Source organism: Oncorhynchus masou, chromosome 26, assembly GCF_036934945.1.
Source record: "Oncorhynchus masou masou isolate Uvic2021 chromosome 26, UVic_Omas_1.1, whole genome shotgun sequence".
Classification (NCBI taxonomy): domain Eukaryota; kingdom Metazoa; phylum Chordata; class Actinopteri; order Salmoniformes; family Salmonidae; genus Oncorhynchus; species Oncorhynchus masou.
This window is the reverse complement of record NC_088237.1, coordinates 16,250,555-16,322,643: the sequence shown is the minus strand read 5'-3', so window position 1 is coordinate 16,322,643 and position 72,089 is coordinate 16,250,555. Positions and strand designations below refer to the sequence as shown.

At 41.2% G+C, this 72,089-nt stretch overlaps 1 protein-coding gene across 1 annotated transcript; it reads right to left on the bottom strand.

Moving 5' to 3' along the window:
• Positions 1–20,490: 20,490 nt before the first annotated feature.
• On the bottom strand, positions 20,491–33,952 carry LOC135514898 (transcription factor GATA-3-like). Its single transcript, XM_064938588.1, is given in 6 exon segments — positions 20,491–21,847; positions 21,850–22,024; positions 24,620–24,745; positions 26,969–27,114; positions 30,701–31,234; positions 32,587–33,952. Coding segments are annotated over 6 exon segments (1,323 nt in total). The 5' UTR covers positions 32,825–33,952; the 3' UTR covers positions 20,491–21,743.
• Between the last annotated feature and the right edge of the window lie 38,137 nt (positions 33,953–72,089).

Here is a 72,089-nt window from a genome sequence, read left to right as displayed (position 1 = left end):
TACCCCTATACATATCTACATCTATCGATTCAGCATCCCTGCACATTGTAAATATGGTACTGGAACTGACCCTGGAACTGACCCTGTACATCGTGTTCTTCTTATTTCTTCTTTTTATTCCTTGTGTGTTTGTTCCACTTTATGTTCCTTTTGGGTTACTTTGATATTGATTACTGCGTTGTTGGGTATGGAGCTTGCAAGAGAGGCATTTCACTGTACCTGTGAACATGATATTAAAACTTGAAACTTGAAACATATGCAGAGCAACGCAACACACACACACACAAACACACACACACACACCAACACGCACTCATGAACAGCAACAATTAAATTCCCCACTTGATAGACTAACTACCTGGAGAGAGCTCTAGTGTGATAGATTGTGGGAGGTCTGACTCACTCATTGGTACTTTGCAGGGTTTATAAATTAACAAATATGTATTGGCTCAGGAATTGTAAATAACTGGATTTTAAAATACCTCCAATGGCAATCGCTTACTCTGACAATTCATTGTTAGATTACAGGGATCTGGAGGAATTTACTTTGTCAGCTGGACCCCTTGGCTATCATGCAATTGGTACAAGAAACATCCATCTACATGTATTTGTTTGTTTAACACAACACAGACAGGCCCTCCCACACACACATACAACACACAGACACACTGAGCTATGACCTGGCCCTGCGGGTCTGACAAGTGTTGGATAGGAGCAGAATAACCTGTCGATGCAGGCAGAGGTGCATTCCACTTGGCCACACAGCCACACAGCCACACACACAGCCACACAGCCACACACACTGAAATGTGTTTTTTTACACAAGGAGACAAAACAATGTTAAGGGCTTCAAGATCTGATTACAGTGCCCTACAAATGGACTTTATTAATTAATCAAAAGATAAAGGGTTTTTGACCAGAACACCAAACATTTCAATAAAGCCTGTTTCCCCAGGCTCTCTCCTACCACTTTGCAGAGTTGTCACAGAACAGAAAATGGTGAAGCAACCAGCCACTCCACCAGCTAGTGCTGCCTGCCTTCAGACATGAACCCGTAATCGGAAATCTTATGTTAGTCTTGTTTGGAGATGAAATGTCCCTCATATTTATCAAACAGAGAACCATGTCTTGGCTTTTTTCTGTTCCCCAGGGCTATGGGGGCATATCATCAGAAATGACTGGCACATCGGTAGATCTATCTACCGCCGTCGCACACACATCTGGCCAACCAAGCCACAGGACACTCCTGCTCCTCCCTGAGAAGGACAAACCGCACTCAGGTACATTATCGCTTATGGCACATTACACCGACTGATAAGATCCCTGGAGCTGATAGCGTCACCTTGCCCCAGAAGAGGTCAGCTAAACAAGAGGGAAGACTAGCAAAGACTGCCGCTAAGCAACATTTCTAAAACACACTAACATGACATTCTGGAGGGAGGAGCATTGACTGATTGACTGGTTATATGTTTTTTTTTTGTTAGGAAAAACAAAAGTAATGTTGTGCTCAGAGGAGGGAAATGAGGATCTGACATCAATGCTATAGAGTGTATATTGTGTGTTTTGGCAGGAATCTCATCTCCACAAGCCCCCTTTGTGTGAAAATCAGTGGCACTGACGTGAAAGCCACTATGGTGACGAGCTGCAGCACAAAAAAAATATATATATGATGTAGTATAACAGCAATTATAGACTGGGTGGTTTGAGCCCTGAATGCTGATTGGCTGAAAGCCGTGGTATATCAGGCCGTATACCACTGGTATAACAAAACATTCATTTTTACTGCTCTAATTACATTGGTAACCAGTTTATAACAGCAATAAGGCACCTCGGGATTTGTGGTATATGGCCAATATATCACGGCTAAGGGCTGTGTCCAGGCACTCTGCGTTGCATCGTGCATAAGAACAGCCCTTAGCCGTGGTATATTGGCCATGTACAACACACCCCTCGCACCTTATTGCTTAATCATACATAAACGTGTACAATCATTTGTCATTACTATTTAACAAGCTCTTTTCAGTCACCATAAAATAAAGAATCTCAGCCCCAACACCCACTCCTTCCTGTCAGCGGTGTTGAGTCAGCGGAGTCAGCGTTGTTGAGTCAGCGGTGTTGAGTCAGTGGTGTTGAGTCAGCGGTGTTGAGTCAGCGGAGTCAGCGGTGTTGAGTCAACGGTGTTGAGTCAGCGGTGTTGAGTCAGCGGAGTCAGCGGTGTTGAGTCAGCGGTGTTGAGTCAGCGGTGTTGAGTCAGCGGTGTTGAGTCAGCGGAGTCAGCGGTGTTGAGTCAGCGGTGTTGAGTCAAGTCAGCGGAGTCAACGGTGTTGAGTCAGCGGTGTTGAGTCAGCGGAGTCAGAGGTGTTGAGTCAGCGGTGTTGAGTCAGCGGAGTCAACGGTGTTGAGTCAGCGGTGTTGAGTCAGCGGAGTCAGCGGTGTTGAGTCAGTGGAGTCAGCGGTGTTGAGTCAGCGGTGTTGAGTCAGCGGTGTTGAGTCAGCGGTGTTGAGTCAGCGGTGTTGAGTCAGCGGAGTCAGCGGTGTTGAGTCAGCGGTGTTGAGTCATTGGAGTCAGCGGTGTTGTGCTCTGCAGCACCAGTTCCAGATACTGTAACCTCTCCAATCACACCTGACTGACTCGTCTCAGTGAAGAGACAAGTGAAGAGGTGATGAGTTAAAGTGGCCCGGGGGCCTGAGTCTTTCTAAGAGTCTACCTACAGTTCTCCTTTTACATTTCTAAAGAAGAAAATAAAATAGGTATGGATGTGAGGTGAGTCTGTGACAGAGAGAACAGTTCAAGTGTTCTGTTCAGCGGTTACAGGACAAGGCTCTGTCTCAGCCTCGCTGCTGTTGTTCATGTGCGTGTGTGTGTGTGTGTGTGTGTGTGTGTGTGTGTGTGTGTGTGTGTGTGTGTGTGTGTGTGTGTGTGTGTGTGTGTGTGTGTGTGTGTGTGTGTGTGTGTGTGTGTGTGTGTGTGTGTGTGTGTGTGTGTGTGTGTGTGTGTGTGTGTGTGTGTGTGTGTGTGTGTGTGTGTGTGTGTGTGTGTGTGCGTGCTGTGATGGAGAGCGAGTAAGTAGTAGAATATATTTTTTGTAACAATGTACTAGTATGATTCACACAATGCAGTGGTAAATCAAATCACATTGCATTGGTCGCTACACAGATTTGCAGATGTTATTGCATGTGTAGCAACAATGCTTGTGTTTCTAACTCAAACAGTGCATTAATATCTAGCAATACAAAACAATACACACATAAACCAAAAAGTTAAAAGATGAAGGATTTAAGAAATACCAGAACGAGCAATGTCAGAATCTGAGGAGCTAGAAGCTAGAATACATTTCTTACTAAAGACATTCCAGAGAGTTTGTAGAGAAATGGGTATTGTTGCTTTAAAGCAGGGGTGTCAAACTCATTCCATGGAGGGCCTAGTGTCTGCTGGTTTTGGGGTTTTCCTTTCAATTAAGACCTAGACAACAGGTGAGGGGACTTCCTTACTAAACCGCAGACACTCGGCTCTGCTATAAGGAAAAAAGAACATGCACAAAAAGAAAATCTTCTGATTAATGGTCATTATAGATTTGATTCAATGAATGTATTAGTGCTCTACAGACATGGTCCCTATAGAAACTAGGCTGTCTACCATCATCTGTATGAAAATGATCCAAATATACACGGACCAAAAATCTGTCCCCATACACTGCACTGTGTGTGTGTGTGTGTGTGTGTGTGTGTGTGTGTGTGTGTGTGTGTGTGTGTGTGTGTGTGTGTGTGTGTGTGTGTGTGTGTGTGTGTGTGTGTGTGTGTGTGTGTGTGTGTGTGTGTGTGTGTGTGTGTGTGTGTGTGTGTGAGAGGACCAACAGAATGTGTGTGAGTGGATTGTGTGTGTGTGTGTGTGTGTGTGTGTGTGTGTGTGTGTGTGTGTGTGTGTGTGTGTGTGTGTGTGTGTGTGTGTGTGTGTGTGTGTGTGTGTGTGTGTGTGTGTGTGTGTGTGTGTGTGTGTGTGTGTGTGTGTGAGTGTGTGTAAGCATGCATGTGTTTAAACCTGGAAGGAGAATAGGTCATGTTAATGTTGCAGTCCCCCTCTAGCAAATAGGAAGCACATCAACCAATGACTTCTCTGCAATGCTGACTTTAGCATTCCAGTACTTACCAGTAGCTTACTCTGCTTTCAGAGTCCCTTTTCCCTACAGCACACCTGTCCTCTCCTCACCAGGTGTGTGTGTGTGTGTGTGTGTGTGTGTGTGTGTGTGTGTGTGTGTGTGTGTGTGTGTGTGTGTGTGTGTGTGTGTGTGTGTGTGTGTGTGTGTGTGTGTGTGTGTGTGTGTGTGTGTGTGTGTGTGTGTGTGTGTGTGTGTGTGTGTGTGTGTGTGTGTGTGTGTGTGTGTGTCTATGCTTCCCTTTATCTTGCAAGTCACAAAGGGCCCAGATTCCATGTTTTCTTTATGTCCCCTTGTTCCCGACGCAGTAATGCAGCGACCCTCAGATGGAATCATGTTTGGTTTGCTTTGCTAAATATGAACAAGCGTCCCTCTATAGTGCCACTTCCCCTGCTGGTAACCTAAATCTGAGTCACAGACCACCTAACCCACTACCACCAACCACCACCTGCACTCCTCTCACCTGACCCCTGACCCCTCCCCTTTTTACACCTGCCTCCACATCAACAGCGAACAGGTAGCAGGTTGAGTGATTGTGGTCATCGTCGCGGTAGAGATTTAACCACCGGCTGGCGTTCAGCGCCCGGCGACCCCCCACGACCCCAAAGTTCCTCAGTCCCCAGCTCCATCCTGCGCTGTGAATGGGGCCTTAAATGGAGCCATTATCCAGTTGCACAACCTCCAACTACAGGGTCCCAGAGGGGCTCCCCAAAGGGCTGGTGGGGGTGTCCATTATGGGTCCTCAGCCAGTGTGGAGGGTGGAGGGGGAGGCGTCCATTACGGCTCTGGGGGACCTTATGGGCAGATGGCCAGATGCTACAGGACCTGTCCCTCATATCACATCAATCCCACCTTTCTTCCCTGGTCCCTCTGACCCTTGCTAGCCCAAACCTCTGTGGTCACTCTCACACTTAACTGGTCAAGCAGAGAGAGAGAGGAGTGGAAGAGGAGCAGGAGTGGGGAGGAGAGACCCCCCAATGCTAAAGGCCAGTCAGCTGTCCAGCCTGGGCCTCTAACACACCTGTCCAGGTAGATACTCCATCTCTCACAGGTACCCTAACAATGTAGCCTAACTCTGTCATCACATCTAGCTGTGCCTCCTGCCTACCTATGTGATTCCTGACTGACTTTAGAATAAGATAGAATGTCCCTTGGTTGATTTCACATCGTCAATATGATCACGATGCTCTTCTTGGAAGCAACAGGAATTACCCCAAGTGAACAAGGTGGGGGGAAGAATTCACTATGTTTTTAGCCGTTGGTGTGTAGTTAACGTATGTGCACGTAGACGCACACAGGCCCTGTTGCTCAAGAGGTTAGCAAGGCTCAGACAGGCTGTTCACTCATACAACCATCCATGCGCACACACACACGCACATACACAAACACACATACTCATCCCACCCACACACACATACACACTCATCCCACCCCTGCACACACAGGCCTCTTGTGAAGCCACAAAACAGAGAGAACAAGCTGCTCAAAAACACCCAGGGGACACACAATTCACGAGTCAATCTATTCACTCCCTGCAAAGAGACTGAGACCTGCCACACACACGCACGTGCACGCGCACCCGCCCGCACGCACACTCACGCACACACACACAGGCGTATAAACACAGATGCAAAAACACACTATAAGACACACTTAAAAAACACACATACATGGTAAATACACAAACACACAAGCAACACACGTACACATTAACGTATGGAGCTGTGAGTAGCATGGCCCCTAGGGGACAGGCCAGCCAGCGTAGATATAGGATTACTGGGATTGACGCTTTAGTCTTTCCATTGTGGATGTTAAAATCCAATGAGGGGCCCCTAAGTGGATGCATTCACATGTATAACCTGCTCTGGGGCCACTAATTAAATCCAAACAGCCTCTGACATTGATTTGAGAGACCATTACAGTCCCCTTACGGCCACAAGACTCCCATAACATCCTACTGTCGTTCTAACATAGTAGAGTAGAGTATGACACTACTATTTCAATGGAGGAGACACAACACCTTGAAAAAAACCTTTCAGCCAATAACATCAAGGAATGGGTGGGAGGAATGAAGAAAAAATGTGTGTTTTTTTTTTTTGCCTGACACAGATGTCCTTGAAACTACATCAGAAAAATGACATCCGACAGAAAGGCCCGAACTCCACGACCCAAATCTAGGCCTATAGGCACGGCAGCTGTATTTCCATTGGAAAGACATGATAGACAAGCAATAACAGGAGAGCCAATGGTGACCAATGAGGCCCATCACAGTGGTCCACCCATTATCATTAAGCATGCTAACCATCCATTAGAGCACATCTCCACCTGTATTTTTAAGAGGAGGGCGGAGACTAAACAGACAGTCTTCCGAGAAGTGGAGTCACAGAGGTTCACACGGTGAGGACTGAGGATTGAGTATCGTTTCAAAGAAAGAAACTGTAACTACCAGGGTATATCCGGGATCAGGAGGGATGGACGTGGGATGGCGCAATATATGTGTTAACACTACAGATAGTTGGTGGATTCCATAGAATTAGCGCCAGAGAGAGCGAGAGAGCGTGAGAGAGAGACAGAGAGACAGACATACATTTTCCCTTTGTACTTTAACCATTTGTACAACACTGTATATATACCTAATATGACATTTGTAATTTCTTTATTCTTTTGGAACTTCTGTGAGTGTAATGTCTACTGATCATTTTGATTGTTTATTTAACTTTTGCATATTATCTACCTCACTTGCTTTGGCAATGTTAAAATATGTATCCCATGCCAGTAAAGCCCCTTGGATTGAATTGAACTGAAATTGAGAGAGAGAGAGAGAGAGAGAGAGAGAGAGAGAGAGAGAGAGAGAGAGAGAGAGAGAGAGAGAGAAGAGAGAGAGAGAGAGAGAGAGAGAGAGAGAGAGAGAGAGAGAGAGAGAAATGGAGAGCGCAATAGAGAGAGAGCGAGAGCAAGAGAGAAAGAGGGTGAGAGATGGATGAAGTGTCAGACGATAGTCTCCACAGCTTTCTCATCACTCAGAAGTAAATCATATTGGGGCAACGATTCTATGACTCTAAAAGCCAATTTCCTGCTGCTGGATGATGATCTTTAAAAATGGGAAATCGTCTGCCATTTGATCAGAATTGTGGCTAATTAACACAAATGCTAAGATATTTTTTACCTCGCTTGGCCACAGCAGGCATTTCATTACCCGTTTCAATTTCAGGGCATTACAAAAACAGGGGGAATGAGGGACAAAGGGAGGGAAGAGGGAGAGAGGGAGAAACGGTAGCACTGGAGGAAAAGCACCTTCCACAGTTTCAGTCTGAGGGCTATAATTACCTGTGAACTGAACTGTTGAACAATGTCACAGGAATGATTGCAAAACTGTTCCCCGAAAAAGCCCTTATGAGTTCTGGTCAAAGGAGTGCACTATATAGAGAATATGGTGCCATTTAGGACCCAACCTGAGTATAGAGAGAGGTAAATCTAGGAACTCTACCTGTCCAGTAGGACATTTGCTAATAAGCTATAAATATCCCCCCACCCCACCCCCTTTCAGCAGAGCAGTGCTGCCTGCAAGGCATCTTGGTCCGGGTGATGGAGAGTTCAGTTTCCCTTCCCTGCCTGTCTGCCTGTCTGCCAATGAGCTGAACCTTCTCTGTGCTGTTGAAGCATATAGCCTACAAGACCAACGGCATGGAATACCTGTGTGAAAGAGAAAACAGGAAACTGGGAAGCCAGTAGTTTGTTTGCTGGGAGCGTTTGAGAGAGTACTAATGCAAACGTTGTGTTACTGTTGGGTGTTGACTCACAGACTCCTATTGTCCATCTCATTGGAAATTCACCTTCAGGTGTGTTGTCATGAGCAAATATGAAAGCGCTCATGGAACTGGTTTTATGCAAATATGCTACAAGGAAACTAATATAAACGCTCGACCCATTCTCTCTCCAGCCTCCAAGTAAAAGACAACAACCATGTTTGAAACAATCTCCTTCCACCCCCACAGCTAATAAACTGACTCTTGCCAAACATGTAGCCCAACTATAAGAGGCTGTTTCACATGAAAAATTATGAAGCCCTCTGTTTTAGAAAAACATGGTAGTCATTGCTTTCAATAGATGGTAACATTTCAAACGAAATACCTTAACAGCTGCAACTACACATAATTCCTTTGTCTTAGTAAGTGAACAAAAGGCCTAAAGACACACGCAAAAAAAAGTAGAGTATCTTTAGCGGTACAGATAAGGGAAGGAAAGGGGATAGCTAGTCAGTTAACTGAATCCATTCAACCAAAATGTGTCTTCCTCATTTAACCTCTGAATCAGAGAGTTGCGGGGGGCTGCCTTAATCGACATCCGCATCATCGGTGCCCAGGGAGCAGTTGTTGAGGCTTAACTGCCTTGCTCAAAGGCAAAGCAGTTACTGGCCCAACGCTCTAACCGCTAGGCTACCTGCCGCCATCATCACACAGTGTATCCAAACAATGGGACAACGGGGCATCCCCTACGTTTGAGGACAGGCCTGTTTGGGTTGGACAGGGAGTGCTGTGTCTGCAATCTCCACCACTCAACTCTAACAGCAGATTAATCCCTACGCGTCCTAAATACTGACAATGGCAAACGGCCTGCCGTCACCGCCAGACGAAGCCAGTGAGCGGAGAGAGCTGCAAAAACGTCTGGGCTGTCCGACTATATTTACCCAACGGTTCTTTGGTATGTGGGACTTTTTCAGTTTTGTTTCTCAAGGCCAACAATTACAGGAACAATTTCATCAGTATGGAATTCAAAAAAAAAATACCTCAGTGAAAGAGAAAGAGAGAGAGAGAGAGAGAGAGAGAGAGAGGCAAAGGTGAAAACAAGTGACTAGTGAAAGGAGATGACGGTTTAAAGAGGAGAAGAAAAGGATAGGGAGTGATAAAGGAGAACTGAAGAGGGAGAAAAGGGAGAGAGACGGAAAGGCCAAAGAGATCTCTGGGAAATTATGTGGGAGTATTTTCAAGCTTTTTCCTCATCCACCTTTCTCTCTCTCTCTCTCTCTCTCTCTCTCTCTCCCCTGCATGTCTGGACAGTGTTGAGTAAAATTGGTCACCTGAAACCCCCCCCCACCCCACCCCACCCCTCCCTCCGCCTGTTCCCCTTCAGCTTACCTGCCCCCAGGCACACCTCAACCTCCACCTGGCTCGTTGAGTAAGAGCTAAGAGTGGGAGAAACCACAGAAGTGTTCCGCCACATTGTACAACTGAACATAAACATGAAACATTTCAGGTTTAAATAAGGTCAGTTATTAGCTTCATAAGCTTAAGGCGATAGGTTACATCATCTCCCATGGAGGGTGGTGCTGTCCCAGGATGAACTAGAAATAATGAATTGAGATCCTTCACGAGTGGGAAGAGGAAAGGTTATTTGGTTTTATGGTGGAGCTCAGGAAAGAATGATTGAGGATATTTGGGAATAAAGCTGTGACAGATCATCCTTAATGGCTTGGCCACAGAAGCGTTAATGCAAAGGCAATGTGATTGCCTTTCAGACATTGAACAACAACAAAAAACAAAGAAAGAGAGGAAGAACCAAAGAGGAGGAATGGAAGAAAGGGAACAATAGAAGGAAAAAGCTCATTTATCCTGTCATGGGCAGGATGTGTACAGGACAGAGTGCCAGGGCAGTGGAGAGCAACAGAGCCACAAGGGAGACTTGAGCCCAAACTGCACCCAACAAAGGACCCCTCTCTCCCCCTCTCCTCCTCCCTTGACTGTTCCCCTATCCACCCTCAGGCATGCCAACACCACCAGTGGCCAGCCTTCTCAATGCAGCCAAAATATAACAACAACCAACACCAGCAACAAAAACAACAAACGACTTACACATTTGACAGTAAACTAGTCAGGGAGGCCTAATTCCTCTTCCAAGAGGTGATTGTTTTGGGGAAAATAAGCTTTCCCTCTAACCCTCTTCTCTTACCCTCTACCACCCTCAACCCATCCAACCTGTTTATCCACTGTGAACTGCACTGTTTCTGCCTGCCATTAGACCGAGGCACCTGCTGCTTCCTGGTTCAGGCTAGCGAATGGGATTCGTTTAAATAAACAAACGCTGTCTCGTTTGGCTCGGGTGTTGACAGGAGTGCTTTCATCCGCTCCTCTCTAACACAACCCAAAAAGCATGGGGCGCTGAGGCTCTCTCTCTCTGTGTGTGTGTGTGTGTGTGTGTGTGTGTGTGTGTGTGTGTGTGTGTGTGTGTGTGTGTGTGTGTGTGTGTGTGTGTGTGTGTGTGTGTGTGCGTGCGTGCGTGCGTGCGTGCGTGTGCGTGTGTGTGTGTATATACCGGGCTCCCCTTGCTCTGCAGTGCCACATCCGGATGTTATTATGAGAAATGCCCCAGTGGGATATGGCTATATGGAGAACCCTCCATTACAGACCAAAGCCAAGAGGTCACACACAAAGCATAGCTCTAAGGACAAATCTAAATCTAGAGAAAGACGACAATTAAGGGGTCTTCTCGTGTCCATTTCTAGTTTCCTTGAGTAGATCTATGAGAGTGCAGTCAGGGGTCAAGAAGCTAGAGGTAGAGGGTTACAGCCTTGTGCTATGATGTAGATTATATGTCAAAGTCTGGTATAGGTAGCTCCTTGGCGTTTAGGGAAGCACTTTAGCAAATTAGAGCCTAAAGTCTTTCCTCTCTGAGTTAAACCCCCAATTTGCCACTAACTTCCTTAGGAGAGGGTCACTGCAGTGTCCCAGCCAAGCACTTTGGATAGTTCATTTACCTCCACTCTGTCAAATCACTCATTACATTGATAAATACCCAACCCATCTGATCTCTGGTCCTTCACAGCCTATAACAAGGTGCTGAGGCCAAATTGCATTGGACCATGTACCCTGTTTTTTATGGCTGATGATTGTACGTGCTTATAGTACCCTTTCCTTAGTATTAGTAGTAGGATTATGTCCCACCCTTCATTACTTTCCATATCACCATAGCAACAGTGGTCACTCCCCTCTCTCCCCCTAATGTCTCATCACTGTACTGTTGCCCACTGCCCACCTGAGCTCAGCAGGTAAATCAAGAGATGTGACTCCTTTAACAACTGTTCCAGGATCATAGGTTACTGAATACTCCTAACGGTGAATGTTACAATTAATGTAAAGGAGATCTGATCTGAGGCTAGCCTTAACCCATCTCCAGGGAGCTGCTGCTCTTGCTGTGTAGCAGGCAGCGGTCAACCCAGGCCACCATTACCTCAGGAAAGCTTTTGCTATGAAAACACGAGCAGTCTCCGCTCCCCGCCTCCAGTCCAAACACTCACTGGGATTCCAGAGGGACATGGGGGGGGGGGGATGAGGGCTGAGCGGTGAGGGTGGGAGGATGTTTTTGGGCAGGACGCATTCAGACAGAGACCCTCAGCAAGTCCACTAAGCAACCCCACAAAACTGTTCTAGAACAAACAGAGACTCACCCAGCTAAATATGTACACAAACAAACACACACTTCCTCAGCTAATAACGAAGAAACACAATATACAGTATCCATATATCTATACTGAGATCCCTGATCTCTGTTTTCTGTGTGTGTGTGTGTGTGTGTGTGTGTGTGTGTGTGTGTGTGTGTGTGTGTGTGTGTGTGTGTGTGTGTGTGTGTGTGTGTGTGTGTGTGTGTGTGTGTGTGTGTGTGTGTGTGTGTGTGTGTGTGTGTGTGTGTGTGTGCGGGGGTAGGGAGAGAGGGGGTATGAGGGTTGCACTAATGTGTTTAGTCACTTCCCTGATCACTCCTGTGACTTCCTCATGTGCTATAGTGTAGACAACTACTCAAGAACCCAGCATGGTAGTAAGAAGAGGTCCACAGCAGGATTACCATATTTACTTAATAAGGCTTGTCTGATTGGCTGCTGGGAGTCAATGACATGTGACATCCCAGACTGAGTTAGAACTATGGTAGAGTTCTATGTAAACAGCCGCAGGCTCGGGGCAGTCAATGAACACACACAGAGGTTACCCTGTTAGTTACACTTTCTGTTGGGAGTATATACACACACATACACACAGATAGCAAGTAAGTCTTGATACTAATGCCTGCACTGAAATGCCAGTTTATTGAAAAACACACTGATTACCTTATCATATATTGACATAAGACCTGACTATAAGAGAAACTTAAAATAGCTACAATATAATACATTGACTACACACAAGCAAATACACATGTGCACACACAAATCCTGTACGCGTGGTCTAACTTATCTAGCCTCCCTTCACTCACAGGGTACGTGGTAATTAATGCATGCCTAAACTTTGATAAAGAGAGGCGCTGCCAGACGCTCCACACACATCAAACACCCCCTCCCAGGTAGGCCGTCCCGTAACAAGATCCTGTCCCTATCAAACACAACTTAATGGGTGTCCCTGAACAACGCTGCCAAACCAACACACAACCAAATGAAGCAAAACATTAACATCAACGTCTGTTTGCTATGTCTGTCTGTGGGGTTGTGACTGGCTTGAAGGTGTCATGCAGGTGAATGTGGAATGCACCACAGTTAGAAAATGAAGGGCCTGGATTATGTTGGGAAATTCTGGAGGCGGGCCAATGCAAATGATGTTTGTGCTTTTTACAGGTGAGGATGGGTTTGAGGAGGGCTCTGAGAGACAGGTGTCCATTGGGGAATATTATGCTGGTACTGTGAGGAATAGCTAGATGGGCTATGCTATTCTACACAGGCATTGACAACATGGAGGGAGTTGAGCTAGAAGGATGAGTTCATAAATGGCACTTTAGGTACCAATGATAATAGGAAGATTGATCAAGATTTGTGGTGCATATGATGGGATTAAATGGATCTAAGGTGTGTGAGAAAGGGGGTATTGTTGTCAGGGGTTTGCCAGTGTGTATGGTTTTACAGCTGTTGTGTATTCCTGTTTGAGATGTTCTCAGTGACAATGGCACTCATGTTCCTCTTTTCAGGTCTGTTTGGAGCCATAGGCGATCCTCTCCACCTGACAGAGATGGAGAGAGAGAGAGAGAGAGAGAGAGAGAGAGAGAGAGAGAGAGAGAGAGGGAGAGAGAGAGAGAGAGAGAGAGAGAGAGAGAGAGAGAGAGAGAGAGAGAGAGAGAGGGGGGGAGAGAGAGAGAGAGAGAGAGAGAGAGAAAGAGAGAGAAAATAAAGCCCTTAAATTGAAATTGAAGTTGAGAGAGATAGAGAGAGAGTAAGAAGCACTGGAGGAGTTAGACACATTACACCTCATTCATTCTCCCCTAAAATACTGATGTATACCCCCAGGCCCTCACCATCTCTTTCCCTCTCTCCTACACTCCTCCCTCACTCTGTTTCTCCTCCACTCACCTCTCCAGTCGTCACTCACTCCCCCTGACACACCTGTCACAGACCAGGGTGTGTTCCTCTTAGTTGCTCCCCAGGTGAACTTGTGAACTTTATCACGGTACCACCTGCAGTATTCCACAAGATGCCATTCCCCTCAGGCTACCCTCCCCCCTCGCTATCTCTGTCTAGCTTCCATCCTCCTCTGGCTACATTGACTTCAATACAAAACATAGGAGGCTTGAAGGCCTCACCTCCTTCCATAGACATACATGGTAAATATGACCACTTGAAATCAAAGCTTTTGCAGTATGAACTGACATGTTGTCCATCTAATCATAGGATTAGGATCGAAGAATGAGCATAGTGTGTTATATTGGGATTGTGCTACAAAGCATTCTAGGGTTCTATGTGTTGAGAAGTTTGCTGACATTGTTGGATAGGGAGTTTTTTAAAACCATATGACCTGGTTAGAAAACCTGGTCCCATCATAGCCCATATGAAACCTTTTTACAGCGGATTAATCACGGTCATGCCTTAAAGGGTCCAGAGTTTCCTAGTTAGGTTAACATATAAGGAAAAACTCCAGGCCCCTGGGACATATGCTGCCACCAGTCTGCTTGCAGCTTTATTCCGGAACGTTTCTTGGGCTACTTTGATGTGTCAAGTTGGCGAGATACTCCGTTTTTGTTTGACTTCATGAAGAAACCCGTTGTCCAAACCTTTGATGGCTGTAATGGAATGTATCTGCTATTTGTATTCGCATCTTAGTCCCCTCCTGTTCCCTGATTAAGAGGTGATGACCAATCCACTACCATTGTCAACTTAGTCCTGACATGAACTGAAGCCATGTCTCATGTGCCCCCTCATCCACTGGCACATTGAATGCTTCCCCTCCAAGCACTGAGTACCCCTGTCAATTTTCTCTCATCACTGTATGTAAAGTCAATCACATACACAAAAACAATCACATTATTACACATCAATGATTTTACTCCTTGCTTGGACTAACTCATTCTTGGCTCTTTTGTCTAACTGTGTAGTGGGTTGTGTTATTGATTTTTGTCTTCCTAGTCAAATCCTGTCCTGCACTGGTCAAGCCTCTGAATACCTCAACTCATGCCTCATACCCTCATTCAATCACTGCTGTGATCTCTTTCCAACACTGTGTAGCCCTCTCATTCCCATTCCCCATAATATTGTACTATAAATGTCTTTATTAAATGCTTTAGGTTAAAATAATGAGTCTTTGTTGATTTTTGAAACACACTTTGTTGTCTCCGCGCCTATACTGTGGGTCTCTCATCCTCCTCCATTTTCAATTCACCAGCCTCCACTGCCTCACACACACACCCACACGTGCACACACAGTTTCACACACACACACCCACACGTACACACACAAACATCTAGAGCGTTTCACTTCGTAGGTTGACATTTCTGGCATCAAGCAGGCAGGCTGACTAGCTGCAGTCATCGGTTGTGTGTGGGATGATGAGGGTTTAGGCATGTTGTCTGCTGGGCCGGCCAAGGAGCCTGAAGGCACCTCACAAAAGGAGATAATTATCTTTTATCTGCAATGTTGTGACGGGAGATTATGGTTCAAATTTACGATTGTTAAGAAGACAATGAAGCACATGGCAGCCCTTTACAAAGTGGTGAAGGGGACTTGAACAAAGCTTGTAGGAGTGAGAGAACTCCCACAGTAAGACATGCATTCATCACATGTTTTGGCTAGAGTGAAAACATTCATATTGGAGGGGCTAGCTAGAACAATCTTTATAAAAGACATGTGAACTCACTACCACCTGCATTATCAGTTTGTTACAAACAAGTATCCTCACGCATGTTTTCGTCACTACTCATAAATCACATTCCTTTGGAGTGATCGGGAGGTGACATGGTTGAACTGATGCCAGTGTGATGGGGTAAAGAAACATTTTAAAACCAAAGCCTTTAGGTTTTCCCTGAGGTCATGCCTTGGTGATGTGAGCAACACAATGGTATGATGTGAGGAACCATCTAAACAGTACCTGGCTCAATGTAGCCTATTGAATAACTTTGTTCCCATGGGAATCTCAGGTTTGGCAGTGGCACTTGATATTACAGAACAGAATAGGTCTACATAGCAGTAACACAATTCCAATATCTGCATATCTACCATCTACTGCTGGCATCAACAAAAAAACATGTTATGTAATGGCTTTCATAGGCCTATAGCTAGCCTTTAGGCCTACATCTATGTTCATGTGCATGGCCTAAACTAGATTGATGTATAGGAAAACTATGTGTTTACTTTCATCTGGTAGTAGATAATTAAACAACTATACAACATCTACGCTGTTGAACTATAATTTCTTAACTCTGGATTTGAATTTGTTCAATTGACCTCAAATGTGCTGAAATACGCAGTTCAATCAGCCAGCCAGCTGAGGCATTTCGGGCCTTTTACACAGACCGTGCATGCACTGCAGCAAATAACTAGCTCTTGAAAACTCTAGGCGACATTCTGCCTTCTCCCTACAGTTCTCAGCCATTAGCTTCGCCCACGACTGCCTCATGTGAACTTCAATCCCTACGCTATGTTTTAAGGTTTCGAAACGTCCATAATCTTCTCTTGCGATATGACTTTCGAAATCCTTCCAATAAAAAAAGCTACACCGACTGTAGTGGTTTTGCACAGATCCATAGAGCAATGGGTGCCTCCATCCGACGACACTCCACTGCCTGAGTTACACTTACACACAGGTGTTCAGAGCATGCTAGATAGCTAATTAGCACGTCTGGGATCTCAACAGACCTCCCTCCTACGGACAACTCCTTCGTCTAGTGACTCACGTGTAATGTAACGCTACTATTTCTAGTGTACTTTGGCGTGATACTTGTGCTATTGTGGTTGGAGATAATGGCAGGTTCATTTATATCGCTTCAGTGTTTGTTTGGTTAAACCGTCATTTCATTCATTAGGATCTCGGAGAGACAAAACATTTGATCGTATAACTTTATTGTACTAAATGTACGATGCCTGTTAATCATTGTGCGTTTTGCAGTCATTCACTTTCGAAATGTTAATTGCCAGCTCATTCGAACAGTGGGCTTGTTTGAGTGGTAAGGCTGAAACAACCGACTGCTGACGAAGGTCGAGGAGTGATGTCGGGGGAGGTGCATCTGCTACAGCTGAAAGTTGCACATTGATGTGGCTTTCAAACAGCAAGGCTCAGTGCAACATGGCACTGTTGCGTTGTTAACAAAAGTTTGTTCTTTGTAATATCGAAATAAAGGTGTCTCCAACTCCCACATCACACACTCACACACTGTAAATATATGTGTGTACATTGTACTATAAATTGGGGAGAGAGACCCTGAAACATTATGTTCATTTGTGCATATCTACCGTATAGTCTACAACGCAGGCAATGGCTTCAAGTTGCAGCCGGTGAGGAGCAACTGGAGTCGACTGCAGTAGAAACTTCATGACCTTTGATCACGTGGTTGTTGTAAAGTTCATGCAGTCGACATGTCGGCACTAGTCAGACAATTTGTATCCCCATAATGCAAATGGAATGGCATCAAACACCTGGAAACCATGTGTATGATGTATTTGATACCGTTTCACTTGTTCTGCTCCAGCCATTACCACGAGCTCGTCCTCCCCAATTGAGGTGCCACCAACCTCCTGTGATTATGGAGTCAAAATGAAGAATGATGCTAAAGATCCTGATGGAAAAACAACAGTTGAAACACCAATGGAAAGACCACATACCATTTACCAAGCTGGTATATAACAAAAACATGCCAACTGTATGAGTTGGAACTACTAAAGAAAACCCCTATACTGAAAACAAGTTATACCACAATATCCACAGTACAAAAACAGGTTTAGAACCACTGACACCAATTAGTGTGAATATAATGTCACTCAATACCCACACACACAAACACACACACATACACAAACACTAACTCACTCAGTCATTCACTCAGTACACACACACACCTCCCCAGAGCTCGGTCTGACCTCCAGTGGACCCCGGTTCACCCTCTGTGTACCCCATACTTGGTCACACCTGGATGGAGAGCACTGGAGCATGGCAAGGGGCACAAAATAGGTCAGATACATCCCTAAGAGTAGCTCATTACTGAACATCAACACCTTCCACGACACATCTGCCTCCATCCCCACTCTGGGGCGGCAGGGTAGCCTAGTGGTTAGAGCGTTGTACTAGTAACCGAAAGGTTCAAATCCCCGAGCTGACAAGGTACAAATCTGTCGTTCTGCCCCTGAACAGGCAGTTAACCCACTGTTCCTAGGCTGTCATTGAAAATAAGAATTTGTTCTTAACTGACTTGCCTGGTTAAATAAAGGTAAAAAAAAAAAAAAAATCCCCACTCTACCTGAAACTCATCCCTAACTGCAGAGAGAGAAAGAGCTAGAGATAGAGATAGATAAAGAGAGAAAGAAAAGAGCTAGAGACAGAGAAAGAAAGAGAAAGAGAGATAAAGAGCTAGAGAGAGAAAGAGAAGGATCTAGAGACAGAGAAAGAGAAAGGGCTAGAGAGAGAGAAAAAGAGGGAAAGAGAGAGAGAAAGAGAGAAAGAACTAGAGAGAAAGGGCTAGAGAGAGAGAGAGAGAGAGAAAGAGAAAGAAAGAGCTAGGGAGAGAGGGCTAGAGAAAGAGCGAGAGAGAGAAAGAGAGAGAAAGAGCGAGAGAGAGAAAGAGCTAGAGAGAGAGAGAAATATCTAGAGAGAGAGAGAGAGAGAGAGAGAGAGAGAAAAGAGATGCGTAGGAAAGATGAAGAGAGATAAAAGGAGTAATAAACGAGTGCTAGAGGAGGAAAATAAATGAGGGAGGAAAAGGAGAGGCCTATAAGACAGAAGAACCATCAGGTGAGAGAGTAGAGAATAGGAAGGAGAGGGGAGAGGGGTGGGAGTAAATCTGTTTATATTATCTACCCTGTGTCTGTCAGTGGACTTTCAGTCACCCTTGGCAGACACTCATAGCACGGCGCCAAGGTGAAAGGTTGTCAAGGGGGATTGGGGTCCCGCCACAGGCCAAGAGGCCAAGAGTTCACTTCAATCCCCTTAATACACAGAAACACACACACAGAATTCCCATCCTCATCCTATATTCCCTCCTTCAATTTCGCTGTTAAAACCCAGGAGCAAATCTCCTGATTGGACACAGTGGCTCAGAAACAAATTGTGGCCAATGGCTGGTAGACTTCTGTTTGGCCTCGCTGAAGTGGAGTCAAAGAAAAGGTCAGACCAGGGGGTGGAGTTGGATTAGAGACTGGAACGTGTGCTTGTATTCTGTGAATTGCCACTGCGTATACCTGTTTGCATAATATGTCTGTTTAGACAAATTAGTTGATCCAGGGTACCGTTTCAAAGGATCTACCTCTAGATGACGTAACAAGTGTTAACCCCATTGATGCTATTTCGTTTCACTTCCAAGTCAGAAAGAAATGCATTTGTGTGACAATGTATCATTACTGTATGTATACTAATACTATGCTGTCAAAGCTATCTGAACATTTTGACAGTGACCGAGGACTAGTGTACTCAGTGGTAAATAGCGGGAAGTGGAATCCAGTTGAGTGAGTATTATGCTAGCAAGCTTGGCTGGAAAGATGCTCAAGCCTGTCTTAGGAGCCCAAACACAGAATAGATGGTGTACTGCTTGAATCACGTTGAACTTCAAATCGAACCCAATGCATTCTTTGATAAAAATCATATAATTTTCATACTTTTTTTAAATAAAGAAAATAACGGTTTTGTAGGCCATTGGCCCTATTTAAGAATAATGTTTTTGCTCTGGTTATTTCATGTACCTAAGCCAGTACTTTGACATCCTTTTTTCTCAATCACATAGCTCTCGTTCCCTCTGGCAGAGTACAGTGTGACTGAAGTCGATACAGTAACATTAGCATCCATTAGCATCCACTAATAACACTGTTGAGATGGCTACTTCATACCATGGTTCCTGCACTCTCAATTCCTTGTTTCTCAATCAATTTAGTCCCCCCACCCCCCTAAGGCACTGTATGTATAGCTCTATGTATATCAATATGCGCACATGAATATACTTTACACTTGATGGGGAAGGAGAGGGATGTTGAGGAACTTCAGCCACAATGTGGTCGATTCTGCGTTCGAAACCGACACTGAGTTCCTCTTCAATATTCCAGTTCAAAACTCAAAACAGTCATCGTTTTTCAAAAGAAAGGGAGGAAATGATTTGTTGCTCTTCAGCACCTACAGGTATGCGGCTGACTAGCGGAATTGCTTGTGACAAGATCAAATCTTTCTGCTGTTGCTGTGTAAGGCTACACATGGGTTTGGTGTGTTGGTGATAAAATGTACTGAAATAGTTGTTCCAACCAAATATATTGTTTTACTCTGTGTGATTGATGTGTTTTCTATTGCTGTATCATGGCTGTGTCTGGTATTCGCCAGCTTTTTAAGATTGGTACAATATTGACATGATGTAGTAGACTTCCATAAAAGCACATGTACGCTAAGAAGCGACAAAATGTGCCATGTAAGACTTTGAGAATTATTATTTTACATGAGGGTCTGAATTCCTCAGTTTGATTTAAATGAATTCCCTAAATTGTCTGAGACAGCTAATCACCTTCACTAATCACCTCCATACTGTAGAACTATGGAATTCTGAAGGCACATTCTGACTTCACATGCTCTCTCCAGAAACATTCATTCCTGATAACGAGTGGATACCGACAGGAGAATTTCTGCCAAGCTTTCAGTTCCATTATGACCAGATTTAAAGTGCAGGTCAGTTGTGATTGTGAGAATTAGCCTGCCTGTCTAGCCATAAACCGGCATGTAAGCCCTCCTACAGCCACAGTGCCACTGTTTATTTCTGCACTTCCTGTTTGTCCTTCACCACGAGAGTTGTCAGTTTCTGCTGTGAATGCTGGGTAAAAATGGCCAGACAGGTCTGGGTGGGGTGCCGATGTGTCAAACATCACACGACAAAATCGCACCAGAGAACAAAATAAGTATCGCAACCACAGGCTAACATGTCAACAGAGATTAAACTAGTTTATTCTTTTCAAAGAAAATAATAATAATTACGAAACAAAAAAGCAGTCATTTTTTACACTAGTGATTATTATTAAATTTTTACAACCATTCAGTCTGCATAACATAAAGAAATAATTCTACATCTTTGTTTCTTTCGTATTTTTGGTACTCTGAATTATACATACAAATAACAAATACAGGAACTTTTTTCACAATGCATATAATCTGTGGGCCAGAAGAAAGTCTTTCAGGTGATCCAATGTGGCAGTGTGTGTTTGTGTGTGTATGTGAAAGTATGATGTGTGAATATGTGTGTGTATGTGCTAGCATGTGAACACAAACCAACAGCCCGAGACCTATAGCACATCCAAAAAAGAGACGCCTGCAGTCAGAACAATAGACTCTCTAGAAGCTTAATGCATCAAACATGTTCTCCAGCAGGCGAAAGTGAAGGCCTGTCCTTTTCTCTGTCCTTTCCTCTCCTCCCTCTCATCCCTCTCTCCAGGAAGCAGAGGCGTCCTCTCTTCCTCTACTCTCCTGCGGCAGTGTCTCTTCTTGCCTTGACTCGTACCCTTCTGTCGTTAGCTGCCCAGAGGCATTTTACTTAATTCAAAAGTCTTCGTTAAATGTACTGTATTTCATACAATTTGTACAAATATATTCAAAGTTAATCTCATCTCTTCTTCTCACGGCTCAGGGGTGGGGGGGGTCCTGTCATACAGGTGTGTGAAGTAGGGTGGGAAGGGGAGGGGGGCATCATAAAAGGTGTAGCTTTTGTAATGATTGTTAATAGTCTTTGCTTTTCCCATGAAAAATGTTTGAACACAAATGGGTTTCCAGATTGGGGGTTATCAGCTGGGAGGACAGTCAGGGAGTGGGTGAAGCTTCAGGATCTTTTCTCCCAGGTTGGGTCGGAGAACAACGATGTGGTCTTCCGAGGAGTCGGAAAACCACAGTCAGTGAGTCAGTCTGCCAGGCTTTGAGGATCGCAGTAGATACACTTGATAAAGATTAAAAAAGAGACAACTGAACAAAAGCAAAGACCCATAAAGCCTGTCTCCCTCACAATGAGGTCAGATCATAGGCGGCTTGGTGATGGAGCAGAGCAGTTGGTTATGGGCAGCAGAGAGCAGTTTGGTTGTCTTTCAGCTTGGGATTCAGGTAAGCGAAAAAGAACTGGGAGTAAGAGGATGGGGGAGGGTTGGTTGAGGGGTTCTGGGAGGTGGGTGGTACCGTTGGGGTCTTCTAGCCCATGGCAGAGACCATACTGGAGTGGGGGTGAGGGGCGAAGGAGGAGGGGTGCATGGGCGTGGGGGTGGACAGCATGTGGCCGGAGTGTGAGAAGGGGGGAAGGAGGACATGTGGCGGGACAGAGCGGCGGGGCTGAACGAGCTGCTCTTCTCCATCAGGCTCTTGGAGAAGTCGTCCATGCTGTCGTGGGACTTTTTGCTCTTCTTCGACTTGCTGGACATCTTTCTGTTCCTGGTCTGAATGCCCTCCTTCTTCATGGTGAGAGGTCGGTTGATCTGGGGGACATGGGGTTAATGCACCAGGGTTAAAACAAGCAAGTTATTCAATATTCATATTTCATAGGTAAGTGACTTCAAGGAGTTACTTAAGTTGAAGGAGCAGAATTAGCAATATGAGTCAGAGTAGAACTGAACCGAAATATCAAAGAGCAGTGTTCATGCTTTCTGATGGACTTTGATGAAGCGAAAAAACGCTGACAAACGAAGAAAGTAAATAAAATCCAAGCCTTGAGCTCTGTTTATCACTCGTGTCCTGTAAAGCGCATTCGAATTGTGTCAATGCATTTGGACCAACAAGCAAAAAACAAAACAAAACATAGAAAATTGGAGAGGGGCGACACACATAGGTTTCGAGCTCAGGGTTTGGGGGACACTGAGATATGTAATGGAGTCCCATTATAGAATAAATCTGTCTGTCCCATTGTTAGCGGTAGGGGGTGGGGGGGAGAAGGGTGTGTGTGTGTTTGTGTGTGTCAGGGTGAGTCCACGTTTGGCTGGATTTAAACGCTGATTCCCTTAAGCTGGGCTGGATCTTAGACTTCTGCCATGCCAGGGAGAGGGAGACAGAGGCAAACACAGAGAGAGAGTTGGAAAGATGGAATGAGAGAGAGTGGGAAAGTGAGACAGAGCGAGAAAGAGAGCCTGGCAACCACCGTCCTAACCAGCCGACATGGCCATGACGACTACCAGCGCCGGCCAAGTCCGTCTCTCTACCCTCAACCCTCCATCTGCATGGGCATCTGCTGGCCAAAATGGCCCGAGCTGCCATATTCCTGCACAGGTTTTAGCTGGGAATGAGAGCCGGATGATGGAATTCCAGCTCAGGGCAGGATTATGAAGGAGAGGTGGATGAGGCCGGCTGCCTCCCTGATCGGCAGGACCGCTTCCCTGAGAAATGGGAGCAGGGATTTCACCGCCTCACTTCAGCCACTTTCTCTGAGACGTTACTGTCATTTTTCACTGACTCTATTTTAGCACAGAGTGGCCCAGCTGATTAGCAAAGGGCAAAGAGCTACGGCCCCTGAGTGATGTGGTTTCACTGTCTCTACACAACGTCAGGTAAAAGCAAAGGGCTTCTCTGTGTTTCTGGCTGCTATCTAGACGTTGAAATGCAGTTCGCCCAACTAAAGCTGACCAGGCAGGCTGTGCTCTTTGATACTACTATGTATATGTATATCATGCATCTCACATAGGAAGCCTGGGCCATGGGCCTCCGCCCCATTGAATCAAATAAAACACAACAGAGCTTTACTCAATGACCACCACAGAGCATTCAGTACATTACCTCATATCCTCTCCCCACACCTATAGTAATCTGAAAACAACCACAAACCTTATGCAATGGTCTTGGGTTGACCGCACTGCAAACACCCTGACTCACATGTCAGTGAATGTTGAGGAACATTGTTTCACATTGTCAAGGAGGGGAAAAAACTGATTTGGGTGTCAACACTGTCTGTCACATCTTTGTGGCAACTTGTTTTTTCACAAGCATCCAATAAATATGTCCATACACGTTTACTGTAGCCTACAGCCTTATCAAACTGGAAAGGCTATCAAGGTCTCTGAGGTTAGCGTTAGGTGGCTGTCACCTGCAGCCACTGTGGCCACTGTGCAGGTTAGGAGTCATTGTGCACAAGGGGAGAGAGGCTTCATATAATGTTCCATGTAAAATGTGGAATTTGTTTCAAATTGAGCAGGCCCCAACAGAAATCTGAATTGACTAAAAACAAACTAATTTTGCAATTAAGCTGAGGTCGGGTCAGTTCAAAATATATAATATGTAACTGGGAAATATTATTATTCTCCCTGATAACTATTTTTCTCAGGTTTTCTTCCATCTTAAAGAATCTGCCAAAACCAACATAGGGAAAATATTTAACAGGGAGCAAAGGGCATTTGCGTGACAAGGGAGGAAGTGTCGTGAGGATAAGGGATACTTTATCAGACCAACTCTGGGGGGAGCTCTCTCAGATGAAGGTTGAATAGGCTGTAAGTAAAATATAATCATAATAATAATATGTTTCGCTAGTTAATAATTACGCAGCAGCTCTCGTTCTTGGTACAGTGTGTATGCCAGAGAGAGAGAGAGAGAGCTAGAGCAAAGGAGAGAGAGAAAAAACTGCTCCTGGGGGTCCTCAGATTGAGGAAGTGAAATGATGTGGTGAGACAGTAACCAGCACGCCCCAAAACGAATCAGGCGGATTGGTGGTCAGAGGGGGGAGACTTCAAGTCCCTGGCGTGGATGTAACCAAAAGGCCTGAAATAAGATAGGTCTGAAAATTAATCGAATTTTAATTAAGCTCTTATTTAATATTCAAAAACCAAGCTGTACGCACAGGGCTTAATTCGGCTCTCTCATATATTTTGATTCGTACATGTGACTTGCTGCGAATAAATCACATGAATTATATTTATTATATTTATTTATTATCGCTTGTGCCCCAACAATGGAAAAAAATAAGGGAGGAGAGAATAAATGAAAAGAAATAAACAAAAGTGAGGAAGAAAAGAAAGGATATGAAAGACGACACATGCTTAGATAAATTAGTAGATATCTTACTATAATGTAAAGGCTGTTGTTTTGCTTACATTGTGCAGTTTGTAGTATAGACCGCAAGCGTTACACACGGGGTCCCCGTTGGCGTTTCTTCGCCACAGTGTTGTCGTGCTCGTTTGACAGTTTGCACATGATGTTCCTGCGCGTCTTGCTGCAGACTGGCGAAAAGGAGATACAAAAAAACATGCATATCAGTCATAAGGCCTTTTCCTAGGCTATCAAACCAAATGTTGCATTTATAATACATTACTAACATATAGCTTTCTGCAAAGCTCTGTCTATCCAACTTTCTGCAACTAGTTTAAAAAGAAGGACAAAATCTCAAAACAGCGCTGCTTTGACTCGAGGCTAAAAATAGCATCATGCGCACATGCCCTCTCAAGAGTAAATATTTACAGACGACATAAAAGCAGTGGCATGAAATGGGACCTATTAAATCTGATTACATTTTCCCGTTAAGCGACTAAGTGCTTAAGTAACAGCAAGATAGTGTCTGCTCCTTATGTTTAAATATGGAACTCAACAGGTTATACAAATAAACTACAATTAGTTTTACGGTGAGAGCATGATGGCGGACAGAATGATGTATTTTTTTTAACAAATCTCTAGCCTCCCATGGGTGGGAAATTATATGTTAAATCATAAATATGTGCATAGCAAGCTCAAACAATAACTATTCTGATGTTTTTACATATCTAATCATGTTGAGCTGTCAAGGGGGTTTCACAATATAACATGGCTAATGAATTAAATGGACAAAATGATATGCTCGTGGATGAAGATGGTAAGCTTGAATATCGCCATATAAGCTTGAATATTGCCATATAAGCTTGAATATCGGCATACCGTCCACATTGACATACAATATAGGCATATTAGCCAATTACAGAAAATAGTTTTTTTTAAACTGGGAAGAGCTAATGCGCTGATTTACATTCAAGATACGTTTCGACTTGCATGGGGAGAGGACTCGACATTCCCATGGATTGAAATGCCTGCCTCAGACGCCAGTTAGCTGACCGGCCTGACATTGATGTTATAATCTATAAAAACCAATCGATAGACGAGATGACCGAATTGGACACAGTACCCGTTAACACCGAATGGGCTAAACAAAAGGCACTACACTATCTTTCGGGGGTTTCCAATTATCTACATCTGGTGGCCTAATAACCCATGTTCATGCGTGACTTAAATAATGTAATTGCTTTGCACACCAATCTTGAGTTCCATTAACGCGAAAATAAAGTTATTGTGTACTGGAAAATGGAGCTCACTGTATCCATCTCCTGCCAGACTTCTTCTTCAGACTTCCCTCTCTCTTTTCTCTTTTCCTTTTCTTACTATTTTCCCTCAGTATTTGAACATTCTGCAGAGATTCCCTGAGTTCTGAGAAGTACAATCTAGAGTCGTGACTCCTGCGTGCCCTGGGCCGCTCCTTGCGCTGATTCGGTCCCCGGTCCCCTTCATGTTTAGACTGGGGAAGCGGGCTATGTTGTTAAAAGCTACTTATCTGCGCTGCTCAGATATCCGGCAGCTTTTTCCTGGGAAGTCGGGTTTTCACATTAGAGAGAGACGGGGTGATATAGGCTAGAGCAGAAGCTGGCTGGCTGCTAAAAGAGCAGTCCACGCGAGACGTCCCCTGCCAAGAAAGTTTTCCCCTTTATCTAACCATACAGGGAGGTAGGGGAACTGCTCTAAAGTACTCAGCTTTCTGGTGTTAAAAAATTTAGGGTGTTCCTCTCCAAATACTGCAAGGTGCATGGTAGCCTACATCTCTCATCTAAACCATATAAACGTCCAATTCTAAGTATGCCATTTACAGTATGTCAACTGCAGATATTATTCCTATGCGGGAAGTGAGGATTTGGATGGAATATTTTTCGATTTGCCTCAATGCATAATAAGAGGAATATATTTTCTCCTATTTTTTTTCCTCTTAAGAATTTTTATTTTATTTTTGTATTTTACCTTTATATTACTAGGCAAGTCAGTTAAGAACAAATTCTTATTTTCAATGACGGCCTGTGGGTTAACTGCCTGTTCAGGGGCAGAACGACAGATTTGTAACTTGTCAGCTCGGGGGTTTGAACTTGCAACCTTGCGGTTACTAGTCCAACACTCTAACCACTAGGCTACCCTGCCGCCCCAAATATCAAACAGTAGGGCAATTGAAGCGGAAAAATAATAATTGATGAAGCAAATCATTTAAAAAATGCATAACAATAGCAATAATAAATCTGCAGTTTGCTATTACTGTATATCTAAAAGAATTCGAGACCTGCACTTGGCGAGTCAATTTCCTGCAGCTAACACTTCTTCCTGGGTAGAGAAAGAGAGAAAGACGGAAGTGTCATCAATACAAAGTGGCAGGGACATACCAGTCGTCGCTTGGGTTTGATGAGGGGCCGATTCTGCCCGTTCATCTTGTGATAGAGTCCGCAGGCGTTACACAAATAGTGACCAGTGCCATCCCGCCTCCAGAGCGGGGTCGATGTAGCTCCACAGTTAACGCACTCTCTACCTTCTGAAAGCAGAAACGATACACAACATGGAGAGAGCGCCGAGATCAGTTCGCCCCTTGTAAACTAAACATAGCATCTCACATCTGGAACACTTGATCCCTCAGGTCAAGAGGGAGAAAGGTTGTTATAAACATCGTAGAAAATGTCATCACACAAAATAATTATTTCTAATAGTGGCATAACATTCATATTACATAATAAAAATAATAAAAAAGTATACTACTAGGCATACTACTACTAATACTAATACTACTACTAATGCTACTACTAGTAATAATAATAACACTACTACTACTAATGCTACTACTAATGCTACTACTACTACTACTACTACTACTAATGCTACTAATGCTACTACTACTACTACTACTACTAATGCTACTACTACTAATGCTACTACTACTACTACTACTACTAATGCTACTACTACTACTACTACTACTACTACTACTACTACTACTACTACTACTACTACTAATAATAATAATAATAACACTACTACTACTACTAATGCTACTACTACTACTACTGCTACTAATGCTACTACTACTACTAATGCTACTACTACTACTACTACTAATGCTACTACTACTAATAATAATAATAATAACACTACTACTACTACTACTAATGCTACTACTACTACTAATAATAATAATAATAATAACACTACTACTACTACTACTAATAATAATAATAATAATAATAATAATAATAATAACACTACTACTACTACTACTACTACTACTAATAATAATAATAATAATAATAATAATAATAATAATAATAATAATAACACTACTACTACTACTACTACTAATGCTACTACTACTACTACTACTACTACTAATAATAATAATAATAATAATAACTACTACTACTACTACTAATGCTACTACTACTACTACTACTACTAATAATAATAATAATAATAATAACACTATTACTACTACTACTACTACTACTACTACTACTACGACTACTACTAATAATAATAATATTAACACTACTACTACTACTAATGCTACTACTACTACTAATAATAATAATAATAACACTACTACTTATACTACTACTAATAATAATAATAACAATACTAATAAAACTGCTACTACTACTAATAAAAAATAATACAACTGTTACTACTACTACTACTACTACCACTGCTACTACTACTAATAATAATAATTGCTACTACTACTACTACTTCTACTAATAATAATAATAATAATAACTGCTACTACTAATAATAATAATAATAATAATAATAATACTATTACAACTGCTACTACTACTATTATTGATCATGATGATAATAATAATATTAATAATAATACAGTGGGCCTATAACAATGCATTGAATATTCAAAGTGGGAAAAAGCCCAGCCTCCGTTAGGCTACAACTGATATCAACATTTGACCCTGGAGTTAGTAGGCCTTTCTCAATTCATAGTGTTTCCAAAGTTACCTCATACAATATGTCTGACATCATACAAACATTTGACTATCATTGAATAAAGCAGGTCTGTTATGGTCGATTACTGCCACAATGAGGTCACACATCATTTCATCAAATGCATAATATATTAATTCAAACTGATAGCCTATCTTTAGAAAAGGGCTTGCATAATCTATGGGTTCAATCATGTTTTTGTGATTAAAATGTACCCTCTTCTTTCTCCCACACACACAATCTCTCATTTCACAGTGGTGTAAAGTAATAATAATAACAATAATATGTCATTGTAAACGAGGCGAATTCATTCATATGTAGGCCTGTTTATTTGATTGGAATGACCACTGTCTTTCCAAACCAGCATTTGGGTTTGAATGGCACTTCTCTAGTGACACTGACAGGTGAGAGGCGCGTTAACAGTTTCATTAAGGTGGTCTCCTGATCCCCAGGTCTATGTGGCGTCACCACTGAAACTGAAACAACCGAGCATCGCGGCAGGATTATTTGAAAGCATAGACGCGTATAGAGAGGAGGCCTTGCGCCGTGAGGTGCCTTTACTGCCTCTACTCACCCGCACTTCCCCGTATGACTGCAAAAACCGCTCCATTTCTTCAGAGACTGATACGCGTCACTTCTGGTTCTGCCTTGTTAGATGTGATAGACATTCCAGAGACCTCAGCAGACACGGAGGACGTTGTAAATCAATGGTGGTTTTAGAGAGAGGAGACTGGGTAACACAGCTAAACAAATGTATCCACTCCACAATAGGGCTCTGAGAAATAGGCTACTACAGGATTTCGTATTGTGCAAGGCGTGTTCCGGGGTTTATGTTTAGAAGACCACAGAGTCGACCTTTCTCAATTACTTATTTTCATCTGCAGGTTTGCAATGTAGACACATTCCATTATATGACCTCATTAATAGCTAACCTATTTAAGATTCATTTTAGAGGATGTATCTTTACGCACATTACAGCACACACATACTTTATCCTCAAATTAAAATGATTTATATTTTTGTTTGTAATAAGCGAATATTATTCAGCATTGAATATGCCTGATGATATGCATCGACTAATCCACTGTGTTCTATATGTCTCCTAATGCTATGTGGCACTGATATTAATCTTATTACAGTTAACTGGTTTCGAGCGGTGTCTGAATAACCTTTTATTTTAATTACCCCCACTTGCTTGGATAGCATTCCGCTTCGCCAGTTGTGCCCCTCTGCCACGGAGAGTGCTCATTCGTGATTACCCCTCTCAATGCAGCCCCGCATCCGGGCTCTATCAAAGTTATTACTGGCTCTGCGTAAACAATGCAACTGTCGCGTGCACCAGTCTGACAGTAATGGGATTATCTAAACGGGCGCGAGACAGCCATGCCGGCACGGAGACCGCGGTCACAGATTTAGCCTCTCTCTCGTTCCCTCTGTGAAACATAGAACAACTGAAAACGGATATGGTTTAGGTCTATACACAGCTTAAAACTATTCTGAACTCATCTGATTTAAGGGCACTAAAGCTGTTTAATCATTCACTGGACTAAATTCATTTGCTTTGGAAAGTGGAAAATCGTTCAATCTTATGTGGGCAAATGCGCGTTGATTTATTTAATTCGCTTTCTATTCCAAGCAATGTGTTTTAACACATCGTGGTGCTGATTGAATGAGATTAAACATGTTTGTGTAGCCTAATAACAAATAGAAACGTTATAACGTCCCCAATTAAAATTATTACTCAGTAAAATTGATGTAGAGTTAGAAACCCGGATTATCCATGCAATACTTTTTTATTATTATTTTGAATGTATTATTATTGTTATTATCATTATTATTGCTATTATTATTAATTATATTATTATTACCGACACGTGCTTTCCTTGCCACTGCTATTGTATTTCCCCTCAAACGAATCTTGTGCATGACTTCATTTGAGACACATTTGACTTTCTATGGGCCTGCAAGGGCTGGAGAAAGGCCTTGGCTGTCACTCAAAGTTACAGTTTTTTTGTGTGAAGAACGAAAAAAGGTCCCGATTCTGAAACGGGCACACTGGGATTACACCTGGATATCATCAATGTCATAAATTCTAAGGTGAAATCAAATGGTAATATAATAAAATGCACGCCTACCTGAACATGACCTTGTTTTTGGTCTTGTTTTGGAACCATAACTAGAAGATGACCCACCTATCAGGCTACTTGGTGGGAAGAGGCCTGGGCCGTATTCGGGGACATAGGATGGGTATGTGGCGATGGGGTGATGATGGTGGGCGGAGGATTGCGCTCCGATTGATGCCATGCTCCGGCTGTGAGACTCCAGTTTCATGCTCTCGGCCAGGGATACCTGGTACTTTATGCACTCTTTCTCCTCCTGTTGGCGACTGTTGCTGCTTGAGCCCGGAGTGGAGATGCCTGGGTCCGGGGACACGTCTTTCGGAGGAGTGGGGGGAAAGGTGAAGAGGTGCGGGCTGGAGTGGCCCCCGGACAGGGAGGAGGAGGACGCCGGGGGGTAGACAGAGAGACCTGCGGGGGAACCGTGGTGAAGTGAGCTCTTCTGGAAAGGACTCAGGTTCCACGGGGAAGTGCTGTGGTGCTGCATCGCTTTGCTTCCGTCCAGCCACGGCAGAGAGCCGTGCAGTAGAGAGGGGCGACACACCTGACTACCTGTAATAGAAAATAGGATAATACACCCCTGTCAGTATTTTTCTCGGTGAAGAAAATTACAATAGGCCTACATTCAATTAGCCTACTCTCACGATTTGATCACTTTCCCTTATGATCATTTTGTTGACATTAAACAACAATATCTCACATTTATGCTGGTTTCAGTTTGACATCGCCATGTAGGTCTAGGCCTGCTATGTAAATTACACAAATAATATCACTTCGTTACAAATTAAAGGTGTACCTCAGTCACTGTCAATTAAAAAAGTTTGGCCACACATTCTATTGAAACAAAACGGTCTTGTTCGTTTGATACTTATATGAGTGGATTCAGATGTGATTTACCAGTGGAGAAACTGCAACTACAATGACTTAGACTTTTGATTATTTTCATTAAGAAAGCCCATAAATCGATTATGGAAAACATTTTTTTTAAACATACGCCATTTTATTAAAACATCACCCACGACTTCTCTTCGGGGACACAAGATACAACTGCACACCAGGCCTACACAACTGACAACACATGCTCTGACCCAAATTGTCCCTCTTGACTCCAGTCTACCTCATTTTTTTGGTCTAGCCGAAACCCAGGGCCTGAATGACTGTGTCAGAGCAGCAGTTTGAGTAGCACGCCAGTGTCAGTGCAGAGGGTTTGAACAGTGGTGTTTTAGCATAGGAAACATCGCTACAGAAACCGGGTCATGATTCACTATTCCGTTCAGGAAGTCATGTCAATAAATTAAACCAATTGCTCTTCCGCAGTTATTTTCTCTCCAGGAATATCTATAATTAAATGATAACTCATAGTTTACCTGCCATAAAATGGACACGGTTGTGTGGTGAAGAATGATAGTCTGAAATGACAAAATATATCTCATGGGGCCTTCCAAATTCTCTCTGTCCGAAGGTCTACACATTCATTTGTTTGGTAACATATTTGAATTTAACCATGATACAAACATACATGTTATATTTGACAATAGTAACATGCTGTTAATTTGTAACTCGCGTTAATTTATTTGATTTAAACATGTCATTGATTTCTAATTGCTCACTGATAGCTATACTCACAACGGGAAACATATGAAACCAAAGGTACACCACCAGAGAGGTAAGACACACATAACAGAGGACTGCATGGTTTCATATGGCCCTCGCATTTTTAAATTATCCGGATCCGCTGAGGCTAAAACCCATTAGACAAATATTTCGGTTCAGACATTTTAAAATTGACAACCATCTGAAGACGAATTGTTCTTATGTTAGCTCTATCTTAGTTAAATATGACCATGCCAAATATAAACAATTCAATAGTAGCCTAAAACGACGCGTAATGAAGCAGTACTTACTATGTGGAGGAGGTGGGTACCTCTGGACGGCTCTGACTGAGTTCCCATAGTATGGAGATACGTGGTTGCCCTGTGAGTCGATATTAAACAGTACATCCACATCGTCGGCAAGGGGATACTGCGAGGGGTCCATGTACGAGTGGCCGAGGCCCGGGTGGTGCGAGCCGGGATGCTGTTCGTTTAGCACCGATGGGTGGTGATGGCTCATCCATCGGGGTTGGTCCGCGGATACTTCCATAGCTTTTTAGCAAAGGTTCATATACACCGGAGTGAACCGATTCAAGTCAAGTAAGAAAAAGATCTGTCCGAATTCCTGCTTTGTTTAATCCAGTTTTCTTCGTTACCTTCGTTCACCTGGAAATAAAAAATAAAAAAGTATTTTAAAAATATGTTGTTCCCCCTATGTAGATGTTATTTTCAGTCTATTCAAATGCGATTATTTGGCAGGGATTCACATTAAGGTGAATATGCCCGTATTATAAATAAAACAAAATTGTTCAAAACATACATTCAAAAATAATGTTTCACTTGAATGTTGTCATGAATAAGTCCAAGGTCGTATCCAGTCCCACTCAAAAGTTCCTAAACTTTTCCCTGACAGTGTTTCTATTATTAAGCCGATTCAACAAGTTGCAGAGGTATATGTTTAGACGCAGCCTTGTTTGCAGTAGGTAGTTTAGTGCAAGCGGACTAGCACCGAACTCACAGATCAAATCTCTGTTTGTGCGCAGCGGCAACCCTCTCCACTTACTTCGCTTCCCTCACTCTCTCTCTTTCTCTCTCGCTAGCTCTCTCACCCACTCTCTATAGCTCTCTCTGAACTCTCTCCGTCCCAGTGTGTGTATGTCTCTCTCTCTCTCGCTCTTTCTGTTTTTTTTTTTTTTTTTTTTTTTTTTTTTTTTACAGTGAAGGCATTCTTTCAGGATGGCGCCAGGCAGCTCAATGCTTGCAGACAGCTGTGGCGCGACGCAACTTAAGGAGGGTCTGTCAGTGTCATCAGTGGGGGCGGGGCCTGCCCTGCTCGCCCTAATTGAATATAGTGGGCCAGGAGAGATGACCAAGTGCTGCAAGGATTTTTCTTTCACAGACCCTGCAAGAGTCTCACCAATAGTAAATACATTTATTTTCATGTTTAGATTTTAAGCAAATACAGGTACACAAATGCTTTCATACCCATTATACACAATGTATTGTTCATTATGTGGCGGCAAGGTAGCCTAGTGGTTAGAGCGTTGAACAAGTTGCAAGTTCAAATCCCCTGACAAGGTACAAATCTGTCGTTCTGCCCCTGAACAGGCAGTTAACCCACTGTTCCTAGGCCGTTATTGAAAATAAGAATTGTTCTTAACTTACTTGCCTAGTAAAATAAAAAATAAATAAAATAAAAATAAAAAAACTTTAAAAAGTCCTATTTTATTACAAAATATGGATACTTCATGAAAAACAACACATCAGTTTAATTACATTCTATTATTTTCTATTCTAAAGTAGATTGCTTTTTAATGCAGTATCTGAATCAATGAATCCTGCAGGCCACAATAATATTTCCGGGCTCGTCATGAAAAAATATATAAATAGAAAGAGTCGTGAAGCCTGTTGCTCAACAACGAGGGACCAGTGGCAGCCTGGCAGGTTGTTGGACGCCCTTTTTCTTAAAATTGTGACAGTGCGTCCTCTCGCGGTGACAGGCGCGTTATTATAATGGCAGGCTACGACTTAACTCCCCAATTTGGACTGATTTCCTCGCTTCACAGAGCAGGGGCGGGCGAGGACGCCAGAGCGGCTGAACTGCAGTCTGAAAACACTCCACTGCATTACTGCCTGGCTCCTCAGCTGGCTTTAACAGACTGAGAGAGAGAGAGAGAGAGAGAGAGAGAGAGAGAGAGAGAGAGAGAGAGAGTCAGAGAGACAGAGAGACAGAGAGACAGAGAGAGAGAGAGAGAGAGTATTCTCCCAGAGTATTAGACCTCTCGACTCTCCCCCAACACACAGATAGACAAGCAGCAAATTCCCTAAAATGCCATTATTAATTCAAAAAGACTGCATTAAATGTGACTTGATGCAGTCATTGTTTCTATAGTGTATGATCTTGAATTGACCAATTAAATATATTCATACTGACACCATAGGCCAGATCATCCAATTATTCCATATGCCAATGTCAGGTATGCAGTGTACTCTCGCCTTGTTGCACTTGATTGCACAGTAATAGGTGGGAGGGGGAGGGCTGCCCCGTGGGGAGGTATTTTGTATCTAATTCCCAGTTTGGCTACCCAATACTCTTCGATTGGCAGCATGTCATTGTAGAATAGGGGGATGTTCTTTTTGGTGCTGCGCAACCACTGACACAGGCAGCCTCTACGACGCCACTGGACGTGACGTCACCTCCAGGAAATGAACCCTCAGCGAGCAGAGCAGAACGCGCAGGCTGTTCTGGAGAGGAAATGCGCGCGCCCTTTTCCAGTGAGTAAAATTATAATTATTTAATGGCACAATTCTATAACCAGGTATGCTGGGCGTTCATTACGCATTAAAATCGTTAAGAAATTGTGTGGTGAGTTGTATGCAAACATTACAAGGGGAGAAAAGGCAGATTTTATTAATAGCCTTGCATTCGCATAAAAATCGATACTATATCATTTTCCAAAGTGCACTATCACGAATGCAAACTGACACGAAGGAAATGGATATATGAAATGCATTTTGTCAGGGTCTCCATGGGAGCACTTGATATTCAGAGCATGGCCACAACAATAACTGCCACATCCATCTTATGCAATGAGGTAGGCCTATTTTACAGAATAGGGTAGCTACATATGTGATATTCGTAGGTGGCCTTTTAGTCTTTTGGAGGTTGTGCATTTTACCAAGGCCGTTCTCAGTCGGGTGTACGGGGTTAATGTGTGAGAAACAGAAATATTGCTGATTTGACAAAGCACGCTTTTATCCCTCTCCATGATGCCCAGAGAGCATGTCTCACTCAAGCGAACCTGAGACTGAACCTGGATGGAGACTGCTGTACCGCCTCACATCGAACAATCTCATCGCCATTGTCGAGCTGTCAACGGACTCGTGTAATTATCCTCTTTAAAAGTTTCGCGCTCCATTATCCAACCAAGTAGGCTATGCGTTATAGGTGCTCCGAGGCAACACATGACAGTAAATGTAAAAATCCTGATCATGTTTTTTTGTTTCTTGTCTGGATGCCTGGAAGCTTACTGAGTGGGACATGGAACCTCTCTCAAGACGTGATTCTCCAAGCTTCAGTGTCAAGAGAGAAGGAGAGTGGAATAAAAACTGGTCCCCTTTAAAAATTGTCATTTGTAATCCCCACCACTGTCACAACAGAACGGGGGGCCTGTGTGTGTGCGCGTGCGCGCGATAAAATAACCAAAACAAACTAAATAAAAAGCAGATGTCTAGTCTACTACACTGCGTCTGATTCATAAATGTTGCCTGGTGGCGGGCACAGCAGAAGATTGGGGAGATAATTTGTGAGTGATTATGTCAGGGAACACTGATTAAAATCAGAAGATTTCACCGAGGGTGAGAATTTAAGACACCACCAGATTATTTCATTGTCAGAGTGAGATTGACTTTTTAGATAGCATCTCTTTGTTTACAGTGTCCACATTTTGCCTCCCATAGGCTAACTAGAAATATATTTACAAAGAATAATAATAATAATATGCATATTGATAATAGCACATAGGCTATTCAAATAATTACTATACATTGTATCTATTACTTTTTAAAATATTTTGGGGGGTTGATCATATGTGTGTCCAAGCATTGAAGCATCATCATTAAAACAGGGAGATAAGCACATTCTAAAGCAAGCTTCCCTGACGGTCTTGTGCTGTAGTAACCCAGTTTTGGGACAGATGCAAAACCGGGAAGGCCCACAAATACCATTTAATTTAAGTGCCGGCATTTGGTTTAGGAGACTTTTGATGGGTTTAGGTTTTACAGTTTCATTCTAATGTAGCAGGTAAAGCTGTCCAAACAGCCGCGAGGCGCGGATCCAGGGTGAACCAGAGGACACCGCCTCGGGCAGCGGGCAGCACGCGGCACTCTCTCTACGCGCTGGAGCTACTTCACCTCAGTCACCACTGGGATATATTCATATTATCTTGATGAAGACGGAGGAAAATAAAAACAGCGAAGGAGAGAGAAACACATTCGGACTTCCGTGTGTGTTACAGGATCATTTAAATGAAATAAACGAACAACTATTTATTACTATTATTAATAATAATAATAACAATGATTTTGATATGCGCTGAAATAGAGAAAAAAATGACACCGAAGACAGGCATTTTCAAATAATTCAAAACGATATAATGCATGCCTTAATTTGAAACCTCGAGTTGGGGGCATGTGAAATATAGCCTATAAATATAGGCCACATGTATAAAATGACTAATGGCACAATATTCTCTGATCTTTTCAAGAACAACGCTTCTTGTTGTACTCAATTAACTATGTGAACCAGTTCAGATTCTTAGAACCAAAACGAGGGCGTGAAATTATTCTCGGTGTGAATGAAACTTGAAAAAATTGGTATATTTCTTAGAATGATTCAAATGAGAAAATATTTTGGAACAGTTTACCTCGAGTACAGATTATGTTTTCGGTAATGCTTTAGCTTCAATAAAAAGAAAAAAGAAATTAAGGTACTCTTCTCAATTAAGTGAGAGGGATTCTTATCCGTGTGATCGCTATTCACCTTCTCTCTCTTAACCACCGCATCGCCAGGCCCACACCGCCTCAATTTGGATGCTACTGTTGTCGGTCCCTCTGCTTTAAAATAACATAAAATGTAGTTCTCTTAGGGCGTATTTGACCAAAAATTCCATTGACAGTTGGTGCATTTATTTACCCGTTTTGCATAACACAGTGTTATTGCTAATTAGCATACAGATCAAACACGTCTAAATAAATCGCCAACGCTGATAGTCCGCCAGGTAGCTAACATCATGTGAGAACTTCATAAACACACAAACAAAGAACTTCGACATATCAACATTTCAAGCCACACTCAATGTGCTGCACATCTCTGTCGTGGCCTGATTTGGAGATTGGAGGCAGATTGCATCCTTACTAAAAAGGTAACCCACCTCGTGATTATGTGAGTGGCCAGCCTCCCTATCTCCAAAACACAGCTGTTGGGGAAGCATTCAGCATAAATCAATAGAACCGTGCGCGATTTCCCAGCCCGTTCTGTTCTCTGCATGTAAATAACCGCTCCAGCTCTGCCCATGATAGCGCGACTGTGATGCCCTTAATTTCGTATCCTATTCATTCCATGTAACAGCTCCTCTCCAAATCAAGCCATATCGACCACAGACGTGATGGAAAAAGGGGGAATGCAGCCTCAGCAAATTCAACTCCTTTCTTTTATGACCCATTGGCGAGGTAATCAGATCAATTTCATGGGTTAAGGGATTCTGCCTGCCACCAACTCAGGTGGTAATAGATCATTAAAATCCTTCATCTTCTGTATTTCGGGAGGCGCGAGGTAGGTAAAATACTCTCAGAATCTATTGCGTTAACTGCAATAAATTCCAAAGCGATTTGGAAACGTTGACGCAGTGAAAAACGAAAAAAGGAACGATTTATTAAAACGATTATTGAAGACCACCTATAGCCTATTTACAGTATATATATTTTTATTTTCTAAAATTCCTTTAGACCTAATATCCCCCAGCCTAATGCCAGTCACAAACGCAGCCAAACACATATAGGCTACAGTACAAACATAAGAGGCAACAATGGCGTCGCGTGTGTCTTTTTAACCACATTTCTGTTTGACAGACATGCAGAAAAAGCTCTACACATGTTGAGAAAATGGAGCTGTTTAACCGGTCTCTGGAATTCACTAAGCAAAAAGCATGTGTGCCTTTTTTCCTAAAGATGCACTACAAAAACGCTAAATTCGAAAATCGTTTTTAAAGCCATGGATCAAACTTGCTCATCAATTCATTTCTGGACATACGCCTGGCTGGACAGAACACACAGAGGCAGGCTGGAAGGGACCAGTATACACCTTTAAGAGCTATACTTTGTGTTCTTCGCTGAAGGATAGCCAGACAGACAGACTTGCTTTATAGAAATCTAAATATTTACTGACCTGTGGAATAGAGGTTCGCGGTCGTTTTTTTCTGATCGGCTGCAGATGTGAGGAAAGAGTGACATGGAGATCGAAGCGCCGATGGCATTTAGAGAGAGCGAGCTGTGTACGGAAAAAAATCTAGGCGCGCGCGCCCTCAGCCCAGTCACTCACACACACACACACACACACAAACACACACGCGCGAGCACATACACTCCTACAGGCCAACCAAAGCATCTGTACATTCAGATCAGAGAACTTCCGGGTCGGTGGAGTCTAAGGAGGAAAAGCATAGTTAGTCAAACCGAATGCCCCTTGACCACTATTAGGAGCTTTTGCCACTTTATGAGGTTAGAGAGGTGGACTGCTGTTCATGGCGCATGTAGCTGCTGTAGTATTTGTTCGGCTCGTATTTTTAGCATCGGTAATACTGTTAAAGTAGCCTATAGCTTAGCCTTGTAGCTAACTAATCATGGGATGGTATATTGGGCGTTAGAAATCACGTAGCACGGCATGCTTTAAATTGCTCAGTATTTCTATACGTGCATGTGTGAATTTCGAAAACTGAAAATCATAGTTGATTGCAACTCTCAGTAATCAATATGTTCGTGTCATCGACCATTTCAATGCATGTGGTAACGAGGTACTCAAGTGCGCGCGTCCACACACATATACACACAAACACACTCCTGAGCGTTCTTTGGTTAGGATGACATAGGCTATCTCAGTAGGCCTATATTTTACTATTGCTTAGGCCTATACTACTATAGGCCATCATCACCAATGAATATTAGGATTATAGTATTCATGATGAAGGCTAATTGACATTATTTCCTTTCAAACCTTAGTTCATATATTAATTTCGATCTACTAACACTGATATTTAACACATTCTAATTTTCTAAAATAAGGTTGCAGAAGTACACATCCATAATATTTGTAGCCTATTGAATTTCCCCATGCAATGTATCAAATTGTGTTCAAATATGAAATTGGTGTTTACGTGCAATGTTGTCCTTCAGGCCTATATGGTATCTTAATAATATTATTTAAACTATTAATAAAATGTCTACATATTTTTTTGTGAAAACTAAAAAAAAATGCATGGGCTTTCCACCAATATACACCCATATATCTGCTTACACAGATATCATGTTTGAAATAGACACCAAATATAACTGATCCATCTTCCGTCTTCCTCCTCTAAAATAGAGAGAATGATGAAAGAGGGAGAAAGAAAGAGAGAGAGGGAAAGAGAGAGAGAAAGAGAGGGAAAGAGAGCGAGAGCGAGAGAGAGGGAAAGAGAGAAAGAAAGAGAGAGAGAGAGAAAGAAAGAGAGAGAGAAAGAGAGAAGGAAAGCGAGAGAGCGCGAGAGGATTCTGCTGATGCTGGAGGCTTGATATCTCACGTTGCGCCTTGACTCTGAAGGAAAATGTAAACTGATCACACCAAAATCTATCTTTGGAGAAGAAATTCAATTAAGGTAATAAATTAAAGATAATTGGCACAAACGTCGCTGTATAAACTTACGGAAGCAACCAGCCAAATGTGTCTTTTAAACCATTGAATAATTCAATGTTTTCAGGGCAACAAGAGCTTTCATTTATAGAATTAGTATCTCAATATTTTAATATAATTACAAAAGAACACATCCAGATGTTAATTATTTAATATGCTTGCATTAGACGTAAATAAAGTGCTTATTAAAAAATAAATGGCTTCACAATTTCAATATAAAGGTGTTGGTAATTATGCTTCGATGATAAATGCGCATACTGATGCCTTCGATATTGTAAAAACAAAGGTGAAATCGCGGTATATTCCGCAGATTATTATGACTTATTGTAAGTGAAATACAAATATTATTAACGTCTGAAGAAATAACATATCTGAAGAATTAATTGGCTTCATTCATTTTAAGGATATAATTAAATGTGACAGAAAAAAAATGAATCCCTCTTTTTCCTATCAACCGTTTGCAAACAGAACAGAAATATGTGACACGCAAAATAAATTAAGCCTTCTATATTAAAGGATCCATGATCATGTTTGTGGGTTGTTTCTCCTAAACTAAAATGAAACAGATTTTCTGAGGCACACAGCTTCAGGAGGCTCCATTTTGATTCTGGGGCCATTTTTGGTCCAGTGATGTCTGTGAGCGCGAGCACGGCCAAGTCCAAAGTCACTCTCCTCCTCTCTCCCGCGTGCACTCTAGTAACGGCATGAAATCGGGTGATTAATGTTGAATTTGACTTGAGCTCCTGCGTGACAGCGTGTGCTGACAACAGCTGAGCGTAAACCTTCCGGTATAATGCAAGTAGGGTACACATTCGTGTTTTAACGCATTATTTATTTATTTATGCCCCGTTTTGGTATTTATAACGATGAATCTTATCAGCAGATAGAATGAGGGATTATGATATCATGTTCATAACCTGATTAATGTTGGCAGCATAGAACAAGCTGGCCTGTTTAAACACTTGCAGCCTACATATCGTCCAAGTTAATTGTTTGGATTCCTTTTTTGCTAGATTTTCATTTGCACCTTGCCACTGGAATCTATCATGCTTTTGCAATCAACTACTAAATCTAGTGATTGTATATGTACATATACGTCTTATCTGCATTAGGTTACTCGTTGCATTGTTGTGTTTTTGTCGTTATTGAACCTACACCAAATAGCATTTCTGTTAATATTGTCTACCAAACCCAGATAGGGCTAATGTCCATACCTGATCAGTTTAAATAGATACACTCAAAGCTAACCCAATTCAAGGCACCTTGTAACTTAAGGTTTCAGCCAACCATAGCCAATTGCTGCTTATGTGCAGATGTCAAGGGTGGCCTTAATGTGAGACAAAACGCCTCCCAAATCCATAGGCCACGGCGTTTCATGCATTTACTTATTTATTTTCTCCATGTGTCTTATTATTCTCCTCCTGTGCGCCTTCCAAACGTAAGCCAGTGTTTTAAGGCGGCTTCTTCCCTGCGATTTTATTTTAAAATATTAGGCCGAGGTGGGGAGAATTATAAACGACTCCTCTCTTATCTGCTCCCTTCACGTATCCAGGATCACAGAAGCTGATTAAGAAAGAAGTCACAGCCAACGCCGGATTCATAATGATTTGGAATAATGAATCCTTATCTCTCCTCTGCAGATTACCAGCCTTTCAGCTCGCCATGTTTAGTTACATGGGATAATTTATTGCATCTAATACATCACAATGAATCTGATGGGGGAAAGTGATGGCCAACGTTAGGAGAAGGACTGCTTTTTTTATCCCGGGGCAATGAAATGCCTTTACGATTTTTAATTGGTAAAATATAAGGGAGATCTGATTAAAAAAATAGAACTGCAGAGGTATAATCTTGCCTCCTAGTGTTCCAGCGCCACTCTGCAGCATAATTAGTGTGTCAATTTCAACCTGGAATTAACAGCATCGACCTGCCATCGCAGCTCTAGCCACTGGAGCCAGCGAGATCCTAATTTTGCATGATTTATTTTTCACCAAGAAGAGATAATTAATCATAAACAGTGAAAACAGTGCAGTAAAGTGGAGATAACAAAATATTTGCATCTAAAAAGATTCGATGAAGCTAATTTGTTTTTTCACACAGCCCCCCGCCCTCTATGTCACGACCCCCCCCCCCCCAACCCACCTCTCCATCTAACCACCTCCAAGATTTTTAATTTTCTATGATTAATCCTAGGCGACATATCATTAATCATTATAAGTTGGAAAACGGGGCATGTAGCAGTGTGTAAACATTGAATATGTTGGGACTGTAATTGCTGGATGGGGATTATCTTGGGCACGGTGGTGTCATTGTTCTTGGGTAGTATGCCACCCTATTGAAATTATGACGGTAGGAGGGGGTCGGGTTGGGCATGGACAATGTTGGCTGTATACAGTGTATAGGACTAGCTACAGTAGCTAGTAGCATGCTATAGGAAGCAAACATTAGGCATATGTTTTCTAATAAGAATATGATGGAAGCCTAATAATTAACAATAATAATGATGACTAGAAATTCACCGTGGTTTGGGTTTATCTTTGTTAAATTAAAACAATAATAATGTAAAAGAAAGTGTTGTTTTATGGCCATTTGGCACATTTCCCGAATCGGATTTCTGGATGGTGCAGCATGTTTAAACGGGAACGCTCACTGCCTTGCCAGGATACATTTGCATTATATTTGCAGCTGTAATTAGCATCTCTCTCTCTCTCTCTCTCTCTCTCTCTCTCTCTCTCTCTCTCTCTCTCTCTCTCTCTCTCTCTCTCTCTCTCTCTCTCTCTCTCTGTCTCTCTCATTTAATTTATATTCTCATTACGCGTTTGTATTTTTCCGGGCCTCTGGATGTCTCTCTGATCCCCCATTTTCTAATGTCCTGGCAAAGCCCCCCAGATGTTTATCAGTCTTATATTCAGACAGGCCGCCATCTCAAACAAACCCACCCGCTATAGGGGATGGATGGGCAGCCTGACACTCAAGCAGACAGGCAGGCACCCGGGCCCTAGCTAATAACGCGGCAGTAATCCTGCATGGATCTACCCAGGCCAAGTCGAAGGGCTGCAACGGTGAGGTGTTTGGGGACAAAACGACCAAAATTAAGCGTATTATTGCACATAACGCTATGGGAAATCGCCTGCCGCATTGTGTGAGGAAATTGTATTTCAAATGTTGTGTTTGTTTAGAAATAAGAAGGGTGTTGTGAATGAAAGAGATGAACAGAGATGAGAAAGATGGAAGCGAGGTGGGTAGATAATATAGATGGGTAGATTAGTTAATGAGATTGAGGACAGGGGAGTTGGAGACAAACAGCCGGTTAGGAGGAATATTCCCGCGAGGGAACGAGCACAATGCAAAACGGCCCTTTATCTGCAGGGGAATGTACTCATCCTTTAATAAGGGCTCGTTTATTAAAAGCCAGTCGCTTAACCTCCTCACGCAAAATGGCTTTTCATTCTGAGCATCCTTCCCTTCCCGACCCCCCACATTGACGCCGCCGGATCCTCCTGCTCGAATACAGAGAGCCACATATCTTGATGTAGATCACCTGTGTATTGTAACAACCAAAACAATGCGTTATAGGGTTTCGCTGGCCCCCAGTTCCTCTATGATATACCAATATTTATCCACAGGGTGATAAGGAAACGCAAGGATAGCAAGACAACCTCGGGATTCCTCCGCCTCTGGAGCCTTTGTCTATACCATCTCAACAAGTACACATATTTCCATTCCCTTTCCTATTTAATTCTTCCGTTCTCCCCTTCTTTTTTTTCTTTAATTTTTTTACTTCTCCTTTGCTTAATTGTGGGAGATACGTTTAAGCGTTATTACGGGGCTCTCTAAGCCGCTTAGTCAATGGCTGTTTGTGTAGTTCTGAGGAGTCTGAAAGAGAAGGCAGAGGGAGAGAGAGGGAGAAAAAATAATGAATGAACGACTGACTTTTTCCCCCTCACAATTCATGGAACAAATAGCTAACATTTAACGTTTACACCCTGCATGGCGACTCACTGGCGCTCCAGGGCCGAGCGAGCCAGGCTAAAGTGTCCCGAAAGCCTTTGGAGGGTGTAAGTCCCCAGCTATCGGGTTCTCCAGATCCCCCCGCGAGCACACGGCTTCGGTTTCAGGCTGGACTTGTCCGCGTTCTGCTTTGCTGCCGCGCGCCTTTAAATGACTGTCAAGTAGGCAAATATCAAATAGCATGAGGTCAAGCCAATTTGGGAACGTTTTTTTTCTTCAGCCCCCCCTCGCTCTGCTTATCACTCTGCCCTCATTCTTACTGACTGGGTACTGTGTGTATGGCACGGTGGAATGCGGGTAGTTGAACGGTAGGCTGGGGAGGAGAGCATTCTCTCAGTGTGCTAGACCCATAACTTTTCCATTTGTGAATATGAGCCATGCAGAAGAATAACTAGCTGTTATGTCCCCCATTTCAGGTAAAGGTGAGTGGCATCATTGGTAAATAGAACTACTCACGATGTATCTGATATTCGATATATCGAAATGGAGAACCGGTATAAGAGCATTATATCTCTCATTATCTTAACTACTTAGGCTACAAATTGAATTTGGAAATGTACACATGTGATTAGGATCTACATTGCGCAGTCCACAATAGCCTTCTGGAGAAGCACTGCATGACGCACTGGAATACAACATGATGAACAACCCCTTTAATCTGGAGAGAAATTTGTCTAATCTAAAATATGCATTGCAATTAATCTGGGTAATTGAATACATCCATCCCCTTACATAATTAAAATATACACTCGATCACCATTAAATGCTCTATGAAAATGGAATCGTTTTTAATCCTAAAGTTCTTCTTCTTTAGCCTATTGGTTTATTAAAGCACCAATTTATTATCAAGCCCATAAAAATCTAAAATGGTAGGTGGCACCTTTGCCTGTCTAAATATATGCTGCTTTTCATAACACAATTTTGTAATAGAAAAAAGAGTGAGATTTGTGAGGTGGTTTTTGATTGACACAGTCCCCGGGATCATGTTTAATCCCTGCTTCACTCTAGCCTTTTCATAACTCATTTCTCTCCCCGAGATGGGGACTCAGATGGTTACCAGGGCGACGGCGATAGCGGCTAAGCCATTTCCATGTCTGTGAGGGAGGCCGCTATTCCGCATGCATAGCCCATTTGCAACAGAGGTCGTCACAAAGTCATCCACAACCCAACGCACATTTATGATGACACTTTCTTCCCCCCACGTCTCCCTTTCTCTCTTCAGAGGGAAACCGGTGCACGCGCGCACCAACATCAGCATCTGATGAAGTCCCCGAGAAGGGTGGAGATGAACTGGCCTTTCTGATCAAAGCACCCTCTAATGCTCGAGGCTGGCCCCTCATAGGTAGGTGCCTTTATGCGCCTACCTCCCCCTCCACCCCCTCCCAATACCGCTGCAGAGAGAAATGCCTTCACTTTCAATCAAAAATACGACATAGAGTGTGCGCGCACACACACACCCGCAGTCGGTATTTTGACATTTTAAATCGACTTTCTATTTCCCCTCTGGAATAATGCACTCTACAGGATTCTGGGGTTACTGCTGGAATAGAATAAGCTATAGGCTCTAGCGAGCGCTGCGGTATCATGCAGGAGAGCATGATAATGCGCGCTCTCCCTCTCGCAGGGAAGTTTTTACGCATCGTGTAGCCTAATGTCACAGGCGATGATTAAGTCGATGTATTTATTTATCGATGTAATCAGCAGACATAAGTCCAATGGTGACCTCGCCAAGTTCCAATGCTGTAAAGGCTGAACAGCAGCGCCACAGTTCATCTTGTTCCCCTCGTATCTTCTCGTTCCCCTCGTATCTTCTCTCTTCCCAATCAACTCATCATATCACCTGCCTGCTAGTTCACCTGGCCTTCCTCTTAACTGACACCATCCCTGAATGGACACCCACTGATGTAGCCTTCCTCCAAAGTCTTATAAGGGAAAATGTAACCGTTTTATTTGACAGCAACACTATTCTATGTCAAGTGCACGCTTTGGAGAAATCAGTGGCCAACCTGAAAAAGTTAAAGGAACTCACATGCATAAAGACCATCAACTCCCAAAAGCGCATTTATGATCTGTTCAAATGAAGAAAACAAACGTTATTGCAAATAACAATGAAGCTTTGAGCGAATAAACTACGAGGACATGTTCATATGCCCTTGGTTAAATAGCATTGGCTTCATAAAGTATCTCTCTCCTGCACATTCTTGAAGAAAGTTTGCATGTCGCCTATGAGGGAGCTTATATTAAACCACACACATCCGGCAGGTTTTATTGGATATGCAAACATTCCTTAACTAGCAAATATTGTAATTGCAGATGGTGCTTCAGGCTGGGTATAAAAAACGCGAAATAATTAAATGCATTTAAAATAGATATTCCACATGCAACTGCCACGGTTTCACATCACTTCTAATTGCTTTTGAAAGCCTGTCTTTAAAACAATTGGTAAAGAGGAGTACACAAACGCGTTGCAGAGAGATACGCCAAAGTGTGGCTTACAGTACCACTAGACACTGCAGATAAAACACAAACTGACGGAATATTTTAAATTATTGTTGAAAATTTTTGCTGTTCACATTTTTGTAATCTCCAAAAATCATAGAAGCTTTAGAAAAGTGAAAAGCAGGCCTATGTTATTAATCAACATTGACATTTTCAGACATAAAAATCAATCAATCAAATCTTCACATAGATCAGAGAGATTAAAGATAGATTAATCCCTATCGGATGTAGTTTCTGTTTTTATTAGGCTATCCAATAGATCCAAACTACTTATTTCTTATTACGATAGGGTAGTGTGCAAATATTGGATTCCTACAGGGGGCGGGGCGTGTTGTTGTCTAAATATGCTACAGAATATTATACAGACGTGATGGAAATGGCATGTAAACTAATTAGTCATATTTGTGAATGTGTCTGCGTATTAGCTTTGCGTAGAAAGATTGAGCTACAACTACAGGTTACCAACGGATGATGGCTATTGCTACTAAAAATAGACCATTGTCCCTCCAAATAAAAGGGCAATTCTGTCTCATTTGAATTTGGGCACAGTAAAACAATCAAAAAGTCAAGAGTGCAGTAAGAGAATTAACGACATTTATGGACAAAGCAAAGTCATATCCGGTTTATCTATCTCGCCTAAATACACGTCTATAATTTAAATAAAAAGGCAATAATAATTATGTAAAGTATGTTACATAGGCCTATTAGACATTTCAATCTGTTTCAGAAATGCCATGCTAGTTGTAGAGTAAAACGATTTCACAAATATAAATATTCGTGAGATTTAATTTAAGGCTATTTTAAGCATCATTATACATTCAAAACATCCTTCTGATATTTTTCACTGAACGAACAGTATTTCGTGATTCATGGGATAGGGCAAGACAGTCGTAGCCTTTCAGTCATATTCTTCAAAACTCAAGGGGTATATTTCAGTGAATAAAAAATCAGAGGAATGAGAGAGGTATCAACTCAAAGAGAAGATAGGCTATTATTGAATATTGACTCAAGAGGTCAACTCATTACCACATTGCTCTGCTCTTATCTTATCTTCTCATTTCAAGCAAAATTGCCACATATTAAAACTGTGAATATTATTGTAAGATGTCACTGATCTCACAGTATTTCTTCCAATGAAAACAACAGGTGTTAGATAAAACAGAATATTAGCTGTTTTTGTCTGAGGCTGGGACAGGATGAGAAGGAAACTTTAAAGCCGAGCCAGCATCATATAGCTCTGTCGTAAGAGTTGAGGATTAAGTCTGCCTTTAGGTGGGACTGCTAACCCAAACTGCTGCTGTCAATGTAGCAAGACATAGGACCTGGATGGCATACTAATCTGTTCTTTAAAAATGAAGGCCTATCGCCACAACCACTATCGCTACTTCAACTGTCATTACTATAACAGGGGTACTGTAAGAGCGTAGATGAGAGGAGAAACAGATAAAGTGGCTGCAAAAAGTGTACCTGATACATGAGAGAGACTCCATCTAACACGATAACATTCTCTGTTGGTGCTTACTCATATGAGAGGGATGAAAGCGTGATATGTTAGTGAGAGGAGACCTGAACCAGAGAAAGAGAGAGAGGGGGGGGGGGGGGCAGATTAAGACTGGAATAATGTAGATATATCGCCCAAAACCTGATTCCTTTTCTTAACCAGAAATGTCAATTTTATGTTTTAACTTTAATGTGAAGTTTCCACTCATGTAAAGTACCAGGAACAAACTGTGATACAAAAGCCTGATAAAGTGTTTCTTTAAATCTGCTAAAACACTATCATTGATGATGAGAAGCCCTGCAATGGCCCTTGGTTCAGAGTGCCAATGCTATGCCTTAATCACCTACGGTACCCAATTCATGTGGAAAACATTTCTAATCACTCCTCTTACGTAGGAGACCAAACTGCTACCTTCTGTCTGGACCGGTCAAAGTGTTCCCTTTGAAACAACCAAACAAACATCAGAAAAATAAAAGGCAACAATTCTCCTTTGATTTCTGTTATCAGATTGCAAAAATCTCACAGCTTTCAGGCCTGGCTTTGTCTGGATCTCTTTGTGAATTGGTATTAACCAGTAGAACAGAGGGGCATTAGCACCACATGTGAATGGGGTACGGACAGGGGTTACTATGGGGACATGATGTCACGCCATGGGGTGATGTTTCTGTGCTAAAATCATGAATGGGGAATGACTGAACAAACAGACTGTGCTAAAATCTTGAATGGGGAACGACTGAACAAACAGACAAATATAAAGCACATACTGTGCATCAAAACAGCAACAAAGAGAACAGAAAGTCTGCCTGTCCTTCCTTAGGTGTAGAGGTAAGGCACCTTCCCCACACAGGACCCGATCAAAAGAAAGAGAGGGATAGAGACAGAGAACTGATAACATTTATCTTTTCAAAGTTGGAAAAACAAGAAACCCTACAGACATCCACCACTTTAATGCCACTCAACCTGCTCACCAGACGCAGATCCATTTACATTTTAACCCCTGAATGCTTTATTGCATAATTTATAAGTAAGAGGTAGGATTAAAAAAAATACTAAAGTGTTTCTGTCTAAAGCAGCAAGTTGTCACTCAGTACAGCCTAAGTGAAGATACACTAAAAGGTTTTTCTGTGTGTCTCGGGTAGACTGGGAGATAGAGCCAAGTATGTTGTATTAGCTGTTCGTGGAGACTTCATTGTGAGATGAACGTTAACAATGTTCAATCGGCGCAAGACGGAACAGATTTCATTATGTTGAGAAATATCAATGCAATGACAGTGTCATTTCTACAGAGCAGAGTGGGTTGAGAAGGAGGGCTGTGTGCTCGCATGTTTGGTGAGAGGAGAGGAGGGTCAGTCTGTCCTGGGTTTCAACACAAAATCTAAATAATATAGTCAGGTTGTTATACTGTACATTTTAGTAAATATGTTTCAAATATGTTTTGACAATCTATTATTTTTTTACTATCTATTTATTTATTACAATAAATAATACAAATAGTAAAATATTAAACTACATTTTTATATTTACCAGCTGAAAAACTTCACACAGACACACTAACATAGGAACCTCTCAAAGATCTTAAACAGGAACCTATCAAAGATCTAAAACACCAACCAATCAAAGACCTAAAATAACAACCTATCAAAGATCTAAAACACCAACCTATCAAAGACCTAAAATAACAACCTATCTAAGATCTAAAATACCAACCTATTAAAGATCTAAAACAGGAACCTATCAAATATATAAAATAGCAATCTATCAAATATCTAATATAGGAACCTATCAAATATCTAAAATAGCAACCTATCAAATATCTAAAATACCAACCTATCAAAGATCTAAAATAACAACCTATCAAAGATCTAAAATACCAACCTATCAAAGATCTAAAACACCAACCTATCAAAGATCTAAAATACCAACCTATCAAAGATCTAAAACAGGAACCTATCAAAGACCTAAAATACCAACCTATCAAAGATCTAAAACAGGAACCTATCAAAGAACTGAAATAGCAACCTATCAAAGATCTAAGATCCTAAAAGAACTGAAATACCAACCTATTAAAGATCTAAAACAGGAACCTATCAAATATATAAAATAGCAAACTATCAAATATCTAATATAGGAACCTATCAAATATCTAAATAGCAAATAGATCAAAGAACTGAAATAGCAACCTATCAAAGATCTAAAACAGGAACCTCTAAAATAACCAACTAAAACAGGAACCTATCAAAGATCTAAAATAACACAAACCTATCAAAGATCTAAAATACCAACCTATCAAAGATCTAAAACACCAACCTATCTAAAGATCTAAAACAGGAACCTATCAAAGATCTAAAACAGGAACCTATCAAAGATCTAAAACAGGAACCTATCAAAGATCTAAAACAGGAACCTATCAAAGAACTGAAATAGCAACCTATCAAAGATCTAAAACAGGAACCTATCAAAGAACTGAAATAGCAACCTATCAAAGATCTAAAACAGGAACCTATCAAAGAACTGAAATAGCAACCTATCAAAGATCTAAAACAGGAACCTATCAAAGAACTGAAATAGCAACCTATCAAAGATCTAAAACAGGAACCTATCAAAGAACTGAAATAGCAACCTATCAAAGGCACAAAGAAAACACACAAACACCCATAATATGACAAACATACAGGAATATAAGAAGAGTACAGGCAGGTGTGTGACGTGACGTGTGTGGGTACAGGTGATACAGGTGATACAGATGACAGAGATGACAGGTATAAGTGTGTGTGTGTGTGTGTGGGGGGGGGCAGGTGTGTGTTTTAGAACACGTCTAGATAGCCTCTCACCGTGTACAGTGAGGTCTGATGGCAGGACTGGTGGTGCGAGCGGTCCCATGGTCACTGTCTGCTCCAGATTTGGATACAGCTATAGATCACTTACAAGATAAACCCCTCACATTTAGTGCTACATCGCCCACAGTTGTTATGACACCACCATGACACAATGCCTTACAAACCTAAATATATGAGATCAAATTGACAATGGCTAAAATAAATTTGGCACTTTATAATTAGCAATTTGTGAAATATATTTTTCTACAATTGCAGTGGATGTAACAAACAGCGTCATGATATCATACGATTGTGGCAGTCAAAACTCACGTCTGCTCTTGTATGTGCAGCATCCCTTGTGTGGTTGCCGAGTAACCACAGGTGATTGACAGGTCAGGTACAGTCCCGGAGATGTGGCGGATAGCTGCTGTAGCCGTTGTGCTGACCCCTGGTGACCCCTCAGTGACGGGTCGGCTCAGATGACTGGTCGGCAAATTTTTTATGTCTTATCTAAGCTACGTGGTCCTGCCAGACTCCCTCCCTCCCTCCCTCCCTCCCTCCCTCCCTCCCTCCCTCCCCTCCCTCCCTCCCTCCCTCCCTCCCTCCCTCCCTCCCTCCACCTCCTGTCCTGTCAGCATTCCAACCGGCGCTCCCAGATAAGAGTCTGTCCAGCGTGGAGGGCTGGGGGGTCGGCCTGTTCAGGAAGCGACTCAGTATCCCTGTGGGACCAGAGGTTAGAGGTCAGGTTGGGTAGCAGGGCAGGGCAGTCTGGTCTGGTGGAAGTGGTGGAGGGGATCAAGAGAGGAGTTGTTCTGAAGTGTGAAAAAGGGAAAAACTCACTGGGGTCAGTAGACACATACTCACCATGGCAGGGCCACACTCTGCCTCTCCTCATACACCTCTTCTCTTTCTCTTTTTTCCTACAACCTTCTGTCTTTATTTCAATAAAAGCTCCTCACTCCCTATCATCTACTACTTTCACTTACTACTATCACATACTACTTTTATCTGTTATTTTACCAGGTAAGTTGACTGAGAACACATTCTCATTTGCAGCAACAACCTGAGGAATAGTTACAGTGGAGAGGAGGAATGAGCCAATTGTAAACTGGGGATTATTAGGTGACCATGATGGTTTGAGGGCCAGATTGGGAATTTAGCCAGGACACCAGGGTTAACACCCCTACTCTTACGATAAGTGCCATGGGATCTTTAATGACCTCAGAGAGTCAGGACACCCGTTTAATGTCCCATCCGAAAGACAGCGCCCTACACAGGGCAGTGTCCCCAATCAATGCCCTGGGGCATTGGGATATATAGTTTTTCAGACCAGAGGAAAGAGTGCCTCCTACTGGCCCTCCAACACCACTTCCAGCAGCATCTGGTCTCCCATCCAGGAAATGACCTGAACCAACACTGCTTAGCTTCAGAAGCAAGCCAGCAGTGGTATGCAGGGTGGTATGCTGCTGGCAAATCACTATCACATACTACTATCACCTACTAATATCGTCTACTACTATGACCTACTACTATGATACACAGTGGGACAAAAAAGTATTTAGTCAGCCACCAATTGTGCAAGTTCTCCCACTTAAAAAGATGAGAGAGGCCTGTAATTTTCATCATAGGTACACTTCAACTATGACAGACAAAATTAGGGAAAAAAATCCAGAAAATCACATTGTAGGATTTTTAATGAATTGATTTGCAAATTATTGTGGAAAATAAGTATTTGGTCACCTACAAACATGCAAGATTTCTGGCTCTCACAGACCTGTAACCTATTCTTTAAGAGGCTCCTCTGTCCTCCACTCGTTACCTGTATTAATGGCACCTGTTTGAACTTGTTATCAATATAAAAGACACCTGTCCACAACCTCAATGTCACGTCTAATCAAGGTGGGTGGAATCAGGCGCAGAGAGCAGATAGCGATATAAAGTTTTATTCTCCGGTGAACAAAATAAACAACGGTCAACCCAAATACACACAGGGTGAATTTATCCAACACAGGATAAAGACTAACCGGAGAACAAGAAACAATAAACACCGACAGACAAAACGAATGACAAAATAAACAATCCCGCACAAAACAAGGGCGGGACAACCTACATTAAATACAGACACTAATTAACTAAACAACACACAGGTGAAACCAATAGATACACGAAAAAGGGATCGGTAGTGGCTAATAGGACGGTGACGACGACCGCCGAGCACCGCCCGAACGGGCAGGAGAGCCAACTTCGGCGGAAGTCGTGACACTCAAACAGTCACACTCCAAACTCCACTATGGCCAAGACCAAAGAGCTGTCAAAGGACACCAGAAACAAAATTGTAGACCTGCACCAGAATGGGAAGACTGACTCTGCAATTGGTAAGCAGCTTGGTTTGAAGAAATCAACTGTGGGAGCAACTATTAGGAAATGGAAGACATACAAGACCACTGATAATCTCCCTCGATCTGGGGCTCCACGCAAGATCTCACCCCGTGGGGTCAAAATGATCACAAGAACGGTGAGCAAAAATCCCAGGACCACACAGGGGGACCTAGTGAATGACCTGCAGAGAGCTGGGACCAAAGTAACAAAGCCTACCATCAGTAACACACTATGCCGCCAGGGACTCAAATCCTGCAGTGCCAGACGTGTCCCCCTGCTTATTAAGTCAGTACAAGTCCAGGCCCGTCTGAAGTTTGCTAGAGAGCTTTTGGATGATCCAGAAGAAGATTGGGAGAATGTCATATGGTCAGATGAAACCAAAATATAACTTCTGGTAAAAACTCAACTCGTCGTGTTTGGAGGACAAAGACTGCCGAGTTGCACCCAAAGAACACCATACCTACTGTGAAGCATGGGGGTGGAAACATCATGCTTTGGGGCTGTTTTTCTGCAAAGGGACCAGAACGACTGATTCGTGTAAAGGAAAGAATGAATGGGGCCATGTATTGTGAGATTTTGAGTGAAAACCTTCCATCAGCAAGGGCATTGAAGATGAAACGTGGCTGGGTCTTTCAGCATGACAATGATCCCAAACACACCGCCCGGGCAACAAAGGAGTGGCTTCGTAAGAAGCATTTCAAGGTCCTGGAGTCTCCAGATCTCAACCCCATAGAAAATCTTTGGAGGGAGTTGAAAGTCCATGTTGCCAGTAACAGCCCTAAAACATCACTGCTCTAGAGGAGATCTGCATGGAGGAATGGGCCAAAATACCAGCAACAGTGTGTGAAAACCTTGTGAAGACTTACAGAAAACATTTGAACTCTGTCATTGCCAACAAAGGGTATATAACAAAGTATTGAGATAAACTTTTGTTATTAACCAAATACTTATTTTCCACCATAATATGCAAATAAATTCAATGTGATTTTCTGGATTTTTTTTCTCTCATTTTGTCTGTCATAGTTGAAGTGTACCCATGATGAAAATTACAGGCCTCTCTCATCTTTTTAAGTGGGATAACTTGCACAATTGGTGGCTGACTAAATACTTTTTTGCCCCAATGTAATCTCATATCATCTACTACTATCATCTACTACTGTCACTTACTACTAGCATCTACTACTATCATCTACTACTGTCTACGACTATCACCTACTACTTTCACCAACTACTATCATCTACTACTATCATCTACTACGATCATCTACTACTTTCACTTACTACTATCGTCTACTACTATTATTTACTACTATCATATACTTCTATCATCTACTACTACTGTCTACAACTATCGTCTACTACTATTGTCTACTACTACGTCTACTACTTTCATCTACTACTATCACCTACTACTATCACCTACTACTATCATCTACTACTATCGTCTACTACTATCACCTACTGCCATCACCTACTACTATCATCTACTACTATCATCTACTACTATCGTCTACTCCTATCACCTACTACTATCACCTACTACTATAATCGTCTAATACTATCATTTACTACTATCAACAACTTCTACCGTCTACTACTATCATCTACTACTATCACATACTACTATCACCTAATACTATCATATACTAGTATCGCCTACTACTATCACCTACTACTATCATACTATCATCACCTACTACTTTACTACTATCACCATCACTATCAACTATCATATACTACTCTACTACTATCACCTACTACGTCTACTACTATCATCTACTACTATCACATACTACTATCACCTAATACTATCATATACTAGTATTGCCTACTACTATCACCTACTACTATCATCTACTACTATCGTCTACTACTATCACCTACTACTATCACAGACTACTATCTTCTACTACTATCACCTTCTACTATCATATACTACTATTGTCTACGACTATCATCTACCACTATCATTTACTGCTATCATCTACTACTATCCTATATTACTATCATCTACTACGTCTACTACTTTCATCTACTACTATCACCTACTACTATCACCGACTACTATCATCTACTACTATCATCTACTACGATCATCTACTACTTTCACTTACTACTATCATCTACTACTATTATTTACTACTATCATATACTACTATCATCTACTATCGTCTACAACTATCGTCTACTACTATTGTCTACTACTACTTCTACTACTTTCATCTACTACTATCACCTACTACTATCACCAACTACTATCATCTACTACTATTGTTTACTACTATCGTCTACTACTACGTCTACTACTTTCAGCTACTACTGTCACCTACTACTATCACAGACTACTATCATCTACTACTATTGTCTACTACTAACGTCTACTACTTTCACCTACTACTATCACCTACTACTATCATCTACTACTATCGTCTACTATTATCACCTACTGCCATCACCTACTACTATCATCTACTACTATCATCTACTACTATCGTCTACTACTTTCATCTACTACTATAACCTACTACTATCGTCTACTCCTATCACCTACTACTATCACCTACTACTATCATCAACTACTGTCATCTACTACTTTCACTTACTACTATTGTCTAATACTATCATATACTACTATCATCTACTACTATCACCGACTACTATCATCTACTACTATTGTCTACTACTATCGTCTACTACTTTCACCTACTACTATCATCTACTACTATCACCTACTACTATCGCCTACTACTATCATATACTACTATCTTGTACTACTATCATCTACTACTATCTACTACTCACCTATTACTATCTACTTCTATCATCTACTAATATCACCAACCACTATCACCTACTACGATCACCTACTTTTATCATCTATCATCTACTACTATCACTATCACCTACTACTATCATCTACTACTATCACTCATTACTACTATCATTTATTGCTATCATCTACTACTATCATCTACTACCATCCTCTACTACTATCATCTACTACTATCCTCTACTACTATCACCAAGCACTATCACCTACTATTATCATGTACTACTATCATTCACCACTATCACCTACCACTATCATCTACTACTATCATCTGCTACTATCATATACTACTATCACCTACTACTATTACCTACTACTATCACCAACCACTATCACCTACTACTATCATCAACTACTGTCATCTACTACTTTCACTTACTACTGTCGTCTAATACTATCATTTACTACCATCACCAACTTCTACCATCTACTACTATCATCTACTACTATCACAAACTACTATCACTTAATACTATCATATACTACTATCGTCTACTACTATCACATACTACTATCATCTACTACTGTCATCTACTACTATCATTTACTACTATCATCTACCACTACCATCTACTACTATCACCTACTACTATCACAGACTACTATCATCTACTACTATTGTCTACTACTAACGTCTACTACTTTCACCTACTACTATCACCTACTACTATCATCTACTACTATTGTCTACTATTATCACCTACTGCTATCACCTACTACTATCATCTACTACTATCATCTACTACTATCGTCTACTACTTTCATCTACTACTATCACCTACTACTATCGTCTACTCCTATCACCTACTACTATCACCTACTACTATCATCAACTACTGTCATCTACTACTTTCACTTACTACTGTTGTCTAATACTATCATTTACTACTATCACCAACTTCTACCGTCTACTACTATCATCTACTACTATCACATACTACTATCACCTAATACTATCATATACTACTATCATCTACTACTATCACGGACTACTATCATCTACTACTATTGTCTACTACTATCGTCTACTACTTTCACCTACTACTATCGTCTACTACTATCATATACTACTATCTTGTACTACTATCATCTACTACTATCGTTAACTGCTATCATCTACCGCTATCACCTATTACTATCATCTACTTCTATCATCTACTAATATCACCAACCACTATCACCTACTACTATCACCTACTTTTATCATCTACATTAACCATCTACTACTATCACCAACCACTATCACCTACTACTATCATCTACTACTATCACTCACCACTATCATTTATTGCTATCATCTACTACTATCATCTACTACTATCCTCTACTACTATCATCTACTACTATCCTCTACTACTATCATCTACTACTATCCTCTACTACTATCACCTACTATTATCATGTACTACTATCATTCACCACTATCACCTACCACTATCATATACTACTATCACCTACTACTAATACCTACTACTATCACCAACCACTATCACCTACTACTATCATCAACTACTGTCATCTACTACTTTCACTTACTACTGTCGTCTAATACTATAATTTACTACTATCACCAACTTCTACCATCTACTACTATCATCTACTACTATCACAAACTACTATCACTTAATACTATCATATACTACTATCGTCTACTACTATCATCTACTACTGTCATCTACTACTATCATTTACTACTATCATCTACCACTATCATCTACTACTATCACCTACTACTAACACCTAATACTATCATATACTACTACTGTCTACTACTATCACCTTCTACTATCATATACTACTATCGTCTACTGCTATCATCTACCACTATCATTTACTGCTATCATCTACTACTATCCTATATTACTATCATCTACCACTATCATCTACTACTATCACCTACTACTATCATCTACTACTGTCATCTACCACTATCATCAACTATTATCACCTACTACTATCACCTACTACTATCATCTTCTACTATCATCTACTACTATCACCTACTACTATCGTCTACTACTATCATATACTACTATCTTGTACTACTATCATCTACTACTATCGTTAACTGCTATCATCTACCGCTATCACCTATTACTATCTTCTACTTCTATCATCTACTAATATCACCAACCACTATCACCTACTACGATCACCTACTTTTATCATCTACATTTATCATCTACTACTATCACCAACCACTATCACCTACTACTATCATCTACTACTATCACTCACCACTATCATTTATTGCTATCATCTACTACTATCATCTACTACCATCCTCTACTACTATCATCTACTACTATCCTCTACTACTATCACCAAGCACTATCACCTACTATTATCATGTACTACTATCATTCACCACTATCACCTACCACTATCATCTACTACTATCATCTGCTACTATCATATACTACTATCACCTACTACTATTACCTACTACTATCACCAACCACTATCACCTACTACTATCATCAACTACTGTCATCTACTACTTTCACTTACTACTGTCGTCTACATTTACTACTATCACCAACTTCTACCATCTACTACTATCATCTACTACTATCACAAACTACTATCACTTAATACTATCATATACTACTATCGCCTACTACTATCACATACTACTATCATCTACTACTGTCATCTACTACTATCATTTACTACTATCATCTACCACTACCATCTACTACTATCACCTACTACTATCACAGACTACTATCATCTACTACTATTGTCTACTACTAACGCCTACTACTTTCACCTACTACTATCACCTACTACTATCATCTACTACTATTGTCTACTATTATCACCTACTGCTATCACCTACTACTATCATCTACTACTATCATCTACTACTATCGCCTACTACTTTCATCTACTACTATCACCTACTACTATCGTCTACTCCTATCACCTACTACTATCACCTACTACTATCATCAACTACTGTCATCTACTACTTTCACTTACTACTGTTGTCTAATACTATCATTTACTACTATCACCAACTTCTACCGTCTACTACTATCATCTACTACTATCACATACTACTATCACCTAATACTATCATATACTACTATCATCTACTACTATCACGGACTACTATCATCTACTACTATTGTCTACTACTATCGTCTACTACTTTCACCTACTACTATCGTCTACTACTATCATATACTACTATCTTGTACTACTATCATCTACTACTATCGTTAACTGCTATCATCTACCGCTATCACCTATTACTATCATCTACTTCTATCATCTACTAATATCACCAACCACTATCACCTACTACTATCACCTACTTTTATCATCTACATTAACCATCTACTACTATCACCAACCACTATCACCTACTACTATCATCTACTACTATCACTCACCACTATCATTTATTGCTATCATCTACTACTATCCTCTACTACTATCATCTACTACTATCCTCTACTACTATCATCTACTACTATCCTCTACTACTATCACCTACTATTATCATGTACTACTATCATTCACCACTATCACCTACCACTATCATATACTACTATCACCTACTACTAATACCTACTACTATCACCAACCACTATCACCTACTACTATCATCAACTACTGTCATCTACTACTTTCACTTACTACTGTCGTCTAATACTATCATTTACTACTATCACCAACTTCTACCATCTACTACTATCATCTACTACTATCACAAACTACTATCACTTAATACTATCATATACTACTATCGTCTACTACTATCATCTACTACTGTCATCTACTACTATCATTTACTACTATCATCTACCACTATCATCTACTACTATCACCTACTACTAACACCTAATACTATCATATACTACTACTGTCTACTACTATCACCTTCTACTATCATATACTACTATCGTCTACTGCTATCATCTACCACTATCATTTACTGCTATCATCTACTACTATCCTATATTACTATCATCTACCACTATCATCTACTACTATCACCTACTACTATCATCTACTACTGTCATCTACCACTATCATCAACTATTATCACCTACTACTATCACCTACTACTATCATCTTCTACTATCATCTACTACTATCCTGTACTACTATCATCTACCACCGTCATCTACTACTTTCAACTACTACTATCATCTAGTACTATCATCTACTACTACCATATTCTACTATCACCTACTACTATTGTCTACTAATATGATCTACTACGTTGATCGACTACTATCACCTACTACTATGATCTATTACTATCACCTACTACTATCATTTACTACTATCATATACTACAATCACCTACTACTATCGTCTACTACTTTGATTTACTACTATTACCTACTACTATCACCTACTAGTATCATCTACTACTATCACCCACTTCTATCATCTACTACTATCACTTACAACTATCATCTACTACTATCACCTACTACTATCGTCTACTACTTTGATTTACTACTATTACCTACTACTATCACCTACTAGTATCGTCTACTACTATCACCCACTTCTATCATCTACTACTATCACTTACAACTATCATCTACTACTATCACTTACTACTATCGTCTACTACTATCATATACTACTATCACCTAATACTAATCATCTACTACTATCATCTACTACAATCATATACTTCTATCATCTACTACTATCGTCTACAATTATCGTCTACTACTATTTTCTACTACTATCGTCTCCTACTTTCATCTGGTAATATCATCTACTACTGTCATCTACTACTTTCACTTACTACTGTCGTCTAATACTATCATTTATTACTATCACCAACTTCTACCGTCTACTACTATCACCTACTACTATCATATACTACTATCATCTACTACTATCACCAACTACTATCACTACTATCATCTCCTACTATCGTTAACTGCTATCATCTAATGCTATCGTCTACTACTATCATCGACGACTACCGTCTACTAAAATCATCTACTACTATCACATACTTCTATCAACTACTACTATCATCTATTACTATTGTCTATTACTATCATCTACCACTATCATCTACAATTATCATATACTTCTATCATCTACTACTATAGTCTACAACTATCGTCTACTACTATTGTCGCCTAATATCTTCTACTACTATCACCTACTACTATCACATACTACTATCATCTACTACTGTCATCTACTACTATCATTTACTACTATCACCAACTACTACCGTCTACTACTATCACCTACTACTATCATAGACTACTATCGTCTACTACTATCATCTACCACTATCATTTACTACTATCATCTACAACTATCCTATATTACTATCATCTACCACTATCATCTACTACTATCATCTACTGCTATCATCTATTACTATCATCTACCACTATCATCTACTACTATCATCTGCTACTATCCTCTACCACTATCATCTACTACTATCATATACTACTATCAGCTACTACTATCGTCTACTACTATGATCTACTACTTTGATCTACTACCATCACCTACTACCATCACCTACTTTTATCATCTACTACTATCACCTACTACTATCACCTACCACTATCATCTACTGCTATCATCTATTACTATCATCTACCACTATCTTCTACTACTATCATCTACTACTGTCCTCTACCACTATCGTCTACTACTGTCACCTTCTACTATCACCTTCTACTGTCATCTACTACTATAACTAACCACTATCACTTACTACTATCATCTGCTACTATCATCTGCTACTATCACTTACAACTATTGTACTTTTATCATCTACTACTATCACCTACTACTATCACCTACTACTATCACCCACTACTATCACCAACCACTATCACCTACTACTGTCACCTACTACTATCATCTTCCGCTATCACCTATTACTATCATCTTCTACTATCACCTACTACTATCACCTACCACTATCATCTACTGCTATCATCTATTACTATCATCTACCACTATCTTCTACTACTATCATCTACTACTATCCTCTACCACTATCGTCTACTACTGTCACCTTCTACTATCACCTACTACTGTGATCTACTACTATAACTAACCACTATCACTTACTACTATCATCTGCTACTATCATTTACAACTATTGTACTTTTATCATCTACTACTATCACCTACTACTGTCACCTACTACTATCACCCACTACTATCACCAACCACTATCACCTACTACTGTCACCTACTACTATCATCTACCGCTATCACCTATTACTATCATCTACTACTATCACCTACTTCTATCATCTACTAATATCACCAACCACTATCACCTACTACTGTCACCAACCACTATCACCTACTACTGTCACCAACCACTATCACCTACAACTATCACCAACCACTATCACCTACTACTATCACCAACCACTATCACCTACTTTTATCACCTACTACTATCACCTACTTTTATCATCTACATTTACCATCTACTACTATCACCAACCACTATCACCTACTACTATCATCTACTACTATCCTCTACTACTATCATCTACTACTATCCTCTACTACTATCACCAAGCACTATCTCCTACTATTATCATGTACTACTATCATTCACCACTATCACCTACTACTATCATCTACTACTATCATATGCTACTATCACCAACCACTATCATATACTACTATCACCTACTACTATCACCAACCACTATCACCTACTACTATCACCAACCACTATCACCTACTACTATCATATACTACAATCACCTACTACTATCATCTACCACTATTGTCTACTACTTTCACCTTATACTATCACCTACTACTATCTCCTACTTTTATCATCTACTACTATCATCTACTACTATCATATACTACTCTCACCTACTACTATCATATTCCACTATCACCTATTACTATCACCAACCACTATCGCCTACTACTATCATCTACTACTGTCATTTACTACTATCATCTACCACTATCGTCTACTACTGTCACTTTTACTATCACCTACTTTTATCATCTACAACTATCATCTACTACTATCACCAACCACTATCACATACTACTATCATCTACTACTATCACTCACCACTATTACCTACTACTATCATCTACTACTTTCATCTACTACTATCACCTACTACTATCATCTACTGCTATCACTCACCACTATTACCTACTACTATCATCTACTACTATCACCTAATACTATCATACCTTAAGGGAACATTTCGACAATTTCTGTATGGTTAGTGAGAAAGTCCATATTGCAAATGTACCGTCCCTTACTAGACGTCCGAAAACATTTGTTAAATTCGGGGACGGCGTTGGGCCGAGCGGCAGGGCCAGACCTACCGGGAAGTCATCAAATAAACTTTGTCGGACATTCGTTTTTCGTTTTATAAAATAATCAAATTTTGGTCATTTTTCCGCTATCCCGGAAAATCCCACAAGAGGGCATAAGCAATCATACTGCAATTTGACAAAACATCACGAATCACGACGGGCCTTGTCTCGAAAACTGAAAATATTTCGAAGCCGAAACTTGGCGAGCATAGGTTTGGCATAATGGGCAGTTGGCCCCGAACAAGATGGCGTCTAGGCCTCAACGGTTTTTGAGTTATGGCCATTTTTCTGGGATTAAAGGTCCAAAATGAAAATAGAGAAATTATTTTTTCACTTCACGTCAAAGTCAAGGAGCCTCCGGTATCAATAAAAAAAAATCAACCATTTATCTATCGTCAATTAAGAGAAATCGTACAATGACAGATTGGTGATGTTCAAATATAGGTGTTTTTTTTCAACAGTTACAGATCCAGTTGCAGGGTGTTCATACGAATATTTTTAAAGTCTGCTGCGGAGCTCTGCGAGATTTCTGTGATTTTCTATGATTTTCTGAACTAACACACACTCACTAAACCCTCCATAAATAACTCAGTTCTTAACGTGAAGACTTAAAACTCAGGATTCTGTAAAGGCACACCCCAATCAGGATATAGGTTTATTTATAGCTTTCTGTGCCAACAGGAAGTGCCTTAAATGGTGTCATAGTGGCTGTTTCCAAGGGTTAAAAAGGTCAGATCTTTTCAAAACTTCATATGTGTGATTAGGCAACCCCCATGAACTGTAAAATCAGTCATTTCTCCCAACAGATGTCGAAGAAAAGCTCTCACACACACACACAGCAAGGATGGAGTGACAAAGCGCAGTGCTTAAAGACACAGAGAGCAGGCAATGGCATAAACATAATCCCAAGGCCGTGCCGAGTTCAATGAGATATCCCGCTTGACTGTAGCTCGCTCGGTCTAAGCACAGCAACCATGAGAAAAGTAGGCCCAAAATGAAGCCTGCACCACTGTCCGATAGCTCATTCAAGGACCCCGTAGCAAGTAATTGAAAAAAGTGGATTTTCAGCACCAATTAAGGTTTTACTCGGGCACCGAAGGACCTATCGAGCCGAAACTCGGGATTCGGGGTCGCCTCACATAGGACTACACATAATGTCCGAACTGGACCCGTAGCTAGAATGTAACTATGTGCTTTATGTTTTTATTATGTTTTAAACTAAAGGCGCTGTGAATTATGGGCCTGCTCTGACATATGTGATAGTTGGCTTCTAAATGAGTTGGAAAAAGTGGGTTTGGTGTCAATTGGTATCAGTTTGGTGTCAGAATGACATCTAATTGACTGATGGACACTGACTTGCTAGTTGACTTTTGTTAATTTGCAATATGTTTAAGCGGAGAGGGACCATCACCAAAATGGCATTCTGAAATCAACACAAAAAATGGCGTCACCATAGTGTCCAGACTGTGCCGAGTTCAACGAGGCGCCCTGCTTGACCGTAGCTCGCTCGGTCTGAGCGCAGCGACCATGAGAAAAGTAGGCCCAAAATGATGCCTGCACCAGAACGTCATTTGATTTTGGGTGACAGCGGCGGAACCGTTAGGTTTAGAAGGACAATTCAAACACAGGACTGTTCCTAAGGTCCTCCCGATCTGTGCAAGCCTAACCTTGACCGTGTGGCATTAACCCTTCACAGTTAAAAGAAGGTGTTTACATCAAACAGTTTGCATTGACTTCTCTCCCCATAGGAATACATTGCCTTCACCTCTAAATTCAACCTGAAGCCTATGTGGGTTATGAATGCCTTATGAACCTGTCTTCTATGACAGTCCATCAGACCACTATGAGGTCTACCTTTGTCAATTCTAAGCTTCCTGGAGCAACCGGAAGTGGTTAAATTCACCCAAAAGGTATTTGGATGTACATCACCAGCAAAGGTGAAAATGACTCTGCATTCAACCCTGTGTAGATCAGTCAATTCTCAACTTAAAGACTTAAAACTCAGGATTCTGTAAGTGTCTATGTCAATCAAGACATGTGTTTACTTATAGCTTCCTGTGCCAACCGGAAGTGCCTTTAATTGGGTCACACTGTCTGTTTTGAAGGGTTAAAAAAGTCACATCTTTTTAAAACTTCATATGTGTGACTAGGTAACCCTCCTGAACTGTAAGTCATTTCTCCCAGCAGATGTCAAAGAAAAGCTCTCACACACACACACAGCAAGGATGGAGTAAAAAAGTGCGGTGCCTAAAGACACAGAGAGCGGGCAATGGCATAAACATAATCCCTAGGCCGTGCCGAGTTCAACGAGATATCCCGCTTGACCGTAGCTCGCTCGGTCTGAGAGCAGCAAGCATTAGAAAAGTAGGCCCAAAATGAAGCCTGCACCACGTCATTTGATTTTGGGTGACAGCGGCGTAACCGTTAGGTTTAGAAAGACAATTCAACCACAGGAATGTTCCTAAGGTCCTTCCGATCCGTGCAAGCCTAAGTTTGACCGTGTGGCATTAACCCTTAACAGGGTTTTTTGATCTCATAGAATACAATGATATCTCTCCCCATAGGAATACATTGCCTGCTCCCATAAATTCAACCTGGAGCCTATATGGGTTATGAATGCTGTATGAACCTGTCTTCGGTACCAGTCCATCAGGCCACTATATGTGTCGATTCTAAGCTTCCTGGACCAACCGGAAGTGGTTAAAATCGCCCTAAAATGTATACCCATACCCTGCCTGCAGTTTGATAGACATAGTGCATTCAACCCTGTGTAAATCAGTCAGTTTTTATGGTAAAGACTTAAAACTCAGGATTCTGTAATAGAATACCCCAATGAGGATGTGTGTTGAGTTATAGATTCCTGTGCCAACCTGAAATGCCATAATTGGTGTCTCATGGGCTGTTTCGAGGGGTTAAAAAAATCAGATCTTTCCAAAACTTCATATATGTGATTAGGCAACCCCCATGAACTGTAAATCAGTCATTTTTCCCATAAAATTTCAAAGGAAAACTAAATCACACACACACACAGCTTGGAAGTAGGGACCCATTGGGGTGCGTAGAGACATACACTCCCTGCATTAGTTAACCTTGTTGGAACTTTTAAAGAACCGTCAGACCTAGAGTTCCGAAACTTTAGAATCCTGTTCTAGACCTCAGGTCGATAGTGCGTGGTGAGTTACGTCACTCTAGAAGGTTCCCGGACCGAGAAACAGCCTCGTTTAGAAAAGTCTCAGAGACACAAGACTAGGTGCATTGAAACCGGCTCGGCCCATAGAGACAGAACCCAACGTTTATGTCCGATAACTCATTCAAGGACCCCGTAGCAAGTAATTGAAAAAAGTGGATTTTCAGCACCAATTAGGGTTTTACTCGGACACCAAATGACCTATCGAGCCGAAACTTGGGATTCGGGGTCGCCTCAGCTAGGCCTACACATAACACAAGAAATGGACCCGCAGCTAGAACGTAACTACGTGTTTTATGTTTTTTTTATGGTTTGAACCGAAGGCGTTGTGAATTTTGGGCCAGCTCTGAAGTATGTGATACTTGGCTCCTAAACGAGTTGGGAAAAGTGGTTTGTATACAGTTTGTATCAGTTTGGTGTCAGAATGATATCAAATTGACTGATGGACGGTAACTTGCTGGTAACTCTTGTCCATTTGCAATATGTTTAAACGGTGAGGTACCATCACCAAAAGTGACATTCTGAAATCAACCCTAACGAGCGATGGAGAGGTACCAGAATCACTGCCCAGCCATCCCGAGTTCATCGGGCCAGTCAATTTGGCATTCCTGCATGATTTTCAGTGACTTTGCAAAAGTGAGAAAACATGTGCAATATGTTTTAACAGTGAGGTACCATCACCAAAAGTGACATTCTGAAATCAACCCTAACGAGCGATGGAGAGGTACCAGAATCACTGCCCAGCCATCCCGAGTTCATCAGGCCAGTCAATTTGGCATTCCTGCACGATTTTTATAGCATGACAAATTCGTGATGGTGAATGCCCAGTTAACCATATTGCAAATGCACAGTGACTTTGCAAAAGTGAAAAAACATTTGCAATATGTTTCAACAGTGAGGTACCATCACCAAAAGTGACATTCTGAAATCAACCCTAACGAGCGATGGAGAGGTACCAGAATCACTGCCCAGCCATCCCGAGTTCATCGGCCAGTCAATTTGGCATTCCTGCACGATTTTTATAGCATGACAAATTTGTGATGGTGAATGCCCAGTTAACCATATTGCAAATGCACAGTGACTTTGCAAAAGTGAGAAAACATAAACAAATGGACATGATGAAATCAACACCACGAGTGATGGAAAGGAACAACAATCACTGCCCGGCCATCCCGAGTTCATCAGGCCAGTCAATTTTGCATTTCTGCAGGATTTTTGAGCATGTCAAATTTCTTATGACATTTGGCCCCCACAAAACATATGCCTTATGCACAAGTAAAAAAATAATATAATATATGATAATAAAATATGGCTAAAGTATGTTGAAACAGTTCTCAAATGTGTGTAATTGACATAAAATTCGAAATAATTTTGAAAAACGGTCCAGAAAGCACTTTTTAAGGGTGTGTGAAGTTTTTTATAAAATTTAGCTATTTTTGACTTTCGACTTCCTATGAAATCATATTCCAAATGGAGAAAACATATGCCTAATGCACAAGTAAAACAAAAAAAATATGATAATAAAATATGGCTAAAGTATGTTGAAACAGTTCTTATACGTGTGTAATTGACACAAAATTCTAAAGAATTTCGAAAAACGGTCCAGAAAGCACTTTTTAGGGGTGTGTGAAGTTTTTTATGAAATTTTGCAATTTTTGACTTTTGACTTTTGACTTCCTATGAAATCATATTGCAAATGGACAAAACATGTGCCTTATGCGCAAGTAATTAAAAAAAAATATGATAGTAAAATTGGACAAAAGTATATTCATACAGTTCTTACACATGTGTAATTGCAAAAAAAGTGAAAGAATTTCGAAAAATGGTCCAGAAAGCACTTTTTTAAGGGGTGATAAGTTTTTGACAAAAAATTCATTTTTTCAAAATTTTGGATGTTGACTTGGGGTCCATTTCCTATATGAAAAACCAAGGTGGAGCGCACACGTCACCTGTTGGATTTTTGAAGTGTTACAACTGGCAATTGCCATATGGAATTTGCAAAACATTTTGCATGAATCAACGCCGATTTGGGTGGTATTGTCCATTGTGTACATGGTTTGTACTATGCCAATGGTTTCCCATTCATTTTTGTCCATTTCAGGGGGGAATTCCCTTACACCTACTACTATCACCTACTTTTATCACCTACTTCTATCACTTACTTTTATCATCTACTACTATCATCTATCATCTACCACTATCGTCTACTACTGTCACCTTCTACTATCACCTACTACTATCTCCTACTTTTATCATCTTCTACAATCATCTACTGCTATCACCTACTTTTATCACCTACTACTATCACCTACTTTGATAATCTACTACTATCATCTACCACTATCATCTACTACTGTCACCTTCTACTATCACTTACTACTATCTCCTACTTTTATCATCTACTGCTATCATCTACTGCTATCACCAACCACTATCACTACTATCACTCACCACTATCATCTACTACTATCACCTACTTTTATCATCTACTACTATCACTTACTACTATCATCTACTACAATCATGTACTTCTATCATCTACTACTATCGTCTACAATTATCGTCTACTACTATTTGCTACTACTATCACCTACTACTATCATACACTACTATTGTCTACTACTATCATCTACTACTAATATATACTTCTACCGTCTACTACTATAATCAACTACTATCATCTACTGTTATCGTCTACTACTATCACATACTACTATTGTCTACTACTATCATCTGCTACTATCACCTACTACTATCATCTACCACTATCATCTACTACTATCATATACTGCTATCACCTACTACTATCACCTACTTTTATCATCTACATTTACCATCTACTACTATCACCAACCACTATCACCTACTACTATCATCTACTACTATCACTCACCACTATCATTTACTGCTGTCATCTACTACTATCATCTACTACTATCCTCTACTACTATCATCTACTACTATCCTCTACTACTATCACCAAGCACAATCACCTACTAATATCATCTGCTACTATCACCAACCACTATCATCTACTACTATCCTCTACTACTATCACCAAGCACAATCACCTACTACTATCATATACTACTATCACCTACTACTATCATCTACCACTATCGTCTACTACTTTCACCTTCTACTATCACCTACTACTATCTCCTACTTTTATCATCTACTACTATCATCTACTACTATCATATACTACTATCACCTACTACTATCATATTCCACTATCACCTACTACTATCACCAACCACTATCACCTACTACTATCATCTACCACTATCGTCTACTACCTTCACTTTTACTATCACCTACTTTTATCATCTAAAACGATCATCTACTACTATCACCAACCACTATCACCCACTACTATCATCTACTACTATCCCTCACCACTATTACCTACTACTATCATCTACTACTATCATCTACTACTATCACCTACTACTATCATCTACTACTATCACTCACCACTATTACCTACTACTATCATCTACTACTATCACCTACTACTATCACCTACTTTTATAATCTACTACTATCATCTACCACTATCGTCTACTACTGTCACCTTCTACTATCATCTACTACCATCTCCTACTTTTATCATCTACTACTATCATCTACTGCTATCACCAACCACTATCACCTACTACTATCACTCACCACTATCATCTACTACTATCACCTATGTTACAAATATAGTTATCCTGTGTGTGTGTGTATCCTGTGTGTGTGTTTCTTTTCTCTCCTTCTCCCCTCACAGGTGAAAATCATCACTCCCCAATCAGTCAACAATCAATCATCAATCAGAAGACACACCTCCTCCTATTTCCTAACCTATCACAGTTCCTTCTCCATGGTTTAAAAACCCCATCATTTGTTTGTTCTAGAGCTCAATCTCTCTGTAAATGCCATGTCTGTAGGTCTCTGTGTTTCACTCTCGCTTTGTGTCTTAACCTCTCTTTTGTTTAAGCACCTCATAGCACTTTGTCATCACCTGTGAGTATTGTTTTTGGTTATGGTGTTTGTTTGTTGCTGGTGGGAAAAGGGGGAAACCAAGACAAGTCGCCCATGGGCATACACTACCCGTAGGTGAACTTTGTTAAATACACTAGTTAGAACTGGGCGGACCACCCACTGTATTTTTGGTTAGTTAGTTAGCTGTTGTTAAAGTAGGCTAGTCTAGCTTAGGGGTGTTATTGAATACTTATTGTTTCTTTCCTTGGGTCCAGCTCAGCCCCTTTTCCTGCTCCCCCCATTACCGTGTGTTTATAAATAAACCTGGAGTTTGACGGTAGATTTCTGTTGTCGTGGTTATTTCGTTCACACTTTTACTTTGTCACAATAATAATTTGCATGAGTTATGTTACGGGTCTCATTACCATCCCCCCTAGACTGTCGGGCCAAAAGGGATTCGTAACAACCTACTTTTATCATCTACTACTATCATCTACTACTATCATCTACTACAATCATATACTTCTATCATCTACTACTATCGTCTACAATTATCGTCTACTACTATTTGCTACTACTATCACCTACTACTATCATCTACTACTATCATATACTACTATCGTCTACTACTATAATCAACTACTATCGTCTACTGTTATCGTCTACTACTGTCACATACTACTATTGTCTACTACTATCACCTGCTACTATCACCTACCACTATCATCTACCACTATCATCTACTACTATCATCTACTGCTATCATATATTACTATCATCTACCACTATCATCTACTACTATCATCTGCTGCTATCCTCTACCACTATCATCTACTACTATCATATACTACTATCATCTACCACTATCATCTACTACTATCATCTACTACTATCATCTGCTGCTATCCTCTACCACTATCATCTACTACTATCATATACTACTATCGTCTACTACTATGATCTACTACTTTGATCTACTACTATCATCTACTACTATCATATACTTCTACCGTCTACTACTATAATCAACTACTATCGTCTAATGTTATCGTCTACTACTATCACATACTACTATTGTCTACTACTATCATCTGCTACTATCACCTACTACTATCATCTATCACTATCGTCTACTACTGTCACCTTCTACTATCATCTACTACTATCACCTACTACTATCATCTACTACTATCACTCACCACTATTACCTACTTCTATCATCTACTACTATCACCTATCACCTACTATCACCTACTTTTATCATCTACTACTATCATCTACCACTATCGTCTACTACTGTCACCTTCTGCTATCACCTACTACTATCTCCTACTTTTATCATCTACTACTAT